The 71,040-nt window shown below is 45.8% G+C and overlaps 2 protein-coding genes across 2 annotated transcripts; both read left to right on the top strand.

The window, feature by feature from the left end:
* Positions 1-16,626: 16,626 nt before the first annotated feature.
* Slc22a14 (solute carrier family 22 member 14) lies at positions 16,627-34,831 on the top strand. Its single transcript, XM_057768427.1, has 10 exons — positions 16,627-17,109; positions 18,147-18,250; positions 18,464-18,618; positions 19,453-19,621; positions 30,084-30,204; positions 30,441-30,538; positions 30,815-31,029; positions 32,291-32,399; positions 33,780-33,974; positions 34,531-34,831. Exons 1-10 carry the CDS (start codon positions 16,627-16,629, stop codon positions 34,829-34,831), a joined length of 1,950 nt encoding a protein of 649 aa, XP_057624410.1.
* An 18,573-nt stretch (positions 34,832-53,404) lies between these two features.
* On the top strand, positions 53,405-63,099 carry LOC130873591 (solute carrier family 22 member 14-like). Its single transcript, XM_057768426.1, has 10 exons — positions 53,405-53,914; positions 54,956-55,059; positions 55,273-55,427; positions 56,258-56,426; positions 58,303-58,423; positions 58,661-58,758; positions 59,056-59,270; positions 60,539-60,647; positions 62,048-62,242; positions 62,799-63,099. Exons 1-10 carry the CDS (start codon positions 53,405-53,407, stop codon positions 63,097-63,099), a joined length of 1,977 nt encoding a protein of 658 aa, XP_057624409.1.
* Positions 63,100-71,040: the final 7,941 nt, after the last annotated feature.

Here is a 71,040-nt window from a genome sequence, read left to right as displayed (position 1 = left end):
CCACACTGAGACTGGTCCCTCTTCTGCACCTCTACATCATGTGCCCACCTTCTATAACTTTTCTCCTGGGCATAGCTACCCTGTGTATTCTGCTTACTGTCATCCTTTGGAGAAAACCCTTTGCTTCCAAAATCTCATACAAGAGAATAGAAGAGTGAGCTCTCGCAGACACCGCTCACCACAGCCTCTGCTCTGGTTACTTCTGTCTAACTGCAAGCAGCGTGAGAGAACAGGTTCAAGACTTACCTTTTCTTTGTGTGTGTTTATCTGTCTGCCACATGAATGCTGTGCCTGCAGAGGCTAACAGAGGACGCTAGGTGCCCTGAACTAGAGTGGCAGGCATATGCGAACTGCCTGAGGTAGGTAGCATAGAATGGAACAGGGGCACTCTGAAAGAGCTGAGTCGTCCTTCAGCCCTGACAAAACGACTTTCAAGGAGGAATAATTTCTGCTCATGTTTTCAAAAGGCCTCCTCCATAGCCACTCAGCCCCGTGTATTTTAGCTGGAACGTCATGGGGGTGGGAATGAGGGGGGTGAAGTCTCCACCTCTTGAAGATTACGGAAGAAGGTGAGGAATGGCCCAGGCACCATGTACAGCTTTTGAAGGTTTGTCTCTAGTGACCTACTTTCTCTAACAAAGACCCACCTCCTAAGTTCATCAAGCTTTTTAAAATAGGGCCACCAGGTCAGTATCCAATATTCAACCCATGAAACCCTTGGGGTCATTTCATACTCAAACCCTAATGGCATGCTAACACTTTGGTTGGTTTCCTCTCCTCTTCCACCTGACTTGGTCTGCTTGGGGTGCACAAGAGCAGCCAGGTGATCTGAGGTGAGGTGCCAGCATGTTGTAAAGGAGAGGCCTGCTTGTTTGTCCTGGCTGCCTGGCTAGCTTAACCCCGAAATAACCACACAGAAACTGTATTAAATAAATGACTGCTTGGCCTATTAGCTCTAACATCTTATTGGCTAAATCTTAGACCTGGATTTAACCCATTTCTATTAATATTGCCACATGTCAGTGACTTACTGGGAAAGATTCAGCATACCTGACTCTGGTGGCTTCATGGCAGTTCTCCTCACTTTGCTTTCTTCTACCAAGAATTCGGTTCTGTCTTCTCTGCCTACCTAAGTTCTGCCCTATCAAGGACCCAAAGCAGTTTCCTTATTAGCCAATGAAAGCAACACAAACATAAAAGGAACTCCTACACCAACAGCATGGCCAGGTTCTGGTGAGGAGCCTTTCTGTGTGCCTGTATGCATGCCTATATGAGATTTCCTAGACCTCTGGGAATGGAAGGCCACCTCTCTTAGTGCTCATGTGGCATTTCTTGGTGTGTGTATATGGAGAAAAGTTTCTCTTCCTCCCCTCCTATTAGGTCACTAATTCCATCGGGATTCGCACCCTGATGATCATATTTAGATATGATCTAATCATGGCCATGGCCTCACCTCCACATACTGTGACCCTGAGGGAAGGAATGCAGACATTCTACAGCAACCTTGTTAGTTCCACTGGGACCTTGTGGTCTGTTGACTCTTCTCCCAGTCTCTTTCACCTCCCAGACAGAGCAGAAGCTGTCCCTCCACCTGCTGTGGAGACAGATTGGTCTTGTTGTTACCAGCACGTCCACACTTTAATTCTTGTGCTGTTTGGTTGTTTCCAACTAGAAAAGCCACAGCAGCGAGTGAGCCCAGGTCCCTGTGCTGTGTCTGCACCCCAGACTGCAGCAGAGTCATGCGCTGTTCGGTTTCATTTTTCTGTGAATCCAGCGACCAGCCTTCACAGGCTCTTAGCAGCCCAGCTTCTAACGGGCTTCTTTTCTGTCTTGACTAATGGCCATTTCTCTTCTCCACTCTGCATGTCTCCCATCATTCATTTCCCAAAAAGAAGTCCCCCCCCCCCCCGCGCCTTGCTTCAGAAATGGTGGCCACTATGGGTCACCTCTCCAGGCTGCCTACCAGCAACCGTATTGTCCTGGATGAGATGGCTTGACCTTTACCACAAACCTGGTTGCTGCTAAAGGTTAAGCCTCTTCTCAGTCTCTATTCCCTCTTTCCTTGGATCAAGGGTACTGATTGTCAGGGAGGTCAGGAAGGCTCTAAGTTGCCTTCTTCTAAGTCTCTACTCTCTCTTTGCTTGGATCAGGGGTCCTGATTGTCAGGAGGTCAGGGAAGGCTCTATGTTGCATTTGCCTCCATGTTTCCACGACAGCAAGAGACTTCAGTTGCTTCTGAAGCACCAGCTGCTCTCAGAGTTCTCTAGTGAGCCAACGAATATCCATTTTGCCGGGTTCTCTCCTCCAATATGATGGTGGTCAAGTCCTGTCCCAGAGTCCTCTGGAGACAAGTGTCCTGGGCTTACCACCTGGATATACTGAGCTCTAGGGGTCTACCTGTCCCCATCCCATCCTCACACCATGTATCCCCTGTCCCCTTCCCATCCTGCCTCCTGCCATTGCAGGGCTGGGAATACAGATATCTGGGGATGGGCCCGGAGTTTACATTGTTCCTGGAGATCTGAATTCAGGTCTTCATGTTTATGTGACAAGCACTTTCCCAAGTACTGAGCATTCTCCCTAACCCCTCCACCTTGTTATATGAGATAGGATTTGTCACTGGGATGAAAGATGCGCCAAACAGCTATGCTCTCTGTCTAGCCAGCCTCAGGGACCCTCCTGTCTCTGTAGGGCTGGGCTTACAAGCTACCACTTTCAGCTTTCACACGGGTCCTCTATGCTTGTGTAGTGAGCCCCTGGCCTGCTGAGTTGTCTCCTGAGTCCCGCCTCCTGACGTTCTCTGCCAGTTTTGCCATTGCCCTGCAGTGAAAGAGCCAACTGTCAAGTCTAGTCCCCAGTGTCCTTTGCTGTCATTCCGGGTTCTTACTCAGTTCTTATCCTGAGCCATGTCTTAAAGCCACAGGCCTCTGTTCCCCATCCCAGTTCTGGCTTGATGGAAGAAGGTCATTGGTTAAAAAATAAAGAATCTGCTTGGCCCTCATAGGTTAGAACATATGTGAGTGGAGTAAACAGAACAGAATGCTGGGAGGAAGAGGAAGTGAGCTCAGACTCGATAGCTCTCCTCTCTGGGGCAGATGCGATGAAGCTCCAACCCAGGATGGATGTAGGCTAGAATCTTCCCGGAAAGCGCACCTTGGGGTGCTACGCACATTATTAGAAATGGGCTAGTCCAGGTGCGAGAGTTAGCCGAGAAGAGGCTAGATATAATGGGCCAAGCAGTGTTGAAAAGAATACAGTTTGTGTGTTGTTATTTTGGGGCATAAGCTAGCCAGGCGACCAGGCGCTGGGGAGGCAGGAACACAGCCCGCAGCTCCTACTACACTGGCTGGTTCCTAGGCCTGTGTAGATTTCCCACCCCTACTCCAAGCATAAAGACTGTAGTCCCATTGGCATTAGTAGAGAAGGCCCCGGCTCCTGACATTCTCTGCCAGTTTTGCCAGTGCCCTGCAGTGAAGGAGCCACCTGGCAAGTCTGGTCCCCAGAGTCCTTTTTTTTATTTTATTTTGGTTTTTCGAGACAGGGTTTCTCTGTACCTTCGGTGCCTGTCCCAGAACTAGCTCTTGTAGACCAGGCTGACCTTGAACTCCCAGAGATCTGCCTGCCTCTGCCTCTGCCTCCTGAGTGCTGGGATTAAAGGCGTGTGCCACTACCGCCCGGCTCTCCCCAGAGTCCTTTGCTATCATTCCTGCTTCTTACTCAGTTCTTATCCTGAGCCATGTCTTAAAGCCAGGAGCCCTCTGTTCCCCACCCCAGTTCTCGCTGGCTCCTAGGCCTGTGTAGATTCCCCACCCCTACTCCAAGCATAAAGACTGTAGTCCCATTGGCATTAGCAGAGAAGTCCCCGGCTCCGGGGAAGGTGGGTTAGACATGAGAAGGTCTAGCAAACTGACAGAGTTGTGTCCTTGAGGCTAATGCAGTGTAGCACAGAGAGAGGCCTTTCCAGGGGTGGGGTCAGGAAGGCTTGAAGGACAGCTGACCGGGAGTGGGCTTTCATTTGGAGGGGAAGTGCTTTCGGTATAGAAGGCAGTTTGTGTAGAAGCACAAGGTTTCCTCACAGGCAGTTTGCATACTTGCCTTAACCATTTCTGGCCTCGAGATCGTGGCCACCAGTGCGTCTGGAGTGGAGTACGGCCCTCAACATTCCTAGTCCACCCTCTGCGACCCATTGTGACACGATCTCCCTAGCCACCAATGGAACCCCAGGGTTCTGCTTCTAAGGCTCTGGTTGGGTCTGGACAACAGTCAGGTGGGCCCTGGCTTTGGCTTGTGTTCCTGTCTCCAGGGAGGACGGACTGGGGGCAGGTGTAGAAGGTGGTAAGTATGAGAACACCTGGTGAGTGTGGGGCCACGTTCTCAGCGCAGATCTGGACGGGAATGTGCCTGAGCCTGTTCAGTTGTGGGGACTCTGGAAATAGCAGGCTGTCCTCAAGGGAACTGTGGGTTTTCGGATGTGGCACCTGGCCATTTTCTGTGCAGGTGGAGTGCTGGACTCTGTTCTTCTAGCGGGACCTTTGGGATTAGGGACAGTGGTGCGGTCAGGGGCCTTGCAGACTGCCAATCCCCATGGGTAGTCTGTGGAGGGAGGGGTTATTTAAATTAATTGAGCAAATTAAACAATTTAACTAAATTAACCAAGCTGGCCTGGAACTCATCTTGTATCCTAGATCAGTCTCAAGCATTGTAATCCTCTTGCCTCAACCTCACAGGTTGTTGGAATCAGGCCTATAGTGCCAGGTCCAGCTTCCTTCCTTTACTTTGGCCGTAATTTTTATCTTCTTAGAATTTCTTCTTCTTCTTTTTTTTTTTTTTACCTTTTATAATGTTAGACTGAAAACCGTAAAATCCCAGCAATCCTCCTGTCTCCACCCATCTTGTAGCTAGGGTGCAAACATGCTTGCCTGGCTTGTTACGTGGGTGCTAGGCTCATAACTTCAGTCTTTGGCTTGTGTGCCAAGCACCCTATTGTAATGAAGAATGGCGGGCCACTTCCCGCCACCCGGCTAGCTTTATACCCGAAATAATTACATGGAAACTGTATTCTTTTAATCACTGCCTGGCCCATTAGTTCCAGCCTCTTATAGGCTAGCTCTTACATATTGATCTAACCTATTTCTAATATTCTATGTAGCACCACGAGCTGGCTTACCAGGAAAGATCTTAACCTGCGTCTGTTTGGAGTGGGAGAATCATGGCGACTGCCTGACTCGGCTTCTTTCTCCCAGCATTCTGTTCTCTTTACTCCACCCAGCTAAGAGTTGGCCTATCAAATGGGCCTAGGCAGTTTCTTTATTAATTAACCAATGAAAGCAACAGATTAGAAAGAAATCACTCCCACATCACCCTAGACCACGGAAGCTTTCCAGTAAGCCTCCCCACCCCCATTCTTGAGACAGAATCTTGTTCTATAGCCAAGACTAGCCTTAAACTTGGGATCCTCCCAAGACAGAGTTGTGGGAAGGCAGCTATGTACCCCCCACAGGTGGCGAGATAGAGCTCCCAAGCAGTGTTAGTCTATATCATTGCTAAATACATTTTACCTCTTAGAGGAATTCCATTAGGGCCTGCAGTGGTGGCTCCGTGGCTAGGAGCGTGTTGCTGTTAGAGGATCCAAAATCTGTTCCTCGGGCCAGCACTGAGGTACTCACAGTCCAGCTTCAGGGTGTCCCACACCCACTCTGGCCTCTGAGGGCACCTGCACACACACAAACACACCACACACATACACATACCTCCACACAGATACGTGTACACAATTAAAAGTCAACCTGAAGGGCTACAAATGTCATCGCCGTGTCGGAGCTGTGGCTTCTCTCTGCCCACTTTGTCTGAAGTATTTGAAGGGGGTTAGTAGACTGAGATAGTTTAAGAGTTTCATTATATTCTGAAACTTCTTGGGTGGAGGGGAATTTCGAGACAGTGTTTCCCAGTAGTTATGGAGCCTGTCCTGGAACTCTGTAGACCAGGCTGGCCTCAAACTCACAGAGATCCACCTGCCTCTGCCTCCCAATTCTGGGATTAAAGGTGTGCATGACTACCGCCTAGCTATATTCTGAATGTTTTATCTTAAGGTAGTAAATCTCTCTATTCCTAGTTATGTCCAATTTTGGTATTTTTCGTGTTTTCCAAAGATTTTTATATTATGTAAATGAGTTTTTTGTCTACATGTATGCCTGTGCACTTTCCATATATGTGCAAGGTTCACAAAGACCAAATAGGGTGTCAGATCCCCTGGGACTGGAGTTACAGATGGTTGTAACTGCCGTGAGGATGTTGGGAACCAAACCTGAAGCCTTTGCAAGAGCAGCCAGTTCTCTTAACTGCTGAGCCACCTCTCTGGTTCCTTCAGCATTTATCTGAGTAATTTAGCCGTATCCACTTCCTTTTGATACTGCACCAAATACAACATTCCCATTACTCTCTGCCTTTTCTTGTCCTGGTGCCCTAAACGAGTCTTCTTACAGGGTGACCTAATTGTCACCTACATCAAGACATTTCAATAAGAGGAGAGGACCAAGGTGACTTCCTGTGACAGCCCAGAAGATATAAACAAGGTACGTTCCAAGAACACTGGGAAATGCTAACAACCCTTTTAAAACATAGCGTGGATCTGATATTTCTTTTATTTTTAACTTATTTTATTAACATTTTAATTGATGCAGATTAGTTATGTATATTTATAGAGTATAGCATAGCTCTTTTAAAACATATATAAATAGGTAATCATCAGGCCAGTCTTTAACATATCTGCTATATAGACATAACATTAATTCTTAGCCTTGGGATTATTCAAAGTGCTATTGGCTACTTAGTCTATTGATTGTTGTCTACCATAGTTATTCTGCTGTGCTACAGAGCATCAGATGGTATTATTCTTCGATCCAGCTGGACCCCTCTCCCTATTTTTTTTAATTTTTATTTTATTTTATTTTTTTTATTGAAATAAAAAATTTCCCGCCTCCTCCCCGCCTCCCATTTCCCTCCCCATCCTCCCGCCCCTCTCCCCCTCCCCCCACTCCTTTTCTCCTCCCTCTCCAGTCCCAGGAGCAGTCAGAGTTCTCTGCCCTGTGGAAAGTCCAAGGTCCTCCCCCCTCCATCCAGGTCTAGGAAGGTGAACATCCAAACTGTCTAGGCTCCCACAAAGCCAGAACCTGAAGTAGGATCAAAACCCCGTGCCATTGTCCTTGGCCTCTCGTCAGCTCTCATTGTCTGCCATGTTCAGAGAGTCCGGTTTTATCCCATGCTTTTTCAGTCACAGTCCAACTGGCCTTGGTGAGCTCCCAATAGATCGGCCCCACTGTCTCAGTGGGTGGGTGCGCCGCTTGTGGTCCTGACTTCGTTGTTCATGTTCTCCCTCCTTCTGCTCCTCATTATAGCCTTGGGAGCTCAGTCCAGTGCTCCAGTGTGGGTCTCTGTCTCTATCTCCATCCATTGCTAGTTGAAGGTTCTATGGTGATATGTAAGATATTCATCAGTATGGTTATAAGATAGGTTCATTTCAGGTTCCCTATCGTCAGGTGCCCAAGGAACTAACTGGGGACATTGCCCTGGGCATCTGGTAGCCACTCGAAGTTCAAGTCTCTTGCCAACCCTTAGGTGGCTCTCTTAACTAAGCTATGAGTTTCCCTGCTCCACTATCCAACCTTCCTATATCCCCAATCATCCCGTTTCCCCAAGTTCCCCTCATCCTCTCCTTCACACTTTTCTCTCTCCATCTCCCCTTACCCCCATCCCCCCCACCCCCAAGATTCCAATTTTTTGCCCAGCAATCTTGTCTATTTCCCATAGCCAGGAGGATAACTATATGTTTTTCCTTGGGTTTGCCCTCTTGTTTAGCTTCTTTAGGACCACAAATTATAGACTCAGTGGCCCCCTATCCATGGCTAGAAACCAATTATGAGTGAGTACATCCCATGATCTTCTTTTTGGGTCTGGGTTACCTCACTCAGGATAGTATTTTCTATTTCCATCCATTTGCATGCAAAATTCGAGAAGTCATTGTTTTTTACCGCAGAGTAGTACTCTAATGTGTATATATTCCACACTTTCTTCATCCATTCTTCCATTGAAGGACACCTAGGATGCTTCCAGGTTCTCGTATTACAAATAATGCTGCTATGAACATAGTTGAACAAATGCTTTTGTTATATGATAAGGGATCTCTTGGGTATATTCCCAAGAGTGGTATTGCTGGGTCCAGGGGTAGGTTGATCCCAATTTTTCTGAGAAACTGCCACACTGATTTCCAAAGTGGTTGCACAAGTTTGCAGTCCCACCAGCAATGGATGAGGGTACCCATTTCTCCACAACCTCTCCAGCAAAGGCTATCTTTGGTATTTTTGATTTTAGCCATTCTGACAGGTGTAAGATGATATCTCAAAGTTGTTTTGATTTGCATTTCTCTGATCGCTAAGGAGGTTGAGCATGACCTTAAGTATCCTTTGGCCATTTGAACTTCTTCTGTTGAGAATTCTCTGTTCAGTTCAGTGCCCCATTTTTTAATTGGGTTAATTATCATTTTAACATCTAGTTTCTTGAGTTCTTTATATATTTTGGAGATCAGACCTTTGTCTGTTGCGGGGTTGGTGAAGATCTTCTCCCAGTCAGTAGGGTGCCTTTTTGTCTTAGTGACAGTGTCCTTTGCTTTACAGAAGCTTCTCAGTCTCAGGAGGTCCCATTTATTCAATGTTTCCCTTAATGTCTGTGCTGCTGGGGTTATACATAGGAAGCGATCTCCTGTGCCCATATGTTGTAGAGTACTTCCCATTTTCTCTTCTATCAGGTTGAGTGTGTTCAGATTGATATTGAGGTCTTTGATCCATTTGGACTTGAGTTTTGTGCATGGTGATAGATATGGGTCTATTTTCATTCTTCTACAGGTTGACATCCAGTTGTGCCAGCACCATTTGTTGAAGATGCTTTCTTTCTTCCATTGTACACTTTTAGCTCCTTTATCGAAAATGAGGTGTTCATAGGTTTGTGGGTTAAAATCCGGGTCTTCTATACGATTCCATTGGTTGACTTCTCTGTTTTTATGCCAGTACCACGCTGTTTTCATTACTGTAGCTCTGTAATAGAGTTTGAAGTCAGGGATGGTAATGCCTCCAGAAGTTCCTTTATTGTATAAGATTGTTTTGGCTATCCTGGGTTTTTTGTTTTTCCATATAAAGTTGATTATTGTCCTCTCAAGATCTGTGAAGAATTTTGAAGGGACCTTGATGGGGATTTCATTGAATCTATAGATTGCCTTTGGTAGAATTGCCATTTTTACTATGTTGATCCTCCCAATCCAAGAGCAAGGGAGATCCTTCCATTTTCTGGTATCCTCTTCAATTTCTTTCTTCAATGCCTTAAAGTTCTTGTCAAATAGATCTTTCACTTCCTTGGTTAGAGTTACCCCAAGATATTTTATGCTGTTTGTGGCTATCGTGAAAGGTGATGATTCTCTTATTTCCCTCTCTGCTTCCATATCCTTTGTGTATAAGAGGGCGACTGATTTTTTGGAGTTGATCTTGTATCCTGCCACATTACTAAAGGTATTTATCAGCTGTAGAAGTTCTTTGGTGGAGTTTTTGGGGTTGCTTAAGTACACTATCATATCATCTGCAAGTAACGCAAGTTTAACTTCTTCCTTTCCAATTCGAATCCCCTTGATCCCCTTATGTTGTCTTATTGCTATTGCTAAGACTTCAAGAACTATATTGAAGAGGTATGGAGAGAGTGGACAGCCTTGGCGTGTTCCTGATTTTAGTGGGATGGCTTTAAGTTTCTCTCCGTTTAATTTGATGTTAGCTGTCGGCTTGCTGTAAATAGCTTTAATTATATTTAGGTATGATCCTTGTGTCCCTAATCTCTCCAAGACTTTTATCATAAAGGGATGTTGAATTTTGTCAAATGCTTTTTCAGCATCTAATGAAACTATCATATGGTTTTTTTCTTTCAGTTTATTTATATGATGGATTACATCGATAGATTTGCATATGTTAAACCAGCCCTGCATCTCTGGGATGAAGCCTACTTGATCATAATGGATAATTTTTCTAATGTGTTCTTGGATTCGGTTTGCCAGTATTTTGTTGAGGATTTTTGCATCGATGTTCATGAGTGAGATTGGCCTGTAATTCTCTTTCTTGGTTGAGTCTTTGTGTGGTTTTGGTATCAGAGTTACTGTAGCTTCATAGAAGGAATTTGGCAATGACTCTTCTGTTTCTATATTGTGAAATACATTTAGGAGTATAGGTATTAGGTCTTCTTGGAAGTTCTGGTAGAATTCCTCATTGAAACCATCTGGTCCTGGACTTTTTTTGGAAGGGAGGTTTTTGATAACAGCTTCTAATTCTTCGCGACTCACAGGTCTATTTAGGTTGTTTACCTGGTCCTGGTTTAACTTTGGTATATGGTATTCATCTAAAAAGGTGTCCATTTCTTTAACATTTTCCAGTTTTGTGGCATACAGGCTTTTGTAGTAAGATCTATTGATTCTCTGAATTTCCTCTGTGTCTGTGGTTATGTCCCCCTTTTCATTTCTGATTTTATTAATTTGCAAATTCTCTCTCTGCCATTTGATTAGTTTGGATAGGGGTTTATCAATCTTGTTGATTTTCTCCAGGAACCAGCTTTTTGTTTCATTGATTCTTTCAATTGTTTTCTGTGTTTCTATTTTGTTGATTTCAGCCCTTAGTTTGATTATTTCCAGTCTTCTACTCCTTCTAGGTGAGTCTGCTTCTTTTTTTTCTAGAGCTTTCAGGTGGGCTGTTAAGTCTCCAATGTGTGCTTTCTCTGTTTTCTTTAAGTGGGCACTTAGTGCTATGAACTTTCCTCTCAGGACTGCTTTCATAGTGTCCCATAGGTTTGAGTATGTTGTTTCTTTATTTTCATTGAATTCAAGGAAGACTTTAATTCGTTTCTTTATTTCTTCCTTAATCCAGGTATGGTTCAGTAGTTGACTGTTCAGTTTCCATGAGTTTGTAGGCTTTCTGGGGGTAGCATTGTTGTTGAATTCTAGCTTTAATCCATGGTGATCTGATAAGATACAGGTGGTTACAGATATTTTTTTGTAACTGTGGATGTTTGCTTTGTTACCGAGTATGTGGTCAATTTTCGAGAAGGTTCCATGAGCTGCAGAGAAAAAGGTATATTCTTTCCTATTTGGGTGGAATATTCTATAGATGTCTGTTAAGTCCATTTGATTCATTACCTCCATTAATTCTCTTATTTCTCTGTTAGGTTTCTGTCTAATTGACCTGTCCATTGGTGAGAGAGGAGTGTTAAAGTCTCCTACTATTAATGTGTGCGGTTTGATTGCTGCCTTGAGTTTTAGCAATGTTTCTTTTACGTACGTGGGTGCTTTTATATTAGGGGCATAGATATTCAGGATTGAGACTTCATCCTGATGAATTGTTCCTGTTATGAGTAGAAAATGTCCCTCTTCATCTCTTCTGATTGATTTAAGTTTGAAGTCAACTTTGTTAGAAATTAGTATGGCCACACCTGCTTTTTTCTTAGGTCCATTTACTTGATAAGCCTTATCCCAACCCTTTACTCTGAGTAGGTGTCTGTCTTTGTGGTTGAGGTGTGTTTCTTGTAAACAGCAGAATGTTGGATCCTGTTTTCGTATCCAATCTCTTACTCTGTGCCTTTTTATAGGTGAGTTGAGTCCATTGACATTAAGTGATATTAATGACCAGTGGTTGTTAACTCCGGTCATTTTTTTAGTAGTAAATTTTGTGTGTTTCCCTTCTTCGAGTTGCGCTGGTGAAGGGTCTCTAGTTGTCTGAGATATTGTGGTCAATGTTGGACTCCTTGGTTAGTGATTTTCCTTCTATTACTTTCTGTAAGGCTGGATTTGTGGCTACGTATTGTTTAAATTTGTTTTTATCCTGGAAAATTTTGTTTTCTCCATTTATAGTGAACGAAAGTTTGACTGGGTATAGTAGTCTGGGCTTGCATCCACAGTCTCTTAGTTTCTGTAGTACATCTATCCAGGACATGGTTTCCATAGAGAAGTCAGGTGTAAGTCTGATAGGTTTACCTTTATAAGTAACTTGGCCTTTTTCCTTTGCAGCTCTTAATATTCTTTCTTTGTTCTGTATGCTTTGTGTTTTGATTATTATATGGCGAGGGGATGTTTTTTTTTGATCCAGCCTATTCGGTGTTCTGTATGCTTCTTGAACCTTTGTAGGTATATCTTTCTTTAGGTTGGGAAAGTTTTCTTCTATAATTTTATTAAATATATTTTCTGGACCGTTGAGCTGCACTTCTTCTCCTTCTTCTACTCCTATTATTCTTAGGTTTGGTCTTTTTATTGTGTCCCATATTTCCTGAATGTTTTGTGATGAGAGTTTGTTGGCCTTGCTGTTTTCTTTGATCAGCGTGTTTATTTTCTCTATGGTATCTTCAGAATCTGAGATTCTTTCTTCTATCTCTTGTATTCTGTTGCTTATGCTTGTTTCTGCAGACTCTATTCGTTTACCTAGATTTTCCATGTCCAGCCAGCCTTCTCTTTGTGTTTTTTTCTTTGTCTCCATTTCAGTTTTCAAGACTTGAACTGTTTCCATTATCTGTTTGATTGTTTTTCCTTGGTTTCCTAGGGTATCATTCACTGATTTACTCAATTCTTCAAATTTTCTGTTATACTTCTCATCCATTTCTATAAGGGCATTTTTTACATGCTGTTTAAGGGCATCAATCACTTTCATAAAGTCAATTTTTTCTACTTCTTCATGATTAAGGTGTTCATGTCCTCCTGATGTGAGGTCACTGGGTTCTGGTGGTTTCATATTATTTTTCAGATTGTTGGGTGAATTCTTGCATTGGCGCCTGCCCATCTCTTCCTCCGAATGGTCTCCTACGGATCTTCTTTTACAGGATCAGGTCTCCTTGCCTACTGTTGTACCTTCCCAGTGATGGTATTCCCCAGTGATGGTTCTCCTGGTGCTCCAGTGATGTCTCTCCTGGTGACAATATCAGATCTCCGTGCTCAATGATGGCTCTCCTGGTGCCAAGATTAGCTCTCCGTGCCCAATGATGGCTCTCCTGGTGCCGAGATCAGATCTCCTTGCTGGTTGGGTAGTTCGTAAACAAAGCACCTACTTTGCTTGGTGCAGGCAGGCCAGTGAAACAAAGGAACTCCCGCCTGCCTGTTTGCCCTGAGGATTCGCCCCCAGCGCCCAGACAGGCTGAGCTAGGTGGTGTTATGTGCCCAAAGAAGGAAGGGGGCAGAAGGAAGAAGGGTTCTGGATGCAAGCTGGGTGGGCTAGGAAGAGAGAGGCAGTCTGCAGGGAGTAGGGTCTCTGCAGGGAGCCCAGGAGGGATGGGGGGTGAGGAACTTCTGAGTTCTCTGTCCGGGGCTGCTGCCGCGTCACAAACTCACCCCAATGATGGCTCTCCTGGTACCGAGCTCAGATCTCCATCACTCCTCTCCCTATTAACCATCATCTCCCCACCCCTGCCGCTGGCTTGTCAAGGCTCTGGTAAGCCACTGCTTATTTCTTTGAGATCAACTTTATCTTCCACACAAATTAGAACACAGCACAGGGTATTTTTCTTTGTGTATATGACTTATTTCGCTCAGCAGAGTGCCACTCTTCTATCCATGTTTCTTTTTATTTCCTTTTTTTTTTTTTTTTGGTTTTTCAAGACAGAGTTCCTCTGTAGCTTTGAATCCTGTCTTCGAACTAACTCTGTAGATCAGTCTTGTCTCAAACTTACAGAGTTCTGCCTGCCTCTGCCCGCCGAGTGCTGGGATTAAAGGCGTGTGCCACCACCACCCAGAATTCTGTCCATGTTTCTACAAATGACAAAATGTTGGTCTTTAATGTCTGATTGGTATTCTACTGTACATATATAGATGGAAGAGAGACAGGTGATAGATAAATTATAGAGATGATAGGAGATAGATATATAAGTTATAGATGATAAGTAGACAGATTAATTATAGATGATATGTAGATAGGCGATAGTTGATATATAGATTAGTGATTGATAGATGAATAGAGGGTTAATAGATGATTGATAGATATGTTATAGATACAAATAGATGATTATTATCATCTGTAGGTGATGGATAGATAGAAAGATTGATAGGTGATGGATAGATAGATGATATATAGATAGATATATAGACAGATAGATAGAGAGGTGATAGATAGATACATAAATAGATGTTGGATAGATATAGGTAGGTGATAGATAGATAGATGATGGATAGATAGGTGATGGATTGATAGGTATATAAATAGGTAGGTGATAGATAGATAGATAGATAGATAGATAGATAGATGATGGATAGATCTATAGATAGATAGACAGACAGATGATAGATAGGTGATAGATAGATATATAGATAGATAGGTGATGGATAGATAGATAGACAGACAGATGATAGATAGGTGATAGATAGATATATAGATAGATAGGTGATGGATAGATAGATAGACAGATGATAGATACATAGGCAGATCACTTCTGTCACAGTGGCCAAATAGCTGATAGAAACAACTTAAAGGAAGAGAGGTTTGTTTTGGTCAAGGGTTGAGACCTTCTAGTCCACTCTGGTGGGAAGGGCATGGTGGAACACGTGGCATTGGCTAACCACATTGCTCTAGATCTATAGCAGATGGCAGCTAGAAGTAGGGGTCCAGCTACAACCTTCAAGGATTTGACCCTAGTGGCCTCCTTACACCAGCTGAACCCCAGCTCTGAAGGCTCCTCAGTCCTCAGAAAAGCACGGCTTTAAAAGTTTTGAAAATGAATTTGAGCTCACTTTTCCAGTTATGGTTACTGAAATCGCTTTGTCTGTCTTCTTCCTTAGATTGAACTGATTTCCCTTTAGTGAACAGTTATCCACCCATTGAAGTAACTGTAAATTTGTAGTAGGCAGGGTAGCTCCAAAGCCTTCACCTTACATGCTTTCTCAGTCACAGGAAGCACTGAAAAATATAGGTGCCTTCACTTTCCAAATAGCATATGCACACACACACAGACACATGCACACACACACACACACACACACACACACACCACACACCCTTGGAGGCCAGAGAGGTCGTTGGATCCCCTGGAGCGAGACTTCCAGGTGGTTGTGAGCCACCTGGCATGGATGCTGGGAACTGAACATCAGTCCTTTGTAAACGCAGCGTGTGCTCTTACCATTGGGCCATGTCTGCCACCCCTCCCCCCCGTCTTCTTTCCTCCTCCATAGTTTGACAGTCCCCTTGTTTCTTAGAAGAATCCATATTTGAAATTCTTGTACAGGCTTGTCATTTTGATTGACCTGTGTTTGCATCGCAGGCGGTCTCCCTGAGATCTTTTGTCAATTCCATCAGATTAGGCATCTTGCTTCTGTGCCCACTTAGTTCCCGACTGGCAATGCACATCTTTATTCTACCCTGGTTCTTCACACACCGCATGCAGGCTGGCTGTGCTCTCCATTCTCCTTTGGCTTGGCTTCAGCATCCTTCCTTGCCCCTGGGGTCCTAAGACTTAATTACAGTGTGTTTAACCACGAGTTTCAGCCATTATGCTTGAGAGAAGCTTCAGGTTTCCGCTATTGATTTATGGTTTTTAATTTTGAGAAAAATATGATTGTTGATTGCCTTTTCTGTTTCTCTTTCGAATTTCTGCTTAGGCCCATGCCACCGTTCACCTACCAAATCTTATTCCTGCCCCACGTGCTAGCTGCACATTCCAGCTAGCTGACTCTCAGGATTGAATATTTGTCTAACTTCCCTTCTAGTATTTTTATTTCAAGCAACCTTCTACCCCTTCTTAGACTTAGAAGTTAACCTGGGCTGTGAGCTGTTGTCATCTCATAGTGCCTTGCTTCTCAGACACAATGTTTGTTTGCCATTGGTGTTTGAGAATCTTGCATCCTCTGTTTGCAGAATGTTTCCACAGAAAAAGGGACTGCAGCATTCCCAACCCATAACCTCCCTAGTGCTGTGGAGGGGTTTTTGCTCCAAACGCAGGGTTAGGCTTAGAGTCTGCTCCTTCCTCTATCCCAAGGCAGTGTCCTGAGTACTGCTCACACCCTCCCTGCCCTTGCCTGCTGCACTGCTTTGTCTCCATGTGGCTGTCTCTGCCCCTTGTGCTGTGTTCCACAGTCCAGCCCTGGCTTCCAAGCCTTCTGGTAAGGGCACCAAAGCACTGCTTTTGGCCCCTCCCCCCAGTCCTTCCTGCTGCTGATTCAGGTGTTTGTTTTACTTCATTGTTTATTTACTTATTTGAAGAAGGGGATCCCTGGAGTTCCCAGCTGCCTTGGAAATTCCAGTGCTGCCTCAGGTGTGTGAGGAGCTCCCTGTGAGGGAGCTGTCAGTCAGAGAGTTGCTCAGGTGTGTGAGTAGCTCCTGGTGATGGAGCTATCAGAGAGTTCCTGGCATTCGCAGGGAGAACGTTCTCTAAAACATCCAAAATATCCATTGCACTGAAAATTGAATAGTTGAGCCAGGAGGAATGGATTATTCTAAATAAGAGACTTTGGAAGACCAGGAAGGGACCATGTACTCACTGATCCAAGGCAGAGGGTGTTTTCTGTTCCTTGGCTCCCATCCTGGGATCTGATGACGGGGAATAGTGACAGGGGACTTAACATCAGCCTTTCTTGAACAGATGGAGGAACACGATACCAGGAACACACACCGGCATGAGATTTCCATTCCTTCCCATTCCTGGTCCTTGGAGATGTTGTTACGCAAATTGAAGGCCACAGAGCTCAAGAGGGATGACAAGCTGGCCAGTCTTCTGGATGCTGTGGGGGAGTTCGGCACATTCCAGTGGAGGCTGGTGGCCCTCACCTTGATCCCCTATGGCCTGCTGTCCTTCTTCATGTTCTCAGATAGCTTCGTGCTCACTGCCCAGAAACCCTACTGTAACACCAGCTGGATCCTGAAAGTGGGTCCCAACCTCTCAGTGGCTGAGCAGATGAACCTGACCCTGCCCCGAGCACCCGATGGCAGTTTCCAGACCTGCCTCATGTATGTACCAGTGTCGTGGGATCTCGATTCCATCATCCATTTTGGCCTCAATTATACAGAAACATGCAGATATGGATGGATTTACCCTTATGCTGAGAAGCGCTCCCTGATCAATGAGGTATGATTTTGTCTCGTGTTGTGTTGACTATGGCTACCCAGAAAAGGAGACGGAGACAGGGGGCAATTGGCCTGAGCACATTCTGTATGGGAGCACCAGAAAAGAACCTGGGGTTCTTTTTTCCCAGCCCTGTGCCCTCCCTGTCTTAGGCAGGAAGCTAGAGTGCATTTTGGTGTAGAGACAGGCTTGCCACCTGTCCAGAGAATTGCTTATCATGTCGTGGCCCTTGTCTTCTGGTCAAGGAGAGACCCTTAGATGAAGGGCCCTTAGATGGGGCATAGGTAGCTGTGTGTAGGGTGTTTTACTTTGTTACCCCTGTATTCTCTCCCACATCTGGCAGACCTTGGATCTAAGCCTGGGTTGAGGCCGTAGAGGCACAGGGCAAGAGGTATGGGTCAGGAGGCAACCAAGCAGAATGCACAGAAGCTACAGATAAAAAAGAAAAAACTTGTGTTGGGCATTTCTCACAGGACTTCATACCCTGAGTTGAAATCCGGGTCTTTTTAGTCCATGGGAAGCTCTAAGTTGGAGCCCAGGAACAATATACGTTGCCTGTGTTTAATAAGTCCCCACCAATGTCCTTTGTGGCCCAATATCTTCACTTCCTCTATCCTGATTTAGATCCAGGATCTACCAGGTGCCGGACAGACGGAGTCCAGGGATAACAGAGTAAAGACACTGCATAGAACTACCTGTCCTTTTCCCTGAGTGTCAGTCATCTGCTTGAGGCAGTGGTTGTCAGCCTATGGGTTGCAACACCTTTGGAGGTCAAAAAACCCTTTATAGGGGTTTCATTTGAGATATACTGCAAATCAGTTATTTACACCATGACTTATAACAGTAGCAAAATCAGTTATGAAGTGGCAACAAAATTATTTTATGGCTGGGGTCACCACAGCATGTATTAACGGGCTGCAGTCTTAGAAAAGTTGAGAATCACTGACCTAAGGGTTCTCCTCAGGGTCAATCTCAGTCTCTTTTCCCCAAGGGCTAGGTCTGTGTGGAGTCTGTGAACAATGCCCTTGTCTTACCTGCAGTTTGACCTGGTGTGTGGCAATGAACCAAACAAGGAGAACATGCAGACTGTGTTTATGGCGGGCGTCTTGACAGGGTCTCTCTTCTTCGGGTTCTTATGTGACAAGTAAGTGTCCTGGGTTCCCACTGATCCGTAGGACACCCTGCATCTTTCTCAGGAGATGGCATAACCCATGAACTCTGAATGAATCTCAGTCTGGGGAAAGCAAATGGAGGGATGCTCCAAAGCCCTAGATAACCCAGGGCCTGGCCCAGGTACACCACTGTGGCTGCCCAGGGACGTGTGACCCTAGGTGGAATCTCCTCCTCACACCCACAGGATAGGCCGCTATCCCGTCTTCCTGATGTCACTGGCAGGCTTCCTCTTCTTCGGCTTCGGAACAGCCTTTGTGAAAAGTTTTAACCAGTATCTGTTCTTCCGCTTCACTGCAGCCCAGGCAGGTGTGGGCTACGCCATCAGCAGTGCATCTTTAGGTGACTGACTCGCATGGGGCAAGGTGGGATCGAGATAGGTTCAGTTCAAGAGGGAACAGGAGGCAGATAAAACCTAGTGGGGAAGGAATAAGAGGCTCCCCTCTTGGCTGTCCAGGGGTGTGAGGGAGTCAGAAGGAAGTGCCCCCAACCCTAATCCCCCACAGTATTGTCCTGTACCCCAAGTGTTCCTTCTCCTGCTACTTGTGTAACCTGCACCTTGAGAATCAAGGGAGCTGCTAAGCCCTCTATTGCTTTGCTCCTTTCATCCTGAGCCTCACAGAGGTAGCCAACTTGTTCAGGGCCACACAGCAGGAAGCAGCTGGGGCTTCTACCCCAGGAGCTGTGTGATGCTAACACCTGAATGCATATACAGCCATACCTAGACTCAAACATATTCTGTCATTTTCCTGGAGCTCTCTGACTCCTCTTCCCATGGAGAATCTGTTGGCACACACCCAAACGGAACTACCCATCTACCGAGCCTCAGGCCAAGGAGGTCAAAGCAGCAAAGCACTCCAAGATGGGTGGTTCCTGGTCTCAGCCCTCGTCAGACCCCTTGATAGGCCCTGAACAAGTTAGGCAGAAGTTTTAGAGGGAGTGGTTTGAGCAGAAGAAATGGAAGGGCATATGTGGGTCTGAGGAGTTTCATCAAGAATTGGGGTGTGCCATGGGAGATGCAGATAGTCCAGCTCTGAGAAAGATCTGGAACAGGCAGAAGACACTTTCTGCTCTGAACTCACGTCCAGGGAAGGGGGGGCATGCCCACCAGCTGCTTGAATGGCCAGCCCGGGGACTGCAAACTGACCACATTTTGTTCTCATGTGCTCTGCACAGTCATGGAGTGGCTTGTGGGCGAGCACCGGGCCCATGCGATCATCCTGCAGCACTGCTTCCTGTCCTTAGGGATCATTTTCCTGTCAGGAGTTGCCACCAAGGTTTTCCACTGGAGGCTCGTGTTCTTGCTGGCTGGCGCGCCCTTGTTTCCCATCATCTCCAATATCTGGTGAGCAAACCAACACAGGGAGTACAGGGGAGTGGATCTCATAGGTGCTAGTAAAGGGGGTCACGGAAGTGGGTGGGCGATGCATGACCTGAGAAGGAACCAAAGCCGTTCACCACCCTCAGAGAAGAGCCTGAGAGCTGGTCAGACAGTGGGAGTGACAGAGGTTCAAAGACAGGCAAGGGTCAAGGTTAAAGCTGTGAGACCGAAATTTTGGGATGGTCATGCTCAACTTCTTGAGTTGAATTTACTGGAAGAGAGCCGGAAGTTGAAGCTGAGTAAATGGTGTCCCCCAAGAAATGACCCTTCAGGGGAAAAGGGAAAGAGGTTCTTGTGCTCAGCTGAGGCATGGTCAAGCTTTTTGTGGTTTTTAGATGTGGGGACCACAGACAGCAACCTAAGGTGAGGCTGTGACGGTACCATCATGTAACAGAGTGTGGAAAAACAAGTTGGGGGGCAAGCAATATGCTAGCTGTCTGAAGAGAGGGGAATCAAGTCTGAGAAGGAGCTATGAGACAAGAAATGAACTACTCTAATGCGTAGATGGAAGTTTTCATCCCACCTGGTCCCTCAGCCATTCAGTTCCAAAGAAACACACAGAGGCTTATATAAATTATAAACTGTTTGGCCTATTAGCTCAGGTTCATTATTAGGTAGCTTTTACAACTTAAATTGAAGTATAATTCTTGTTTATGTTTTGCCACATGATTTGGTACCTTTTCTTAGTACAACATTCTCATCTTGCTTCCTCTGCATCTGGCTGGTGACTGTCTTTCTGCCATTCCTCTTCCCAGAATTCTCCTAGTCTGGTTGCCCCAACTATACTTCTTGTGTGGATACAGATCAATCAGTATTTTATTAAACCAATGCAAGTGATAAATCTTTACAGTGTGCAAGAACATTATCCCACAGCTCTGATGGGCATCAGGAGAGGGTAGAGGTAAGGTACATAGGAAATGGGTAAGGCATTGGGACCTGGGATGTGACCCCAGCCTGCCTGTCTTCAGAGCCTCTGACTATACCTGCCGCACCATACACAGGGTAAGTATGAGAAAGGAGGAAATGGAGCACTACAGGGGACAAGTAAGTGACTTGGGACCTTTCCAGTCCTGCACAAGTTAGGGACCAACCTTGACAGTCCTCCAGATATCAGTGAGTGTGGGTGGTAGCTAGTGCCAGGTAGCATGTGTTTCTTGTGTATCTGGGACAGCTTGACCTTAAGGGTCAAAAGATTTAAAACTCTTAAGGATTCTTTTAAAATGTTATTAATACAGTGTGTAAGGAGAGGCGGCTTGTTTGTCCCGGCCACCCGGCTAGCTTACATCCAAAATAACCACCCAGAAACTGTATTGATTAAAACACTGCTTAGCTATTAGCTCTAACTTTTTATTGGCTAACTCTTACATATTAGTTTAACCCATATCTATCCATCTGTGTATCACCATGAAGTCATAGCCTACCAGAAAAGTTTCAGCACATCTACCTCCAGCTACAGATCCATGGCGTCTCTCTGACTCTGCTTTCTTCTTCCCAGAATTCATTTCTCTTTTCTCCGCCTTTAAGTTCTGCCCTGTCAGCTAGGCCAAGGCAGTTTCTTTATTCATTAACCAATGAAAGCAACACATGAACAGAAGGACCTCCTACACCAATACAGATAAGCCCAGCGTGCACCATGTCTGCCTTGCAAATGTGAGGACCTGACATCGGGCCTCAGCATCTCGTGGCACTGAAAGCTTTTATCCCAGTACTGAGGGGACACAGACAGGAGGACCCCTGATGCTTGCTCGTCAAGTCGGATTAGTATTGTTAGTTAGTCCCAGGCACTGGTGAGAGACTCTACTTCAAAAATAAACTCTTTGGTGTTGTGGGAAATCCTTCTTTATATGTGTTGCTTTTATTGGTTAATGAATAAAGCTGCTTTTGGCCAATAGCTTAACAGAATATAGCCAGGCTAGAAAAGATATATATATATATATATATATATATATATATATATATATATATATATAGAGAGAGAGAGAGAGAGAGAGAGAGAGAGTAGGTGAAGTCAGTGAGAAGCCATGTAGCTGTTCACAGCAGACCGACATACCAGAACCTAGCTGGTAGGCCACAGCCATGTGGCAATACAAGAATTAATAGAAATGGGTTAATTTAAGATATAAGAATTAGCAAAATCTTTAACAAATGGTGCTGGCAAAATGGATGTCAGCCTGTAGAAGAATGAAAATAGATCCATATCTATCACCATGCTCAAAACTCAAGTCCAAATGGATTAAAGACCTCAATATCAGTCCGAACACACTGAACCTGATAGAAGAGAAAATGGGAAGTACTCTACAACACATGGGCACAGGAAAACACTTCCTACGTACAACCCCAGCAGCACAGACATTAAGGGCATCATTGAATAAATGGGACCTCCTGAGACTGAGAAGCTTCTGTAAAGCAAAGGACACTGTCACTAAGACAAAAAGGCAACCCACTGACTGGGAGAAGATCTTCACCAACCCCGCAACAGACAAAGGTCTGATCTCCAAAATATATAGAGAACTCAAGAAAGTAGACCGTAAAGGGCTAATCAACCCAATTAAAAAATGGGGCACTGAGCTGAACAGAGAATTCTCAACAGAAGAAGTTCGAATGGCCAAAAGACATTTAAGGTCATGCTCAACTTACCTAGCGATCAGGGAAATGCAAATCAAGACAACTTTAAGATACCATCTTACACCTGTCAGAGTGGCTAAAATAAAAAACACCAATGATAGCCTTTGCTGGAGAGGTTGTGAAGAAAGGGGTACACTCATCCATTGCTGGTGGGAATGCAAACTTGTGCAACCACTTTGGAAAACAGTATGGCGTTTTCTCAGGAATTTCGGGATCCACCTACCCCTGGACCCAGCAATACCACTCTTGGGAATATACCCAAGAAATGCCCTATCATACAACAAAAGTATATGCTCAACTATGTTCATAGCAGCATTGTTTGTAATAGCCAGAACCTGGAAACAACCTAGATGCCCTTCAATGGAAGAATGGATGGAGAAAGTATGGAATATATACATATTAGAGTACTACTCAGCAGTAAAAAACAATGACTTCCTGAGTTTTGCAGGCAAATGGATGGAAATATAAAACACTATCCTGAGTGAGGTGAGCCAGACCCAAAAAGAGGAACATGGGATGTACTCACTCATATTTGGTTTCTAGCCATGAATAGGGGACGTTGAGCCTATTATGCGTGATCCTAGAGAAGCTAATTAAGAAGGTGAACCCAAAGAAAAACATTTAGGCGATGAAAGGAGACAGAGACAAAGACCCACATTGGAGCACCGGACTGAAATCTCAAGGTCCAAATCATGAGCAGGAGACAGAACACGAGCAAGGAACTTAGGACCGCGAGGGGTGCACCCACACACTGAGACAATGGGGATGTTCTATCAGGAACTCACCAAGGCCAGCTGGCCTGGGTCTGAAAAAGCATGGGATAAAACCGGACTTGCTGAACATAATGGACAATGAGGACTACTGAGAACTCAAGAACAATGGCAATGGGTTTTTGATCCTACTGCACGTACTGGCTTTGTGGGAGCCTAGGCAGTTTGGATGCTCACCTTACTAGACCTGGATGGAGGTGGGTGGTCCTTGGACTTCCCACAGGGCAGGGAACCCAGATTACTCTTAGGGATGATGAGGGAGGGGGACTTGATGGGGGAGGGGGAGGGAAATGGGAGGTGGTGGCAGGGAGAAGGCAGAAATCTTTAATAAATAAATAAACAATAAAAAGAAAAAAAAAGAATTAGCAAAAATATGCTTAAGCTATTGGCCAAACAGTATTGCAATAAATACAGATTACCGTGTGATTATTTGGGTCTGAGAGGCCTAGAAGCGAATGAGCAGCCTCCAACTAAAAATTGGCATGAATGTGGTCAAGTATATCCACTTAGACACCTGAGAGATCTTGGAAAGATATTCTAGATACAAAAAAAAAACAACAAAAAACAAAAACAAAAAACCAGAGTTTAATGTAGCTTATTGCTGTTTCTTGGCAGAAAGCAGAGACATGGCTCCTTTAAGAGGTTTCCTGACTAGGCTTTAGCAGTAAAAGCTACCAACTTCTTTAAAAATGGTGGCTTCCTGGTTCACCAGCAGGAACGGCTCTGACTCTGTCGGGAGGTCTAGCTAAGGAGCATTTGAAAGGGGTTTGTGAACAGAGTACTACAACTTGTAACTCACTATGTGCCTGAAAATGGGGCAATGTGCATGACTCTCAGAGGCAGTGAACATGCCTTTACCATTTTGGAAGGCAGGACCAAGAAGTTGGTCCTAGCCACCCCTGCTTAGCATAAAAAATAAAAGCAGCCATGATCAGAAAGGGATTGCAGATAAAGACAGATTCAGATAAAAAAGAAAAATGACCTCTAAATGAGTCACAGTGTTGGATAAATGTACATAGGCTTGAGAGAGAGAAGAAAAAGAGTAAAGAGACAGTAAAAGTAATATAACAGATTAAAATTGTACAAAAATTAATAAAAATAAGCCACATAAAGATAGAATATACACAGAGAGACAGAATTATGAATGTTATTGTGTTTTCTTTGAATTTTTGACTGCAGAGAGACATTTCATTGTACAGCTGCTAAGCTAAACCAACATATATATTTAAACCAATATATATATATATTTATATATATATAAATTTTTAAAGGTATCTTTACTTCAAAATTTGGTTCTAAGGACATGTTCCTTTAGAAAAGAGATTCTACTTTTATTTCCACAGAAGATGAGAACCTGTGGATTCCTTACAGACTAATATGGTTTGATGGACCAAGATCCCCAAAAAGATGTTTGTAAACCTCCCCCCACCAATACTTTGCCCCCCCAAAAAGCAGAAAACAGTTTGGAGAGAACTACACCCAAATTCCCTAAATGTTTGCTTCCTTTTAAAGGTGGATATGCTATTTATAGATTTACATTGGTATGGATCTTGGTTTACTGATAGAAATTTAAGGTCTATTTTGTTATATGTGTATTTATGCTCTTGTGTTAAGGTATTGTGTTTGTGCAGCTCATTTAAAATGTAATGTATAGTTAAGAAATAGAAGTTAATAGATAGTCATATATAACAGTCAAGCTTGTAGCCATGTTAGGTTTTCTAGATGTACAGAGATAAATTTGAGATGCATATTTATTCTTCAAATCTCTCAAAGACTAACAGATTATGGCATTTAAAATGTTTTAAGAACTTAAGACTTTTCATGAAAATGAGACACATCTGCTTCTGGCAGCACCAATTACTTCAAGAGGATGATGGGCATCAAAGAGGCTCCTTATGGAGTTTGTTAGTCATTTGGGCAAGAAACTGCTCTTGCCTGGGCTGCTTGATTTATGCTCTATAAACTGGACATGCAGGACCTACAGAAAAATGCCTGCTAAATTTGCCTAAAGAAGGCAAGACAGTCCTTCAGGGTATTGCTTCATGAAAGAGTCTGCCAGACATTCTCAGGACACAGAAGAAAGATCTGATGGACTTTGCCATTACGAGTCAGAACAGATCTTCAAATTTCTGGCTTCATGGAAAAGTCTGCTGGATACTATGGGCCTGTAGGCTGAAGAGGGTACCCCGATGTAACAGAAGAACTTTGGTTGACTGTCCAGGCAGTGAGATGTCCCTGTAAATTCTTGAGTTTTGGAAGTTGCTTACAATGCACTTCCTGTTTACTTAGATAATATTAAATCCATCTAGAGTTTTGATGGAGTTGAAGAATAGATAGTTATAGTTATAGTTTTCCTTAGTTATGATAAAAGATAAAGTAGATAGAAATATTGTAACTGTAATTCTGGCTTGATACCTATTTTGTTATATGTAATTTTACTATGTTAAAGTTAAAACCTTCCTTTTTATTTGGACAGAAAAGGGGAGATGTGTGAAGTCCTTCTGTATATGTTTTGCTTTTATTGGTTAATGAATAAAGTAGCTCCTTTGGCCTGTGATAGGGCAGAATAGAAATAGGCAGGAAAACTAAACTGAATGCTGGGAGAAATAAGGTGGAGTCGGTGAGAAGCCATATAGCCACCACTGGAGACAGATGCACCAGAAACTTGCTGGTAAGCCACAGCTATGTGGTGATACACAGATTAATAGAAATGGTTTAATTTAAGGTGTAAGAACTCACTAACAATATGCTTAAGCTATTGGCCAAACAGTATTGCAAATAATATAATTTCTGAGTGATTATTTCATGGTCCAGGCAGCCTCCCAGGAATGAACGAGTGTCTTCTGTCAACAGGTTGGTTCTTGAGAAGTGACACCTAATGTTGACTTCTGGCTTCCACATGAATGCACACATACACATACATTGCCACACACATAAACACATATACACCCACTACATACAACCTCCATACAAGGGTTACTAATATAATATGTAAATATTATTAAAAACTAAATAATGCCAGTAAGTTTGGGATGACAAGTTCCTAGTTTCTCCTCTCTCCCTCCGGATCCTCCCGATCCTTTCCCAGAATTCCCTCCTGAGGTCTTTTAGTCTTTCTCCTGGCTGCTGTGCTTGCTTAGAGCTGATGTTGTCTTCAGAGGGCTGAATTCTCTGTGGCATAATTTTCTTCAGCCCCTTCCTTCAGACATGTTCTTTTAACTAATCCTTCCTCAATACCTGACATATGTTGGAAAGGTTCCATCTCTTTCCAGCCACTCTTCCATATAAGAATAAATGTCACTTTGATAACTAAGAATAAGGATGTACCTCAGTAGTAGAGAGCTTGCCTAGCATATACAAGACCCTCAGGCTTCATTACTGCCCTGAAAATAACAGCACCTGGACCCCACCCCCAGTGTCTGACCAGAAGCTGGACCCCACCCCCAGTGTCTGAGCAGTAACTGGACCCCACCCCCAGAGTCCAGTCAGTCCAAGTGCCCCACCCCCAGTGTCAGACTGACAGCTGAACCTTATTTCCACTGTCTGTAACAGCAGGCCTCAGTGGAGTCTATTAATCTACACGCCTAATGTTTCCAACGGTGATTCTAACTCACAGGCCACAGTGTGGGACCCACTCTGTTAGGTGGTTTTCCTCCAAGGATTCCCTAATCCAAGTAAACACTGATTCTAGCTGTTATACTCTTCAACAAATCTGGAGACTGGAACTTTTGCCTTTTAAAAAATAGTTTTATTATCGAAGGATGGTGACATACACATTTAATCTCAGCACCTAGGAGGCAGAGGCAGGTGGATCTCTGTGTGTTCAACGCCAGCCTGGTCTATAAGAGCTAGTTCCAGGACAGCTAGGACTATTACACAGAAAAACCCTTGTAACAAGAAGGGGCCTGCTTGTTGGGCTTTCTGTCCCACCTGATACCCCATTGCTGGCAAGCCTCAAAGAAAATCACACAGAGATTCCCAGAAGTTATAAAACTGATTGTCCCATTAGCTCAGGCTTCTTATTAGCTCTTGACATATATTAACCTACTTTCTGAACTATTTTAGCCATATGGCTCGGTGTCATTTTCAGCTGACAGGACACATCCTGCTTCCTTGGTGGTCTGCACAGGACTGGGAGGAATCAGTTTCCTCCTGCCCAGAATTCTCTTGTTCTCATTGCATCACCTCTACTTTCTGTCTTGTTTTCCCGCCCATAACTTCCTACCTGGCCAATCAGCATTTTTTAAAGCATGATTGACAGAATACAGACAATTCTCCTGCACCAAACTCTGTCTCCAAAAACAAAAACTAAACCAAAAAAAAAAAAAAGGAAAAATTTTTCTCGAGATTATATCATAATTACATTCTTTCCCTTTCCTTCCTTGCTATCACTGTTTGAAGAATTTCCCTTCAGTCCCCAGGTTCTTTATGTCTTCAGGCCCCTCGGTACTTTTAGCATAAACTACCAAGGAAATGGAGCAGCCCTACCTGTGAGAACATGTATCTAGGGTCCTCTAGAGCTAGCACAGTCTACCATTCCTCTAAATGCACTGTACAGCAATGGCTTTGTGGGCTGCTATGGTGATGAGATCTCGAATCATCTGGGAGACATGCCTCTGAGGGATTATCTTGATTAGTCAAGATGGTAAGATCAGCCCACTGGGGGTGGCATCATTCTCCGGGCTGGGATCCTGGATTGTATAAAAAGGAAAACGTACAAGGACCCATTGTCCCACTTCTGACTTCAGATGTGACATGAACAGTTGCCTAAGGTTCCTGCCATCGTGACTTCACCACCACGGTGGACCCTTGAACTCTGACACTTTCTTCCTTAAGTAGCTTTAGCTGGACATTTTATTATAGAAATGAGAAAAGTAACGAATATTGCTGCCTTTGGGGCAAAATTCCTGAGATTGAACCACGCTGTGTGATCTGTCTTTATAACCTTTGGATGAGTCTTGTAACTTTCTAAGCTTTCTGAGGTGTCTCCTCCTCCTCCTCCTCCTCCTCCTCCTCCTCCTCCTCCTCCTCCTCCTCCTCCTCCTCCTCCTCCTCTTCCTCCTCCAGGAGAGAGTATTTCAATTTGGAAGACATGACTGCAACAATAAGGATATATTAATTACAATTCACATTCCTACGATGAAATCCCTGCCAAAAGCAACCTAAGGAAGGAAGGAAGGTTTATTTTTGATTGACAGTTACAGGGTAGAATTTATCATGGCAGGAGCTAAGGCAGTTAGCATATTGTGTCCAAGTCAGTAGGTAGAGGCAGAGAGGAGAGTGGAAGAGGGAGGAAGGAGAGCTGATCTTCAGCTCACTCTCTCTTTTTTATTCAGTCTGGGAACCCGGCCAAAGGGATGCTGCCCCCATTTAGGGTGGCTATCACCAGCTCAACTAACCTAATGTAGAAATTTCTTTACAGGCATGCCCAGAGGCATATCTCCTAGGTGACTGTGTATTGACTGGGTTTCTGTCCCACCCCAAAGAAACACACCGAAGTCTACATTAATTATAAAACTGTTTGGCACGGAGGTTCAGGCTTCTTATTACCTCTTATAACTTACATTAGCCCATTATTCTTGTCTATGCTAGCCACATTGCTTGGTACCTTATTCAGCGAGGCAGTCACATCTTACTTCTGTGACTGGGTCATGACTGCAGAGTCTGCTTCCTTCTTCCCAGAATTCTCCTGTTTTCATTGACCCAACTCTACTCCTATCTTGTTGTTCTGCCTATACTTCCTGCCTGGTTACTGGCCAATCAGCATTTTATTAACATACACTTGACAGGTTACAAACCATTGTCCCACAGCACTCACCCCCCCACTTTTTTAAGGAACAAGAACTCTGAATCTAATATCCTTTGTTTAACTTTTCTCCTGACCATTATCCATAACAACTTGTAACAAACATTCTAAACTAAGGAAAATGTACATAGTCCATTTTTCTGGGAATGTGGGCATAGTTTTCCAAGCTACTTCCTGCTGGTTGGGGTCTCTGATAATCTTATGGGGACCTAAAGAAAATTGAGAAATATCATCAAGTCATGACTGGAGTATCCTGTGAGGCTTGATCATCTCAGGCAGCAGTCTTGAATCTGTTCTGGATGTAGAACTCAGACAGACATCAGGGCCATCTGTTCTTACCAGGGATTTCTTAGATGGTCTTCCTTGATCAAACCTGATTTTTCTTAACTCAGAATGAATCCACAACCTCTCATTTGCTGTGGAAACAAAAGCAAATCCTCTTCTCCAAAGTAAAATACCTTTATACTTCAGTTTTGAAGTCAAAGTATTTTCAAAATTCCAAGCCAGCATTTCCCTCTGTCTTCCTCTTGTCTAGTTTTTCTGCCAAATCATACACATTGTCTGCCCTTTGCAGCTTCTCTGTTTGCTGTGGACAGGTTCTCTTTGGGCAGTCAGCTAGGCTTCAGTTGCATGTCCTGTGACCCACAGCAACGACCATGCAACTGCCTCTGCAGTGTTCAGACAGCTCTGCTCCATACCACCACTGTCAGGGATCGCAACCTATTTCTAGTCCGCTAGCCTTGTGGGAGGCATCCCTGTGTTCATGTGGTAAACCATATTCATCAAGGCAGGAATGCCAGCACATACTACCACATGGAGGAAGATGGCCAGCTAAGATTTCTACATGGAAGTTCCACTCTGAATCATCTTTGCTGCTTTCTGTAAAAAAATAAATAAATATATTGTATGTAAGTGTGTTCACATATTTGCAGAAGACAGAGAAGTCAGTTTTCTTAGGGCAGGAAGCAGAACTGGGAGGTGATTGGGGTAGTTAAAGAGACCACAGGGCAAAGGGATCAAGAGACTGACTGTTATCACTAAACAGGGGGGTTTGTGGAGGCTTGAAAGAAGGTTTGGCTGCCACCAAGGAGCAGAAGGCGTCTTGAGGTTGGTGGTGCCTAAAGGTTCCTTGGTCACATGCTGATACAGATGGCCACAGCTGAGGAATCTCAGCTGGAGTTGGGGCATCCTGGAATTGTGAAGTAAAAGAGAGGTGGTCACACAGGGTTGTCCGAGAATCCCCAAGGTGGCTGATGATCAAAGGGAAGGTGGACGAGGCCAAAAAGGTTCTGTGTTATGCAGCTGAGGTGAACAAGAAGAACATCCCTTTAAATCTACTGAATGAGGTAAGAAACCTTGGGCCAAGAGTGGGGCCATGGTTGCAGACTGTGGGAAGGCCTCTTTCCTCATCCTCTCATGGGATCTTAGTCTACTGCTTCAGAATGATGGCAACACAACTGAGCCCTGCCTGCCAATCCAGAGAGTGGCCATCACTGGGGGAGGGACAGGCCTTGCCTGGTGTTTGTGGGTAGAGAGCAAGCTGGGGTCCCATCTGCCATTGGCTGGCTTTGTTGTCTTGTAGCTGCAGCTGCCGGCAAAGAAGGTGAAGAAGGTCTCAATCCTGGACTTCCACACCAATCAGCACCGTTTCAAGGTGGTCTTGACCATGGCCTGTGTGTGGTGAGTGTCTGGGGCTGCCATCAAACTCAGGAACGGCATGGAGGTTGGTCAGGCCGAGAGCCAGGCCTGTCTAGGTCATTCCTACCACACACGTCTTCTCTCTGCCTCCGTTCAATTCCTCCTAAACTCAATCCTCCCCTCCTCTCTTCCTCTTCCCATTTCTCTTCCATCCACTTCTTTCTACTTTCTCTTCTCTTTCTCTTTTGCTGTTCCTCCCACCATTCTATCCTCCTCCTCCTTTCTCTCTCCCTTGCTTTTTTTGTTCTTCTGTTCCAGGTTTTCCATCAGTTACATCTATTTCACACTGAACCTCAAGTTGAAGGATTGTGAGATAGAGACCTACCTCATACAAATAATCCCAGGCATTCTGGAGGTGCCGGCCCGGCTGTATTGCATTGTTCTACTGGAGAATTTGGGGAGAAAGTGTACCCTCTTCGCGAACCTCATCCTGGCTACCATCTCGTGTTTCTTCCTCCTTTTCCTTACTCAAGGTATAACCTGCCAGGAAGGCTGCCTCCACTCCGGTCTCTTCCTGGGCTTCCTAGTGTCTCTTATCTTGGCTGGCTAGAAAGCACATGGCAGGTGGCTTCCTGCATGTATCATTTTCCATCCCCCAAGACAGCAGTATCCACATTCAGAGTCCTGAGAGAGGAACTCAGGCTATCCCCAAAGTAGTTATCCTTGTATATGAGGGCAGGCGGTCTCTGGGACTCCATTCCAGTCCACACCGGAAGCAGATCTAGTGGGTAAATGAGAGTAGATGGTGGCAGAGTCTTCTTTGAACTCACGCCCCAGGCCGTGCCTCTCATATGCAGCCTTTGATTGGCAAGCATTCCCGGCTACCTATGCTGTCTAGGATAATCTATTCATGGGACATTGGGGTGGTGGCAACCTGGACCTGTGCCAATATTCTTGTTCAGAGGGATTTCCCAGGGTCTCGTTGCCTGGCTCCTGGTGTCTGGTATTATTGCCACCAACTCAAAGATCCCTGGGCAGTGAACCCGGGTCAGTCTGTGGGGCCAGAGTGCACAGAGCTATGGTGCCCCACCAATGGCCAAGGCCTAGTGGGGGGCTGCAATGCATGCTTCCAGAAGGAGCTCCCTTCTTTCTCTCAGAGAAACTCTCGGCATCCTCCTGACATTATCAGATATTGATTAGCTACAACAGAATGAAACTTTCTTAGGTTTCTATAGCCTGGTGTTTATTGGTATTGACATTATTGTTGCTGTTACACAGAGCACTGAATCTAGCTGGCAGATTTACAGATCTCATGTGTAGGCAAGAAACTAGGCATAGGATTCTGGAGATAGAAGTCTGAGGGTTGGAGTCATGGCTCAATTTTTGAAGCACTTGCTGCAGAGACATAAAGAGTTGACTTTGGTTACCCTGCACTCAGGACAGTATGTCTCATAGTCTGCCTCTTGGGGAGAAAGAGACAGGAGAGTTTCGGGTTTGCTGCCCAGCTAATCTCTCTGAATCAGCAAGTTTCAGGTTCATTTGGAAACTCTATCTTCCCCCAAATAGGGTTTGGCCTGCCCCAAGCCCTGTTCAACTCTCCCATGGTAGTAACTTCAGGACTGGCCTGGCCTATGCAGATCAACTCTTCCTCTGGCTGAATGTCTGAGTCTGCTGGCTAGGTGACTAAGTGGTAGGGGTGGGCCATTCAGTTGCCTTTGGTAAGGGACTGAGAGAAGGCTGCAAGGCCCCAAGGTAGGGTGGCCCAAGACTCAGGTCCCTGCTTTCTTCTCCCAGAGCTGAAGTCGATGATAATCTTGATGCTTGTGCTTGGACAGTTTAACGTGGCAGCCAGTGTCACTGTGTTCTTCATCTACACCTGTGAGCTCCTCCCCACTGCCCTCAGGTATGGAGTGTGGTGGGCTGAGGGGAAGGAGAGGGATGGGACAGTGCCAAGACAGCATTTGCCATAAAACAGTCGCTGTGTTAAACACGGTGTGCATGGGTTGGCTCACTCAGCTCTTGTCAGAAAACAAAACCCAAATGCTGTCCATCATCTGCCTTCTTCCAGTTGACAAAGCCAAAGTCAGGAAAGGCCCCTGTTGTCAGTCATGCACAGCGGGTAGCAGAGCTGGCATTTGTAAAGGATGATGTCTTAGTTTCTTTATATGTCACTGTGATCCAATAACCGTGGCAAAAGTAACTTACAGAGAGGGAGTGTGTCCTGGCTCTCAGTTCAAGGAAACAGATCATTTATGGTAGGGCGAGCAAGGCAGAAGGGGCTAGAAGCACCTGACTGCATGACCGCACAGTCAGGAAGCAGCGATGCTTGCATGCATGCCCTGTCACTGCTTTCTCCCTTTCCTCACTTGCATAGTCCAGGATCCCTGCCAAGGGAATGGTGCCGCCCATAGTGGGGAAGGCTTCCCAGCCCAGGTAACCTGATCCCCTGCAATCATGTTCAGAAGTCAGTCCAGGTGATTCTAGATTCTGTCCGATTGACAAGGAATATGACCATATCGTGGGGTCTGACTCTAGACCCTGCCTGGTTCCTGGTCCTCAGTTCTTTCTATTGCTGTGGTAGATGCTGAGACCAAAAGCATCTGGGGAAAGGAGGTTTTGCTTCACCTCACAGCACACCTTCACGGGGAATTCAGGAGAGGATCCTGAGGACAGGAACTAAATCTGAAGCCATGGTGGAATGTGGCTTCCGTGCTCATTCCTCATGGATTCTTTAGTTTGTTTTATTATACACCCCAGGACCACCTTTCCCAGGGATGGCACAGCTCACAGGGAGCTGGTCCCTCCCACATCACATCATCAGTCAAGGAAATGCCCCCACACTTGCCCATAGGTAAATCTGAAGGGGACATTTTCTCAACTGAGGCTCTCTCTTCCCAAATGAGTCTAACTGTGCCAGGATGACAAAACTAACCAGCCCACACCAGGTACCTGTAATGAGTTTGTGTTACCCTGAGGTTCTGCCTCTTCTGCCACGGAGTTCCTGGTGATAGAATCCCCATCTTTCTGACTCCTGGGCTGTATCCTTTCCTCACGTGATCATATATTAGTATGATGTATACATGATTAATAACTCTTTGACTCTGGATATCCAAGAAGGCAGCCCAGGGGAAATAACTACCCCTCTTAATTCAATAAAGAACTAGGTTCTTCCATGTCACACACTGGGATGGAACGGGGTAAAGAGCAGAAGGTATGATTTTAGGTAGCTTCTCTCTTTCACTGTACCCAGCCTCTGAGCCTCAGTTCTCAACTCTGCTTTCAGGTCCACAGGTCTGGGAATGGTGTCTCTAGCCTTCTCAGCTGGAGGCATCTCAGCTCTGGCAGTCTACAACCATATCAAAACACAGCTGCCTGTATTATTCTGCTGTCTCTGTTGTGTTTTGGCCTTGTGTTTCTCCTCCTTGGTGCCAGAAACAGGAAACCAGCCTTTCCGTGATAGCATGGAGTACCGTTCAAGGTAGATGAGTAGGGTCTGCTTGTCACAAGTGCTGGGAATTTAGAGTATGCCAAATATTGTCCATCCCAATGACAGATCACCCTGTTCAAAGCCGTCTCCCCAGGTCTTCTGGATATGATCACAGGCCTGGGTCCAGCTTAGGTCCTGTCAGTTCTCCCCCTCTGTTTGGCTTTCCTTGCCCATAGAGCGTCCCTTTGCCCTGCCCCATATGCCTGTCTAGACTGGGTTATTATTTTTGGAGACAAGGGAACTAAGGTGACATAAATTCTTTCAGTGTTAGGACCTTTTCTCCTGAAGGGTGTTTGAGAAAATTAAACCTAATTGTAAAAGATCTATCATGTGACAGGCATTCAGTGGAAGCTAGTTACAGAGACGCTGAGAAAAGCTCCAAAATTCCGGGAAAGAAAGGGATCTAGTGGGGTCAGGAGATGGAGTCAGCCTGATCCTGAAGATCCAAGACCAGGTTTAGCTGGGGACCTAGATGAATGAGAAAGCCCATCTCTCCCAGAAGAGATTATGATTGAAAATGTCTCGTGCTTTTTCTCAGCATCAACAGAGAGTCTATTGACTCCAAGAGGAAAAGCCAGGACGTCACTGAAATGATGCTATCTGAGGAGTCAATGTCTGACATCTCGGTTGACGAAGTGGCAAAGAATACCATTCTCAATGCCCTGCCGCTAAAATCCGAAGCAAGTGGGTCCTCTGACACAGACTTGAAGGAACCCAGCAACGTGGTTGATGAAGTGGCAAAGATTACCATTCTTAATGCAATGCCTCTAAAATCAGAAGCAAGTGGATTCTTCAACACCGACTTGAAGGAACCCAGCAATGGGAAACAACCCAGTCCAGATCCCTGAGGGCCAGGTTCCCCAGAACATTGTGGTTTGGACTTTACTGCCTGGGTAGAGGGAAATGGATTCCAAGTCTCAAATTCTAGGCCTAGTCTGGCTTCTGGGAAGAATCTGTCCTTCTCTAAGGCCAGCCCTCAGGAGCTAAAAATAGCCCCTTGTATAGGAGGAGTTAAGTTGTGATTCATCCAATAAAATATCATGTTTTCCTTGAGATGGTTCTGTCAAAGTTGTCATGACAACTCAGAGGATACAGCCTAGGTAGGTATGGGGTAGTGGTTAGATAGGCAAACAAGGCTTTTCAGGATCTTTGGCTAAATCCTCAGGGACAGCAAATAATTCTCTAGATGGAGTGGGTGTGGGGTGGGCAATCTCTCTGTGGTTCAGAGCAAGAACAAGGGTATCAATCATAACCTCTAGCCCAGCCATCAGCTCAATGCCAGGCCGAGGTCGGAACTGATCATGGTCTGGACGGAATGTGAGGGATTACCATCACTTAGGCCAGTCTCACCTCTTCCCCCTTGGATTCCCAATAAGTATGACGTTAAAGATTACCCACCATGGACTTTATCCTGAGAGACGTCCTCTAAGAACTTCAGGGAAGCCGACCTCTGACCTCCACCACCCCAAGAAAAAGTCCTTGGGACATTTTGTGTTAATTGTCAACTTGACACAATCTCGAATCAGCTGGAGATCATGTCTGCAGGAGAGGATCTCGATCAGGTGAGTTGCCATGGGAACTCTGCCTGCTGTATGTGGTACCCATTCCTTGAGCTGGGTCCTGAACTGCATGTAGAAAGGTTAGCGGAGAAGCATCCAGTGTGTATTTTCCGTGTCTGCTCTGGCTGTCCTAGAACTTGCTTTGTAGTCCAGGCTGGCCTCAAACTGAGAGATCCACTTGTCTCTGCTTCCTGAGTGCTAGGATTAAAGGTGTGCACCATCACCACCTGGCTCAGAGGCCTCTCTTTATCATTAGTCAGCAACCCAATCTGCACTGGGTAGGTAGACTGTGAGTAGCCTGTCTACCCCAGAGGTTCCCTCCCACCTAAGACTCTCCAGGGAATGTACACCTTTGCTACCTTTGGAAATTTGTGTTCTCTTCCACATGGTAATCCCAAACTCTATTCCCGAGGGACACTCTTAGTGTGAGCTACCATATCCAAGGAATGGCTCTGCAGACCAAACCAAGGGGCTCTCTCTGAGAAGACACTTTACTATGCTGTGGGATGATGCTCTTGTACACGGTAAAGATTTGTCACTTATATTGGTTTAATACAATGCTGATTGACCAGTAGCCAAGCAGTAAGTATGGGCACGGCTACTAGACTAGGAGATTTCTGGGAAGAGAAAAGGCAGAAATAAAATCACCAGCCAGATGCAGGGGAAGCACGATGAGAATGCCTTACTGAGAAAAGGCACCAAGCCACGTGGCTAAACATAGATAATTTAAGTTGTAAGAGATAGTCAATAGTAAGCATGAGCCAATAAGCCAAACAGTTTATAATTAATGTAAGCCTTTGTGTGTTTCTTTGGTATTGAATTGCTATAGAACCAGCTGGGGAGAAACTTCTGTCTATACTATAATCAGTGGCTTCAATTTCAGATGGAAACACAATCACAGTGATTTGAAGAGAGCATTTTTTTCTGATAGATTGTGTAACCTTGGAAAGATTTCCCCTTCTTAGTGTACCTTTGCACCATTCCCTGGATACCTAGTAAAATGAAAACATGTCTGGCAACCCTGTCCACATGGACTGATGAAGAGAAATGGATGTACCATCAATGAGCCACAGCAATGTGATTTGTCCAGGAAGTAGAGGCATATGAATGGGAGGGAGGGAAAATCAGAAAGAACAACCTCTTTTCGGGGTCTGGAGGCATGAAATGCCTAGCACAGGTGAGGGATGTTGGCATAAGAGTATGGTGATGTAGGTGGGTCTTCTTTCTATGTGTTGCTTTCATTGGTTAATTAACAAACTGCTTGGCTTGATAGGTCAGAACATAGGTGGGTGGAGTAGACAGAACAGAATGCTGGGAAGAAGGGAAGTGAGTCAGATGCCATGATTCTCTGACCCAAGATGGATGTAGGCTAGAATATTACCCGACAAGCCACCACCTCATGGTGCTATACAGAATACTAGATATGGCTTAAATGAATATGTAAGAATTAGCCAAAAAAGAGGCTAGATATAATGAGCCAGGCAGTGTTTAAATGAATACAATTTGTTTGTTGTTATTTCGGGTGTTAGCCATGCCGAGTCAGGTGGGATGAAAAGGAGGCCCGCTTGCCTCCTCACTACAGTATGGCATATGTAGGACCCAGCTCTTGAAAGGCCCTAGGGCCAGTGCTAAGTAGGTGGAGCTTTCTTCTAGAAACTGAAGAGAGCCATTGATGATGGTATAGAAAGAAAGAGAGAGAGAGAGAGAGAGAGAGAGAGAGAGAGAGAGAGAGAGATGGTGTATGTGCTTTAAGAAATGAGAGTGGAATTCTGTAGGCCACCACAGTGGGCCTTGAACAGAACCACCCATGGTATGTGTTAAAACCCAAAGACGGTGATGACTGGCATCCCGAATTGGAACCCTTCATTCCTTGCTGACTAGCTGGAGGGTGGGCTTCAAGTTTTAGGTGCTGCTCCTGAACAATGCAGTGGTAATCTTTCCCCAGAACTTCAGTTACAAGGGATAGAAACTAAGGGGAGGTGACAAATGGTGCCAGACTTGGAAGTGTCTGTGACTTGCCATTTGTATCTGCAAAGCCCTGCACCCCCAACAGCTCTAGGCCATAGGCACAGCTCACAGTCATCATCACCATCCTGGACTGGGAGCTTCCTGTGTGACAGTCACTAGTCTAGAAGTGTTATAGACGATCCAACCATATCGGGTAGCAACACAATATCAATTTTATGCCCATTTTTGCATGAGTGGAGAACAAGATAAAGGCATTAGGCTAACAGGCTCGAGGTCACACCAAGCTTCTGTCCTTGTTACTGTGGGCCAGTGTGTCCTTGTTACTGTGGGCCACTGCATCCTTGTTACTGTGGATCACTGCGTCCTTGTTACTGTGGGCCACTGTGTCCTTGTTACTGTGGGCCACTGTGTCCTTGTTACTGTGGACCACTGCGTCCTTGTTACTGTGGGCCACTGCGTCCTTGTTACTGTGGGCCACTGCGTCCTTGTTACTGTGGGCCACTGCATCCTTGTTACTGTGGACCACTGCTTCCTTGTTACTGTGGACCACTGCGTTCTTGTTACTGTGGGCCACTGTGTCCTTGTTACTGTGGGCCACTGCGTCCTTGTTACTGTGGACCACTGCGTCCTTGTTACTGTGGGCCACTGTGTCCTTGTTACTGTGGGCCACTGCGTCCTTGTTACTGTGGACCACTGCGTCCTTGTTACTGTGGGCCACTGCGTCCTTGTTACTGTGGGCCACTGTGTCCTTGTTACTGTGGGCCACTGTGTCCTTGTTACTGTGGATCACTGCGTCCTTGTTACTGTGGGCCACTGCATCCTTGTTACTGTGGGCCACTGCATCCTTGTTACTGTGGACCACTGCATCCTTGTTACTGTGGACCACTGCCTCCTTGTTACTGTGGACCACTGCGTTCTTGTTACTGTGGGCCACAGCGTCCTTGTTACTGTGGACCACTGTGTCCTTGTTACTGTGGGCCACTGCGTCCTTGTTACTGTGGGCCACTGTGTACTTGTTACTGTGGGCCACTGTGTCCTTGTTACTGTGGACCACTGCGTCCTTGTTACTGTGGATCACTGCGTCCTTGTTACTGTGGGCCACTGCATCCTTGTTACTGTGGACCACTGCGTTCTTGTTACTGTGGGCCACAGCGTCCTTGTTACTGTGGACCACTGTGTCCTTGTTACTGTGGGCCACTGCGTCCTTGTTACTGTGGACCACTGCGTTCTTGTTACTGTGGGCCACTGTGTCCTTGTTACTGTGGACCACAGCGTCCTTGTTACTGTGGGCCACAGCGTCCTTGTTACTGTGGGCCACTGCGTCCTTGTTACTGTGGACCACTGTGTCCTTGTTACTGTGGGCCACTGCGTCCTTGTTACTGTGGGTCACTGTGTACTTGTTACTGTGGGCCACTGCGTCCTTGTTACTGTGGACCACTGCGTCCTTGTTACTGTGGATCACTGCGTCCTTGTTACTGTGGGCCACTGCATCCTTGTTACTGTGGACAACTGCGTCCTTGTTACTGTGGGCGACTGCATCCTTGTTACTGTGGACCACTGTGTTCTTGTTACTGTGGACCACTGCATCCTTGTTACTGTGGACCACTGTGTCCTTGTTACTGTGGGCCACTGCGTCCTTGTTACTGTGGACCACTGTGTCCTTGTTACTGTTGCCAATGTCGGTAGACAACCCAGGTCCTCAGCCCTTCTCAGAAGGCTTCTGTCCCTTCTGCCTCTGCATACACTGTGAAAGCTCTCACAGCAGGGGAGAAGGGGGAACTGCCCCTTCCTCAGTGATACTTCTTGGCCATCACATTCCCTCACATGCCAAACTCAATCCGTGGAAGCCCCCACACTGAGACTGGTCCCACTTCTGCACCTCTACATCATGTGCCCACCTTCTATAACTTTTCTCCTGGGCATAGCTACCCTGTGTATTCTGCTTACTGTCATCCTTTGATGAAAACCCTTTCCTTCCAAAATCTCATACAAGAGAATAGAAGAGTGAGCTCTCGCAGACACCGCTCACTATAGCCTCTGCTCTGGTTACTTCTGTCTAACTGCAAGCAGCGTGAGAGAACAGGTTCAAGTCTTACTTTTTAGCCGGGCAGTGGTGGTACACGCCTTTAATCCCAGCACTCGTGAGTCAGAGGCAGGTGGATGTCTGGGAGTTGGAAGCCAGCCTGGTCTACAAGAGCTAGTTCCAGAACGGACACCAAAGGTACAGAGAAACTATGTCTTGAAAAACCAACCCCCCCCCCAAAAAAAACAAAAAAAATTAAAGACTTACTTTTTATTTCTGTGTGTTTGTCTGTCTGCCACTTGAATGCTGTGCCTGCAGAGCCTAAAAGAGATTGCTAGGTGCCCTGAACTAGAGTGGCAGGCATATGCAAGCTGCCTGAGGTAGGTAGCATGGAATGGAACAGAGGCACTCTGAAAGAGCAGCAAGACCTCCTCACTGCTGAGACGTCCTTCAGCCCTGACAAAACGACTTTCACGGAGTAATAATTTCTGCTCATGTTTTCTTTCTTTTTTTTTTATTGAAAAAAAAATTTTCCTCTTCCTCCCTGCCTCCCATTTCCCTCCCCCTCCTCCCACCTCTCCCCCCCTTCCCCCATTCCTCTTCTCTTCCCTCTTCAGTCCCAGGCGCAGTCAGGGTTCCCTGCCCTGTGGAAAATGCAAGGTCCTCCCCCCTCCATCCAGGTCTAGGAAGGTGAACATCCAAACTGTCTAGGCTCCCACAAAGCCTGAACATGAAGTAGGATCAAAACCCCGTGCCAATGTCCTTGGCCTTTCGCCAGCTCTCATTTTCCACCATGTTCAGAGAGTCCGGTTTTATCCCATGCTTTTTCAGTCACAGTCCAGCTGGCCTTGGTGAGCTCCCAATAGATCGGCCCCACTGTCTCAGTGTGGAAGCAGAGAGGGAAATAAGAGAATCATCACCTTTCACGATAGCCACAAACAGCATAAAATATCTTGGGGTAACTCTAACCAAGGAAGTGAAAGATCTATTTGACAAGAACTTTAAGGCATTGAAGAAAGAAATTGAAGAGGATACCAGAAAATGGAAGGATCTCCCTTGCTCTTGGATTGGGAGGATCAACATAGTAAAAATGGCAATTCTACCAAAGGCAATTTATAGATTCAATGAAATCCCCATCAAGGTCCCTTCAAAATTCTTCACAGATCTTGAGAGGACAATAATCAACTTTATATGGAAAAACAAAAAACCCAGGATAGCCAAAACAATCTTATACAATAAAGGAACTTCTGGAGGCATTACCATCCCTGACTTCAAACTCTATTACAGAGCTACAGTAATGAAAACAGTGTGGTACTGGCATAAAAACAGAGAAGTCGACCAATGGAATCATATAGAAGACCCGGATTTTAACCCACAAACCTATGAAAACCTCATTTTCGATAAAGGTGCTCATGTTTTCAAAAGGCTTCCTCCATAGCCACTCAGCCCCATGTGCTTTAGCTGAACATCATGGGGGTGGGAATGGGGGGAGGGTGAGTTTCTCCAACTCTTGAAGGTTAGGGAAGATGGTGAGGAATGGCCCAGGCACCATGTACAGCTTTTAAAGGTTTGTCTCTAGTGACCTACTTTCTCTAACAAAGACCCACCTCCTAAGTTCATCAAGCTTTTTAAAATAGGGCCACCAGGTCAGTATCCAATATTCAACCCATGAAACTTTTGGGGTCATTTCATATTCAAAATCTAATGGCATGCTAACACTTTGGTTGGTTTCCTCTCCTCTTCCACCTGACTTGGTCTGCTTGGGGTGCACAAGAGCAGCCAGGTGATCTGAGGTGAGGTGCCAGCATGTTGTAAAGGAGAGGTCTGCTTGTTTGTCCCGGCTGCCCGGCTAGCTTAACCCCGAAACAACCACACAGAAACTGTATTAAATAAATGACTGCTTGGCCTATTAGCTCTAACATCTTATTGGCTAACTCTTACACCTTGATTTAACCCATTTCTACTAATATTGCCACATCTGTGGCTTACTGGGAAAGATTCAGCATGTCTGACTCCGGTGGCTTCATGGCAGTTCTCCTCACTTTGCTTTCTTCCTCCCAGAATTTGGTTCTGTCTTCTCTGCCTGCCTAAGTTCTGCCCTATCAAGGACCCAAAGCAGTTTCCTTATTAACCAATGAAAGCAACACAAAGATAGAAGGAACTCCTACACCGACATCATGGCCAGGTTCTGGTGAGGAGCCTTTCTGTGTGCCTGTATGCATGCCTATATGAGATTTCCTAGACCTCTGGGAATGGAAGGCCACCTCTCTTGGTCCTCACATGGCCTTTCTTTGTGTGTGTATATGGAGAAAAGTTTCTCTTCCTCCCCTCCTATTAGGTCACTAATTCCATCGGGATTCGCACCCTGATGATCATATTTAGATATGATCTAATCATGGCCATGGCCTCACCTCCACATACTGTGACCCTGAGGGAAGGAATGCAGACATTCTACAGCAACCTTGTTAGTTCCACTGGGACCTTGTGGTCTGTTAACTCTTCTCCCAGTCTCTTTCACCTCCCAGACAGAGCAGAAGCTGTCCCTCCACCTGCTGTGGAGACAGATTGGTCTTATTGTTATTACCAGCACGTCCACACTTTAATTCTTGTGCTGTTTGGTTGTTTCCAACTAGAAAAGCCACAGCAGCGAGTGAGCCCAGGTCCCTGTGCTGTGTCTGCACCCCAGACTGCAGCAGAGTCATGCGCTGTTCGGTTTCATTTTTCTGTGAATCCAGCGACCAGCCTTCACAGGCTCTTAGCAGCCCAGCTCCTAATGGGCTTCTTTTCTGTCTTGACTAATGGCCATTTCTCTTCTCCACTCTGCATGTCTCCCATCATGCATTTCCCAAAAAGAAGTCCTTCCCCCCCCCGCCTTGCTTCAGAAATGGTGGCACCATGGGTCACCTCTCCAGGCTGCCTACCAGCAACCGTATTGTCCTGGAGGAGATGCCATGACCTTTACCACAAACCTGGTTGCTGCTAAAGGTTAAGCCTCTTCTCAGTCTCTATTCTCTCTTTCCTTGGATCAAGGGTACTGATTGTCAGGGAGGTCAGGAAGGCTCTAAGTTGCCTTCTTCTAAGTCTCTACTCTCTCTTTGCTTGGATCAGGGGTCCTGATTGTCAGGAGGTCAGGGAAGGCTCTATGTTGCATTTGCCTCCATGTTTCCACGACAGCAAGAGACTTCAGTTCCTTCTGAAGCACCAGCTGCTGTCAGAGTTCTCTAGTGAGCCAACGAATATCCATTTTGCCGGGTTCTCTCCTCCAATATGATGGTGGTCAAGTCCTGTCCCAGAGTCCTCTGGAGACAAGTGTCCTGGGCTTACCACCTGGATATATTGAGCTCTAGGGGTCTACCTGTCCCCATCCCATCCTCCCACCATGTATCCCCTGTCCCCATCCCATCCTGCCTCCTGCCATTGCAGGGCTGGGAATACAGATATCTGGGGATGGGCCCAGAGTTTACATTGTTCCTGGAGATCTGAATTCAGGTCTTCATGTTTATGTGACAAGCACTTTCCCAAGTACTGAGCATTCTCCCTAACCCCTCCACCTTGTTATATGAGATAGGATTTGTCACTGGGATGAGAGACACGCGAATCAGCTAGGCTGTCTGTCCAGCTGGCCTCAGGGACTCTCCTGTCTCTGTAGGGCTGGGCTTACAAGCCCCACTTTCAGCTTTCACACAGGTCCTCTATGCTTGTGTAGTGAGCCCCTGGCCTGCTGAGTTGTCTCCTGAGTCCCGCCTCCTGACATTCTCTGCCAGTTTTGCCAGTGCCCTGCAGTGAAGGAGCCATCTGGCAAGTCTGGTCCCCAGAGTCCTTTTTTTTTTTTTTTTTTTTTTTTTTTTTTTTGTTTTTTCGAGACAGGGTTTCTCTGTACCTTCGGTGCCTGGTCCCAGAACTAGCTCTTGTAGACCAGGCTGACCTTGAACTCCCAGAGATCCGCCTGCCTCTGCCTCCTGAGTGCTGGGATTAAAGGCGTGTGCCACTACCGCCCGGCTCTCCCCAGAGTCCTTTGCTATCATTCCTGCTTCTTACTCAGTTCTTATCCTGAGCCATGTCTTAAAGCCAGGAGCCCTCTGTTCCCCACCCCAGTTCTCGCTGGCTCCTAGGCCTGTGTAGATTCCCCACCCCTACTCCAAGCATAAAGACTGTAGTCCCATTGGCATTAGCAGAGAAGTCCCCGGCTCCGGGGAAGGTGGGTTAGACATGAGAAGGTCTAGCAAACTGACAGAGTTGTGTCCTTGAGGCTAATGCAGTGTAGCACAGAGAGAGGCCTTTCCAGGGGTGGGGTCAGGAAGGCTTGAAGGACAGCTGACCGGGAGTGGGCTTTCATTTGGAGGGGAAGTGCTTTCGGTATAGAAGGCAGTTTGTGTAGAAGCACAAGGTTTCCTCACAGGCAGTTTGCATACTTGCCTTAACCATTTCTGGCCTCGAGATCGTGGCCACCAGTGCGTCTGGAGTGGAGTACGGCCCTCAACATTCCTAGTCCACCCTCTGCGACCCATTGTGACACGATCTCCCTAGCCACCAATGGAACCCCAGGGTTCTGCTTCTAAGGCTCTGGTTGGGTCTGGACAACAGTCAGGTGGGCCCTGGCTTTGGCTTGTGTTCCTGTCTCCAGGGAGGACGGACTGGGGGCAGGTGTAGAAGGTGGTAAGTATGAGAACACCTGGTGAGTGTGGGGCCACGTTCTCAGCGCAGATCTGGACGGGAATGTGCCTGAGCCTGTTCAGTTGTGGGGACTCTGGAAATAGCAGGCTGTCCTCAAGGGAACTGTGGGTTTTCGGATGTGGCACCTGGCCATTTTCTGTGCAGGTGGAGTGCTGGACTCTGTTCTTCTAGCGGGACCTTTGGGATTAGGGACAGTGGTGCGGTCAGGGGCCTTGCAGACTGCCAATCCCCATGGGTAGTCTGTGGAGGGAGGGTTAATTACATTAATTGAGCAAATTAAACAATTTAACTAAATTAACCAAGCTGGCCTGGAACTCATCTTGTATCCTAGATCAGTCTCAAGCATTGTAATCCTCTTGCTTCAACCTCACGAGTTGTTGGAATCACAGGCCTATAGTGCCAGGTCTAGCTTCCTTCCTTTACTTTGGCCGTAATTTTTATCTTCTTAGAATTTATTCTTTTTTTTTTTTTACCTTTTATAATGAAACTTACCTGATCAATATTCAGCCTTTAATTTTTTATAAAAAGCAGCTAAGGCATCCATTCCCCACAATTTGCTACTTTTAGACCACCCATGCATTTGATACTTGTATTGTTACCACTTATAAATATTTTAATTTTCTTGATTTCTTTGATATTTGAGGAGCCCACAAGTTTTTTCCTTAATAAGACTCACTACCAAGGTTATGGTAATACTTCTGTGTTATTCTACGGATTCCATAGAGTCTCAATTAAAGCTCGGCAAATATTTTGTGGCTATAACCAGTGAGCCCTAATGTTCACGTTCAGATGACTGAGAATGGCCTACTGTGACCACGAGGAAGTAAACTGAAGTGTGGGTATGTCTGTGTGTCGGCTTTCGCATCAGAATATCAAGACTTGCAGTAAAACTAACACAACCGAGATAGCATAGTGTTGACAAAATGGTGTGCAAACAGGTCAGTGAGACAGCAGGGCTCGGCCCCAGGTTTGCACAGATACAGCCACCTGAGCCAAGGGGCAAAATGTAGTGGGAAAATGCAGTCTTCAATGAGTTATACTGACTGTCTATAGGGAAAATATTAATCTAGACATCCACCTTTTACAAAAATTAAATCAGACTGTAGACTTAACATGAAACAGCAGAAGAAAACTTGTAGAAGAAAAACAGCAGAAAACTTTCAAGCTCTTGGGTTCGGCAATGAGATTTTTAGCCTTAACAGCAAAAGCAAAACCTCAGAAAGAAAAAGAATAGGTATGCTGAGACTTTAAAACTGAGACTGTGCTCTACAAAGACCCCTACTAGAAGGGCCGAAAGTCAGAGGCCAAAGGAGCATCGGAGAAGGGCTTATGTCCAAACTACAGGCTTTAAAATAGACAACAGGGGCTGGCGGCCAGGGGGCTCATCAGTTAAGAGCAGGCATGGCTTTCGCAGTTGACCCCAGTTTGATTCCCAGCACCCATGTCAGGATGGCTCATGACCAGTATAGCTCCCGCTGCATGGGGCTCTGACTCCATAGCCCTGCAGTCATGTACACATACCCACTGTTAAAAACAAGTCTTTAAAACTAGGCAGAAATGTCTGGTAATTGCAGAGCCCAGCAAGTAGAGGATCCAGAGATAAACATAGAGATAGACGGACAGACAGAGAAATTAAGACTACGGCACAAGAAGAGCAATCCTTTAAGAGAAAGACAGACAGAAATGAGGAGAGAAAAATATATCACTAGCAATTGCATTCCACAACAATTGTACTGCTGCTATATGCCTATCTGGAATGGCCGGAAGAAAAGGGAACTGGTTGTAGCCATTCCTGCCAGGGGAATGGAACAGAGTTCTCATTCATTATTGATGGGATTTCAGGGTCATGTGGGTCATTTGAAGACAGTTTACAGTTTTTACAAAGCTAATCCTAATCTTGCTAGGTGACCCAGCATCCCAGCACCCTGGCACCCATGACCCTAGAGGTTTATTTGTAAACTTAAGCCCTCACACAAACTTCCACAGAAACGATTATGGTGGCCTCCTTCACAGTTGCCAAAGAACGAAAAGAAGAATGTCCGTCAGTGGGTGAATGGATAGACGGACTGTGGCACACGCGTGTAGAGTGTCCATCAGTGGGTGAATGCATAGACAGACTGTGGCACCCACATGTAACCACATACCATTGGGGGACCTTTATACAGTGTTGTTAGGCAGCCATGTTGATGAGACTTCGCGGTTGCAGTTTCTCTGACATTTCTATGATGTGGGAGTGTCATATCAATCTGTTGATTTTATTGGTTAAGTAATAAAGAAACTGCTTGGCCCTCATAGGTTAAAACATAGGTGGGTGGAGTAAACAGAACAGAATGCTGGGAGGAAGAGGAAGTGAGCTCAGACTCGACAGCTCTGCTCTCTGGAGCAGACGCCATGCTCCCCTCTCCCCAGCAGACGCGATGAAGCTCCGACCCAGGATGGACATAGGCTAGAATCTTCCTGGTAAGCGCACCTCAAGGTGCTACACACATGAATAGAAATGGGCCAGGCAGTGCTTAAAAGAATACCGTTTGTGGGTCGTTATTTTGGGGCATAAGCTAGCCAGGCAGCCATGAGCCGGGCTGTGGGAAGAGGCCCGCAGCACCCTACTCCATTTCTAAGAGATAAAAATTCGCAGTGAACTTTGTTTCTCTGCATTTACAATCTCCCCACCTCCCTTGTGCTGTAATACCTCAGCTTCAGGTGTGGGAGCTGTGGTGTAGATACACGAGTCGGGGCTGGCCACCACACAGTCACTGGCCCTTTGCATTTTGAGCAGCTGTGGTTTTCTGTCAAGGCACCGATGGATGAGCTGAGAGAAATCTCAGGGGATGGACAAAGAACGACATGCAGCTAAGGAGTGCCGAGACTGGGAGAAATACCTCAGCCTTCCCCAAGTACTGAAATCATATACTTACACATACAAGTAACGCTGTATTGGCTGAGTAGGTTGTATTAATATATTTAGGGCGGTGTGTGTGTGTGTGTGTGTGTGTGTAACAGCTAAAATAGAGACCACGAATATGAGAGACATTAAGCGGTTGGTGTACATGGGAAGGACTGGAGGGAGGAAAGAGAAAGGGGAAATAACACAATTATATTTTAATTAAAAATGCTATTAAGTCACAGAGAGTCATGATGACATTAAAAATGAATAGTACCAAAAGTGAACAAAACCCTAAAAGGGTAGATTGCTGTGTGGGTTCAGCTTGGCACGTCTGGGAAAGGCAGAATCCCGCTGAGTACCTCATGGGTGTCTTAGAAGAGGAAGGAGAACCGGACATGCAACAGGCCCTGTCTTGCTAAAGCCCAGAGAACTGTTAAGTCACAGAGCACAAACCAGACAAACCCTGAAAGCCCTTTAGGAGACTAAGAGAGCCCGGGGTAGAATGTGACAAATGAATTTAACTACTATTAATGTATAAATACACATTCAACTTTAAATTTAAAGTAAATCAAATGCTATTCAACTGTTCTTAATTTCTGATTCATTTCCACTGTATCAGAAAGTATATATTGCATGTTTTCTCTTAAACATGGACTGTGTGTGTGTGTAAAATGAAAGTGAAAGGGACTATCTGGGAAGAGGAAGAGCCCCTGGGAGGAGGGAGGAGTTGGAAGACAAGAGGCAAAGGTTAGAGGATAATGATGAATGAACAAGCATCTCATACATGTATGGAAATGTCATAATGGACCCCATCATTTTGTACAATATGTATAATATTACTTTTAATTTTGTTTACATATATATGTGCATATATGTAGGTGCCTGTGGAGGTGGACTAGAACTCGTGGAGTTGGAGTATAGGTGGTTGTGAGCAGCCTAATATGGGCACTAAACTTGGGTCTCCTATAAGAGCACTGCATACTCTTAACTGTTGAGCTCTCTCCAGGCCCTAAACACAATAATCATAAGAAAAAGAATCCATGTGTCTACACATCAGAATTTCCTGAAGCCTAACATTTTACTTGCACTGTGATTGCATTTCACAAATTCTCTAGGTAGGTTTGAGGAAAAGGTATATTCTCTTGTTGCGTGTTGCAGAATTTTATGAATGACAATAGGTAAAGACCCTTCAGATGTGGCCAGGGGCGGCACATGGCTTTAATCCCAGCACTCAGGAGGCAGAGGCAGGATCTCTGTGAGATCTGGGCCAGCCTGGTCTACAAAATGAGTTCCAGGACAGGTAGAGCTACATAGAGAAAGCCTGTCTTGTAAAGAAAAATAAAGAATTAGATTGTCAGCTTTGAAATGTTTTTGTATTTGTGTGTATGTGTGTGTGTGTGTGTGTGTGTGTGTATGAGTGTGTATGGGCGTATGTGTGTGAACGCCAGAAGATAACATGTGATCTCCTCAGAGCTTCCCAACTATTTCTTTTGGGGGTCAGAGTCTCTCTGTGTCTGGTGCTTTCATTTTTTTCTTAGCTAGACTGGAAACCGTAAAATCCCAGCAATACTCCTGTCTTCACCCATCTTGTATCTGGGGTGCAAACATGTTTGCCTGGCTTGTTATGTGGGTGCTAGGCTCATAACTTCAGTCTTCGGGATGTGTGCCAAGCACCCTGGACCATGGAAGCTTTCCAGTAAGCCTCCCCACCCCCATTCTTGAGACAGAATCTTGTTCTATAGCCAAGGCTAGCCTTAAACTTGGGATCCTCCCACAACAGAGTTTTGGGATGGCAGGTTTGTACCCCCCACAGGTGGCAAGATAGAGCTCCCAAGCAGTGTTAGTCTATATCATTGCTAAATACATTTTACCTCTTAGAGGAATTCCATTAGGGCCTGCAGTGGTGGCTCCGTGGCTAGGAGCATGTTGCTGTTAGAGGATCCAAATTCTGTTCCTCGGGCCAGCACTGAGGGGCTCACAGTCCAGCTTCAGGGTGTCCCACACCCGCTCTGGCCTCTGAAAGCACCTGCACACACACAAACACACCACACACAGACACATACCTCCACACAGATACGTGTACACAATTAAAAGTCAACCTGAAGGGCTACAAATGTCATCGCCGTGTCGGAGCTGTGGTTCCTCTCTGCCCACTTTGTCTGAAGTATTTGAAGGGGGTTAGTAGGCTCAGATAGTTTAAGAGTTTTATTATATTCTGAAACTTCTTGGGTGGAGGGGAATTTCAAGACAGGGTTTCCCAGTAGTTATGGAGCCTGTCCTGGAACTCACTCTGTAGACCAGGCTGGCCTCAAACTCAAAGAGATCCACCTGTCTCTGTCTCCCAAGTGCTGGGATTAAAGGCGTGTGCAACCACCGCTCAGCTATATTCTGAATGTTTTATCTTAAGGTAGTAAATCTCTCTATTCCTAGTTATGTTCAATTTTGGTATTTTTCTTGTTTTCCAAAGATTTTTATATTATGTAAGCGAGTTTTTTTGTGTGCATGTATGCCTGTGCACTTTCCATATGTGTGCAAGGTCCACAAAGACCAAACAGGGTGTCAGATCCACCGGGACTGGAGTTACAGATGGTTGTAACTGCCGTGAGGATGTTGGGAACCAAACCTGAAGCCTTTGCAAGAGCAGCCAGTTCTCTTAACTGCTGAGCCACCTCTCTGGTTCCTTTAGCATTTATCTGAGTAATTTAGCCGTATCCACTTCCTTTTGATACTGCACCAAATACAACATTCCCATTACTCTCTACCTTTTCTTGTCCTGGTGCCTTAAACGAGTCTTCTTACAGGGTGACCTAATTGTCATCTACGTCAAGACATTTCAATAAGAGGAGAGGACCAAGGTGACTTCCTGTGACAGCCCAGAAGATATAAACAAGGTACGTTCCAAGAACACTGGGAAATGTTAACAACCCTTTTAAAACATAGCATGGATTTGATATTTTTTTTATTTTTAACTTATTTTATTAACATTTTAATTAATGCAGATTAGTTATGTATATTTATAGAGTATAGCATAGCTCTTTAAAACCATATATAAATAGGTAATCATCAGGCCAGTCTTTAACATATCCGCTATCTCAGACATAACATTAATTCTTAGCCTTGGGATTATTCAAAGTGCTATTGGCTACTTAGTCTATTGATTGTTGTCTACCATAGTTATTCTGCGGTGCTACAGAGCATCAGATGGTATTATTCTTCGATCCAGCTGGACCCCTCTTCCTATTAACCATCATCTCCCCACCCCTGCCCCTGGCTTGTCAAGGCTCTTGTAAGCCACTACTTATTTCTTTGAGATCAATTTTATCTTCCGCACAAATGAGAATACAACACAGGGTATTTGTCTTTGTGTATATGACTTATTTCGCTCAGCAGAGTGCCCAACTCTTCTATTCATGTTTTTTTTATTTCCTTTTTTTTTTTTTTTTTTTTTTTTTGGTTTTTCAAGACAGAGTTCCTCTGTAGCTTTGGATCCTGTCCTCGAACTAACTCTGTAGATCAGTCTTGCCTCAAACTCACAGAGATCAGCCTGCCTCTGCCCGCCGAGAGCTGGGATTAAAGGCATGTGCCACCACCACGCAGAATTCTGTCCATGTTTCTACAAATGACAAAATGTTGGTTTTTAATGTCTGAATGGTATTCTACTGTACATATATATATGGAAGAGAGATAGGTGATAGATAAATTATAGAGATGATAGGAGATAGATATATAAGTTATAGATGATAGGTAGACAGATTAATTATAGATGATATGTAGATAGGCGATAGTTGATATATAGATTGGTGATTGATAGATGAATAGATAGTTAATAGATGATTGATAGATATGTTATAGATACAAATAGATGATTATACGTAGGTAGGTGATAGATAGAGAGATAGATAGATAGGTGATGGATAGATAAATAGTAGATAGATAGATAGATAGATAGATAGATAGATAGATAGATAGATAGATAGAAAGGTGATAGAGAGATACATAAATAGATGATAGATATAGGTAGGTTATAGATAGATAGATAGATAGAGAGATAGATAGATAGATAGATAGATAGATAGATAGATGATGGATTGATTGATAGATAAATAGGTGATGAATAGATAGATAGATAGATAGATAGATAGATAGATAGATAGATAGATACATATAGGCAGATCAATTCTGTCACAGTGGCCAAATAGCTGATAGAAGCAACTTAAAGGAAGAAAGGTTAGTTTTGGTCAAGGGTTGAGACCTTCTAGTCCACTCTCGTGGGAAGGGCATGGTGGAACTTGTGGCATTGGCTAACCACGTTGCTTTAGATCTGTAGCAGATGGCAGCTAGAAGTAGGGGTCCGGCTACAACCTTCAAGGATTTGACCCTAGTGGCCTCCTTACACCAGCTGAACCCCAGCTCTGAAGGCTCCTCAGACCTCAGAAACAGCACGGATTTAAAAGTTTTGACAATGAATTTGAGCTCACTTTTCCAGTTATGGTTACTGAATTCGCTTTGTCTGTGTGTCTTCTTCCTTAGATTGAACTGATTTCCCTTTTGTAAACACTTATCCACCCATTAAAGTAACTGTAAATCTGTAGTAGGCAGGGTAGCTCCAAAGCCTTCTCCTTACATGCTTTCTCAGTCACAGGAAGTGCTGAAAAATATAGGTGCCTTCGCTTCCCAAATAGCATATGTACACACACACAGACACATGCACATGCACACACACACACACACACCACACCCTTGGAGGCCAGAGAGGTCGTTGGATCCCCTGGAGCTAGAATTCCCTGTGGTTGTGAACCACCTGGCACGGATGCTGGGAACTGAACATCAGTCCTTTGTAAACGCAGCGTGTGCTCTTACCATTGGGCCATGTCTGCCACCCCACCGTCCTCTTTCCTCCTCCATAGTTTGACAGTCCCCTTGTTTCTTAGAAGAATCCATATTTGAAATTCTTGTACAGGCTTGTCATTTTGATTGACCTGTGTTTGCATCGCAGGCGGTCTCCCTGAGATCTTTTGTCAATTCCATCAGATTAGGCATCTTGCTTCTATGCCCACTTAGTTCCCGACTGGCAATGCACATCTTTATTCTACCCTGGTTCTTCACACACCGCATGCAGGCTGGCTGTGCTCTCCATTCTCCTTTGGCTGGGCTTCAGCATCCTTCCTTGCCCCTGGGGTCCTAAGACTTAATTACAGTGTGTTTAACCACGAGTTTCTGCCATTGTGCTTGAGAGAAGCTTTGGGTTTTCAATATTGATTTATGGTTTTTAAATTTGAGAAAAAAAATGATTGTTGATTGCCTTTTCTGTTTCTCTTTCGAATTTCTGCTTAGGCCCATGCCACCGTTCACCTACCAAATCTTATTCCTGCCCCACGTGCTAGCTGCACATTCCAGCTAGCTGACTCTCAGGATTGAATATTTGTCTAACTTCCCTTCTAGTATTTTTATTTCAAGCAACCTTCTACCCCTTCTTAGACTTAGAAGTTAACCTGGGCTGTGAGCTGTTCTCATCTCATAGTGCCTTGCTTCTCAGACACAATGTTTGTTTGCCATTGGTGTTTGAGAATCTTGCATCCTCTGTTTGCAGAATGTTTCCACAGAAAAAGGGACTGCAGCATTCCCAACCCATAACCTCCCTAGTGCTGTGGAGGGGTTTTTGCTCCAAACACAGGGTTAGGCTTAGAGTCTGCTCCTTCCTCTATCCCAAGGCAGTGTCCTGAGTACTGCTCACACCTCCCTGCCCTTGCCTGCTGCACTGCTTTGTCTCCATGTGGCTGTCTCTGCCCCTTGTGCTGTGTTCCACAGTCCAGCCCTGGCTTCCAAGCCTTCTGGTAAGGGCACCAAAGCACTGCCTTTGGCCCCTCCCTCCAGTCCTTCCTGCTGCTGATTCAGGTGTTTATCTTACTTCATTGTTTATTTACTTATTTGAAGAAGGGGATCCCTGGAGTTCCCAGCTGCCTTGGAAATTCCAGTGCTGCCTCAGGTGTGTGAGGAGCTCCCTGTGAGGGAGCTGTCAGTCAGAGAGCTGCTCAGGTGTGTGAGGAGCTCCCTGTGAGGGAGCTGTCAGAGAGTTCCTGGCATTCACAGGGAGAACGTTCTCTAAAACATCCAAAATATCCATTGCACTGAAAATTGAATAGTTGAGCCAGGAGGAATGGATTATTCTAAATAAGAGACTTTGGAAGACCAGGAAGGGACCATGTACTCACTGATCCAAGGCAGAGGGTGTTTTCTGTTCCTTGGCTCCCATCCTGGGATCTGATGACGGGGAATGGTGACAGGGGACTGAACATCAGCCTTTCTTGAACAGATGGAAGAACACGATTCTGAGTCTGCATTTGGAACCCAGGATTCCAGGAGCACACTCCGGCATGAGATTTCCATTCCTTCCCATTCCTGGTCCTTGGAGATGTTGTTACGCAAATTGAAGGCCACAGAGCTCAAGAGGGATGACAAGCTGGCCAGTCTTCTGGATGCTGTGGGGGAGTTCGGCACATTCCAGTGGAGGCTGGTGGCCCTCACCTTGATCCCCTATGGCCTGCTGTCCTTCTTCATGTTCTCAGATAGCTTCGTGCTCACCGCCCAGAAACCCTACTGTAACACCAGCTGGATCCTGAAAGTGGGTCCCAACCTCTCAGTGGCTGAGCAGATGAACCTGACCCTGCCTCGAGCACCCGATGGCAGTTTCCAGACCTGCCTCATGTATGTACCAGTGTCGTGGGATCTCGATTCTATCATCCATTTTGGCCTCAATTATACAGAAACATGCAGATATGGATGGATCTACCCTTATGCTGAGAAGCGCTCCCTGATCAATGAGGTATGCTTTTGTCTCGTGTTGTGTTGACTATGGCTACCCAGAAAAGGAGACAGAGACAGGGGGCAATTGGCCTGAGCACATTCTGTATGGGAGCACCAGAAAAGAACCTGGGGTTCTTTTTTCCAAGCCCTGTGCCCTCCCTGTCTTAGGCAGGAAGCTAGAGTGCATTTTGGTGTAGAGACAGGCTTGCCACCTGTCCAGAGAATTGCTTATCATGTCGTGGCCCTTGTCTTCCAGTCAAGGAGAGACCCTTAGATGAAGGGCCCTTAGATGGGGCATAGGTAGCTGTGTATAGGGTGGTTTACTCTGTTACCTCTGTATTCTCTTTCACATCTGGCAGACCTTGGACTAAGCCTGGGTTGAGGCCGTAGAGGCACAGGGCAACGGGTACGGGTCAGGAGGCAACCAAGCAGGATGCACAGAAGCTACACATAGAAAAGAAAAAACTTGTGTTGGGCATTTCTCACAGGACTTCTTACCTTGAGTGAAATCCGGGTCCTTTTAGTCCATGGGAAGTTCTCAGTTGTAGCCCAGGACCAATATTCGTACCTGTGTTTAGTAAGTCCCCACCAATGTCCTTTCTGGCCCAATGTCTTTGCTTCCTTTCTCTTAGTCAGATCCAGGATCTACCAGGTGCCGGACAGACGGAGTCCAGGGATAACAGAGTAAAGACACTGCATAGAACTACCTGTCCCTTTCACTGAGTGTCAGTCATCTGCTCGAGGCAGCGGTTGTCAGCCTATGGGTTGCAACACCTTTGGAGGTCAAACAACCCTTTATATGGGTCTCATTTCAGATATACTGCAAATCAGTTATTTACACCATGACTAATAACAGTAGCAAAATCAGTTATGATGTGGCAGCAAAATTATTTTATGCCTGGGGTCACCACAGCATGAGGAACTGTATTAAAGGGCCGCAGTCTTAGAAAAGTTGAGAATCACTGACCTAAGGGTTCTCCTCGGGGTCAATCTCAGTCTCTTTTCCCCAAGGGCTAGGTCTGTGTGGAGTCTGTGAACAATGCCCTTGTCTAACCTGCAGTTTGACCTGGTGTGTGGCAATGAACCAAACAAGGAGAACATGCAGACTGTGTTTATGGCGGGCTTCTTGACAGGGTCTCTCTTCTTTGGGTTCTTATGTGACAAGTAAGTATCCTGGGGTTCCCACTGATTCCTAGGACAACCTGCACCTTTCTTAGGGGATTGCATAACCCATGAACTCTAAATGAATCTCAATCTGGGGAAAGCAAATGGAGGGATGCTCCAAAGCCCTAGGTAACCAAGAGCCTGGCCCAGGTGCACCACTGTGGCTGCCCTGGATGTGTGACCCTTGGTGGCATCTCCTCCTCACACCCACAGGATAGGCCGCTATCCCGTCTTCCTGATGTCACTGGCAGGCTTCCTCTTCTTTGGCTTCGGAACAGCCTTTGTGAAAAGTTTTAACCAGTATCTGTTCTTCCGCTTCACTGCAGCCCAGGCAGGTGTGGGCTACGCCATCAGCAGTGCGTCTTTAGGTGACTGACTCGCATGGGGCAAGGTGGGATGGAGATAGGTTCAGTTCAAGTGGGAGCAGGAGCCAGATCTACCTGGCATGGACAGGCTAAAACCTAGTGGGGAAGGAATAAGAGGCTCCCCTCTTGGCTGTCCAGGGGTGTGAGGGAGTCAGAAGGGAGTTCCCCTAACCCTAATCACCCATAGTATTCTCCTGTATGCCAAATGTTCCTGCTCCTGCTACTTGTGTAACCTGCACCTTGAGAATCAAGGGAGCTGCTAAGCCCTCTATTGCTTTGTTCCTTTCATCCTGAGCCTCACAGAGTTAGCCAACTTGTTCAGGGCCACACAGCAGGACGGAGCTGAGGCTTCTACCTCAGGAGCTGTGTGATGCTAACACCTGAATGCATATACAGCCATACCTGACTCAAACATATTTTCCTGAGGCTCTCTGACTCCTCTTCCCATGGAAGCCAAAGGGAACTACCCCTCTACAGAGCCTCAGGCCATTGAGGTCAAAGCAACAAAGCACTCCAAGATGGGTGGTTTCTGGTCTCAGCCCACGTCAGACCCCTTGAGAGGCCCTGAACAAGTTAGGCAGAAGTTTTAGAGGGAGTGGTTGGGAGCAGAAGAAATGGAAGGGCATGTGTGGGTCTGAGGAGTTTCATCAAGAATTGGGGTGTGTGGTGGGAGATGCAGACAGTCCAGCTCTGAGAAAGATCTGGAACAGGCAGAAGATACTGTCTGCTCTGAACTCACGTCCAGGGAAGGCGGGGGCATGCCAGCCAGCTCCATGAATGCCAGCCCGGGGACTGCAAACTGACCACATTTTGTTCTCATGTGCTCTGCACAGTCATGGAGTGGCTTGTGGGCGAGCACCGGGCCCATGCGATCATCCTGCAGCACTGCTTCCTGGGATTAGGGATCATTTTCCTGTCAGGAGTTGCCACCAGGGCTTTCCACTGGAGGCTCGTGTTCCTGATGGCTGGTGCGCCCATGTTTCCCATCGTCTCCAATATCTGGTGAGTAAACCAGTATGGAACATACACGGGGGGAAGGGGGGATCTCATAGGTGGAAGTAAATGGGTGCACGGAAGTGGGTGGGCGGATCATGACCTGAGAAGGAACCAAAGCCGTTTTCCTCCCTCAGTGAAGAACCTGAGAGGTGGTCAGACAGTGGGAGTGATAGAGGTCCAAAGACAGGCAAGGGCCAAGGTTAAAGCCGTGAGACCGAAATTTTGGGATGGCCATGGTCACCTTCTTGAGTTGAATTTACTGGAGGAGAGCCGGAAGCATGAGCCATGAGTTGAAGCTGAGTATATGGTGTCCCCCAAGAAATGACCCTTCAGGGGAAAAGGGAAAGAGGTTCTTGTGGCTAGCTGAGGCATGGTCAAGTTGTTTGTGGTTTTTAGATATGGGGACAACAGACAGCAATCTAAGGTGGGGCTGTGACGGTACCATCATGTAACAGAGCGTGGAAAAATAAGGACGGGGGACAGCAATGTGTTGGCTGTCTGAAGAGAGGGGAGTCAAGTCTGAGAAGGAGCTATGAGAGAAGAAATGTGTGTGATCTAACTGCCTTTATAACCTTTGGATGAATATTGTAACTTTCTAAGCTTCCTGAGGTGTATTCTCCTTCTTCTTTTTCTCCTCCTCCTCCTCCTCCTCCTCCTCTTCCTCCTCCTCCTCCTCCTCCTCCTCCTTTTTCTCCTCCTCCTCCACCTCCTCCTCTTCCTCCTCCACCTTCTCCTCCTCCTACTCCAGGAGAGAGTATTTCAATTTGGAAGACATGACTGCAATAATAAGGATATATTAATTACAATTCACATTCCTACGATGAAATCCCTGCCAAAAGCAACCTAAGGAAGGAAGGAAGGTTTATTTTTGATTGACAGTTACAGGGTACAATTCATCATGGCAGGAGCTAAGGCAGTTGGCATATTGTATCCAAGTCAGTAGGTAGCGGCAGAGAGGAGAGTGGAAGAGGGAGGAAGGAGAGCTGATCTTCAGCTCACTCTCTCTTTTTTATTCAGTCTGGGAACCCGGCCAAAGGGATGCTGCCCCCATTTAGGGTGGCTATCATCAGCTCAACTAACCTAATGTAGAAATTCCTTTACAGGCATGCCCAGAGGCATATCTCCTAGGTGACTGTGTGTTGACTGGGGTTTCTGTCCCACCCCAAAGAAATACACCGAAGTCTACATTAATTATAAAACTGATTGGCACGGAGGTTCAGGCTTCTTATTACCTCTTATAACTTACATTAGCCCATTATTCTTGTCTATGCTAGCCACATTGCTTGGTACCTTATTCAGCGAGGCAGTCACATCTTACTTCTGTGACTGGGTCATGACTGCAGAGTCTGCTTCCTTCTTCCCTACAGCAGTGTGTAGAAGGGAGTGGATACTGGACTGTTCAACTGCCTCTCTACCACCTTCAGAGTGAACTGGTTTCGTTAACCCTTTTCATTTTATTGCTACAATCCCAGGCCAAAGAATGCTTGCTGTAGGTCACCCTAGCATTTCTGCTTCATGGTGGGGGTGGTCATGTCAAGCCTGACAAGGATTAGCTACACTATAGTTTTCAGAGAGTGGGCATGGAGCATGATGTGACTCAGGCATGACCTTGAACTTGGAAAGCAGAACTGGGAGGTGATTGGGGTAGTTAAAGAGACCACAGGGCAAAGGGATCAAGAGACTGACTATTATCACTAAGCAGTGGGGTTTATGGAGGCTTGAAAGAAGGTTTGGCTGCCACCAAGGAGCAGAAGGCATCTTGAGGTTGGTGGTGCCTAAAGGTTCCTTGGTCACATGCTGATACAGATGGCCACAGCTGAGGCATCTCAGCTGAAGTTGGGGCATCCTGGAATTGTGAAGTGAGAGAGAGGTGGTCACACAGGTTTGTCCGAGAATCCCCACAGTGGCTGATGATCAAAGGGAAGGTGGACGAGGCCAAAAAGGTTCTGTGTTACGCAGCTGAGGTGAACAAGAAGACCATCCCTTTAAATCTACTGAATGAGGTAAGAAGCCTTGGACCAAGGGTGGGGCCATGGCTGCAGACTGTGGGAAGGCCTCTTTCCTCATCCTTTCATGGGATCTTAGTCTACTGCTTCAGAATGATGGCAACACAACTGAGCCCTGTCTGCCAAGGCCAGAGAGTGGCCATCATTGGGGGAGGGGCAGGCCTTGCCTGGTGTTTGTGGGCAGAGAGCAAGCTGGAGTCTTATCTGCCATTGGCTGGCTTTGTTGTTTTGTAGCTGCAGCTGCCGGCAAAGAAGGTGAAGAAGGTCTCCATCCTGGACTTCCATACCAATCAGCAGCTTTTCATGGTGGTCTTGACCATGGCCTGTGTGTGGTGAGTGGCTGGGGCTGGCTTTAAACTCAGGAATGGCATGGAGGTTGATCAGGCCGAGAGCCAGGCCTGTCTCGGTCATTCCTACCACACACGTCTTCTCTCTGCCTCCGTTCCATTCCTCCTACACTCAATCCTCCTTCCCCTCCTTCTTCCTCCTCTCCTCTCTTCCTCTTCCCCTTTCTCTTCCCTCCACTTTTTTCTCCTTTCTCTTCTCTTTCTCTTTTTTGCTGTTCCTCCCACCTCTCTATCCTCCTCCTCCTTTCTCTCTCCCTTGCTTTTTTTGTTCTTCTGTTCCAGGTTTTCCATCAGTTACAGCTATTTCACACTGAACCTCAAGTTGAAGGATTGTGAGATAGAGACCTACCTCATACAAATAATCCCAGGCATTCTGGAAGTGCCAGCACGGCTGTATTGCATTGTTCTATTGGAGAATTTTGGGAGAAAGTGTACCCTCTTCGTGAACCTCATTCTGGCTACCATCTCGTGTTTCTTCCTCCTTTTCCTTACTCAAGGTACAACCTGCCAAGAAGGCTGCCTCCAGTCTACTCTCTTCCGGGGCTTTCTAATGTGTCTTGGCTGGCTAGAAAGCACGTGGTAGGTGGCTTCCTGCATGTATCATTATCCCCCTCCCCAGGAAACCCATCCCCCAAGACAGTAGTATCCACATTCAGAGTCCTGAGAGAGGAACTCAGGCTATCCCCAAAGTAGTTATCCTTGTATGTGAGGGCAGGCAGTCTCTGGGACTCCATTCCAGGCCACACCGGAAGCAGATCTAGTGGGTAAATGAGAATAGATGGTGGCAGAGTCTTCTTTGAACTCACGCCCCAGGCCGTGCCTCTCATATGCAGCCTTTGATAGGCAAGCATTCCCGGCTACCTATGTTGTCTAGGATAATCTATTCATGGGACATCGGGGTGGTGGCATACTGGACCTGTGCCAATATTCTTGCTCAGAGGGCTTTCCCAGGGTCTCGTTGCCTGGCTCCTGGTGTCTGGTATTATTGCCACCAACTCAAAGATCCCTGGGCAGTGAACCTGGGTCAGTCTGTGGGGCCAGAGTGCACAGAGCTATGGTGCCCCACCAATGGCCAAGGCCTAGTGGGGGGCTGCAATGCATGCTTCCAGAAGGAGCCCCCTTCTTTCAGAGAAACTCTTGGCATCTTTCTGACATTATCAGATATTGATTAGCTACAACAAAATGAAACTTTCTTAGGTTTCTATAGCCTGGTGTTTATTGGTATTGACATTATTGCTGCTTTTTCACAGAGCAGTGAATCTAGCTGGCAGATTTACAGATCTCATGTGTGGGCAAGAAACTAGGCATAGGATTCTGGAGATAGAAGTCTGAGGGTTGGAGGCATGGCTCAGTATTTGAAACACTTGCTGCAGAGACATAAAGAGTTGACTTTGGTTACCCTGCACTCAGGACAGTATGTCTCATAGTCTGCCTCTTGGGGAGAAAGAGACAGGAGAGTTTCGGGTTTGCTGCCCAGCTAATCTCACTGAATCAGCAAGTTCCAGGTTCAGTAAGAAACTCTACCTCCCACAAATAGGGTTTGGCCTGCCCCAAGCCCTGTTCAACTCTCCCATGGTAGTAACTTCAGGACTTACTGGGCCTACGCAGATCAACTCTTCCTCTGGCTGAATGTCTGAGTCTGCTGGCTAGGTGACTAAGTGGTAGGGGTGGGCCATTCAGTTGCCTTTGGTAAGGGACTGAGAGAAGGCTGGATGGACCCAAAGGTAGCGTGGCTAAGACTCAGGGCCATGCTGTCTTCACCCAGAGCTGAAGTCGACGACAAACTTGATGCTTGTGCTTGGACAGTTTAACATGGCAGCCAGTGTCACTGTGTTCTTCATCTACACCTGTGAGCTCCTCCCCACTGCCCTCAGGTATGGAGTGTGGTGGGCTGAGGGGAAGGAGAGGGATGGGACAGTGCCAAGACAGCATTTGCCATAAAACAGTCGCTGTGTGAAACACGGTGTGCATTGGTTGGCTCACTCAGCTCCTGTCAGAAAACAAAACCCAAATGCTGTCCATCATCGACCTTCTTCCAGTTGACAAAGCCAAAGTCAGGAAAGGCCCTGTTGTCAGTCATGCACAGCGGGTAGCAGAGCTGGCATTTGTAAGGGATGATGTCTTAGTTTCTTTATATGTCACTGTGATCCAATAACCGTGGCAAAAGTAACTTACAGAGAGGGAGTGTATCCTGGCTCTCAGTTCAAGGAAACAGATCATTTATGGTGGGGCAGGCAAGGCAGAAGGGGCTAGAAGCACCTGACTCCGTGACAGCACAGTCAGGAAGCAGCGATGCTTGCATGCATGCCCTGTCACTGCTTGCTCCCTTTCCCCACTTGCATAGTCCAGGATCCCTGCCAAGGGAATGGTGCCGCCCATAGTAGGGAAGGCTTCCCAGCCCAGGTAACCTGATCCCCTGCAATCATGCTCAGAGGTCAATACCCAGGTGATTCTAGATTCTGTCCGATTGACAAGGAATAATGACCATATCGTGGGGTCTGACTCTAGACCCTGCCTGGTTCCTGGTCCTCAGTTCTTTCTATTGCTGTGGTAGATGCTGAGACCAAAAGCATCTGGGGAAAGGAGGTTTTGCTTCACCTCACAGCACACCTTCATGGGGAATTCAGGAGAGGATCCTGGGGACAGGAACTAAATCTGAAGCCATGGTGGAATGTGGCTTCCATGCTCGTTCCTCGTGGATTCTTCAGTTTGTTTTATTATATACCCCAGGACCACCTTTCCCAGGGATGGCACAGCTCACAGGGAGCTGGTCCCTCCAACATCACATCATCAGTCAAGGAAATGCCCTCACACTTGCCCATAGGTAAATCTGAAGGGGACTTTTTTTCTCAACTGAGGCTCTCTCTTCCCAAATGACTCTAACTGTGCCAAGATGACAAAACTAACCAGCCCACACCAGGTACCTGTAATGAGTTTGGGTTACCGTGAGGTTCTGCCTCTTCTCCCAAGGAGTTCCTGGTGATAGATTCCCCATCTTTCTGACCCCAGAGCTGATGTTTCCTCATGTGAGATCATACACCATTATGATGTTTACATGATTAATAACCTTTGACTCTGGATATCCATGAAATGCAGCTCAGGAGAAATAACTACCCCTCTTAAGTCTATAAAGAACTAGGTTCTTCCAGGTCACACACTGGGATGGAACGGGGTAAAGAGCAGAATGTATGACTTTAGGTAGCTTCTCTCTTTCACTGTACCCAGCCTCTGAGCCTCAGAAGTCTTCTAAACCAGTTCTCAACTCTGCTTTCAGGTCTACAGGTCTGGGAATGGTGTCTCTATCCTTCTCAGCTGGAGCCATCACAGCTCTGGCTGTCTTCCACAATATCAAAACACAGCTGCATGTTTTCTTCTGCTGTCTCTCTTGCATTGTGGCCTTGTGCTTCTCCTCCTTCGTGCCAGAAACAGGAAACCAGCCTTTCTGTGATAGCATGGACTACCGTTCAAGGTAGATGAATAGGGTCTGCTTGTCACAAGTGCTGGGAAATTAGAGTATGCCAGATATTGTCCATCCCAATGACAGATCACCCTGTTCAAAGCCGTCTCCCCAGGTCTTCTGGATATGATCACTGGCCTGGGTCCAGCTTAGGTCCTGCCAGTTCTCCCCCTCTGTTTGGCTTTCCTTGCTCATAGAGCCTCCCTTTGCCCTGCCCCATATGCCTGTCTAGACTGGGGTATTATCCTTGGAGACAAGGGAACTAAGGTGACATAAATTCTTTCAGTGTTAGGACCTTTTCTCCTGAAGGGTGTTTGAGAAGATTAAACTTAATTGTAAAAGATCCATCATGTGGCAGGCATTCAGTGAAAGCTGGTGACAGAGACACTGAGAAAATCTCCAAAATTCTGGGAAAGAAAGTTATCTAGTGGGGTCAGGAGATGGAGTCAGCCTGATCCTGAAGATCCAAGACCAGGCTTAGCTGGGGACTGTGATGAATGAGAAAGCCCATCTCTCCTAGAAGAGGTTAGGATTGAAAATGTCTCCTGGTTTTTCTCAGCACCAACAGAGAGTCTATTGACTCCAAGAGGAAAAGCCAGGATGTCACTGCAATGATGCTATCTGAGGAGTCAATGTCTGACATCTCGATTGACGAAGTGGCAAAAAATACCATTCTCAATGTCCTGCCGCTAAAATCAGAAGCAAGCGGCTTCTCTGACACCGACTTGAAGGAACCCAGCAACACGATTAACAAAGTGGCAAAGATTACCATTCTAAACACAATGCCTCTAAAATCAGAGACAAGTGGGTTCTCCAACACCGACTTGAAGGAACCCAGCAATGGGGAGGAACCCAGTCCAGAGCCCTGAGGGCCAAGTTCCCCAGTACACTGTGGAGTTTACTGCCTGGGTTGAGGGACATGGATTAAAAGTTTCAAATTCTAGGCCTACTCTGGCTTGTGGGGAGAATCAGTCCTTCTCGAAGGCTAGCCCTCAGGAGCTAAAAATAGCCCCTTGTATCGGAGGAGTTAAGTTGTGATTTATTCAATAAAATATCATGTTGTCCTTGAGATGGTTAGGTCAAAGTTGTAACGACAACCCAGAGGATGCAGCCTAGACAGGTATGGGGTGGTAGTTAGGTAGGTAACCAAGGCTTTTCAGGATCTTTGGCTAAATCCTCAGGGACAGCAAATAATTCTCTGGATGGAGTGGGTGTGGGGTTGGCAATCTCTCTGTGGTTCAGAGCAAGAACAAGGGTATCAATTATAATCAGGCCCGAGAGCAGAACTGCTCAAGGTCTGGATGAAATGTGAGGGATTACCAAGAACGCCCCTCATATCTTAGGCCAGTCTCACTTTTCCCCCCTTGGTATTCCAAATAAGTATGACGTTAAAGATTACCCACCAGGGGCTTTATCCTGAGAGATGTCCTCTAAGAGCTTCAGGGAAGCTGACCTCTGACCTCCACCACCCCAAGAAAAAGTCCTTGGGACATTTTGTGTTAATTGTCAACTTGACACAATCTTGAATCAGCTGGGGATCATGTCTGCAGGAGAGGATCTCGATCAGGTGAGTTGCCATGGGAACTCTGCCTGCTCTATGTGGTACCCATTCCTTGAGCTGGGTCCTGAACTGCATGCAGAAAGGTTAGCGGAGAAGCAGCCAGTGTGCATTTTCCGTGTCTGCTCTGGCTGTCCTAGAACTTGCTTTGTAGTTCAGTCTGGCCTCAAACTTAGAGATCCACCTGTCTTTGCTTCCTGAGTGCTAGGATTAAAGGTGTGCACCACCACCACCTGGCTAAGAGGCTTCTCTTTATCATTAGTCAGTGACCTAATCTGCACTGGGTACGTTAGACGTGGGTAGCCTGTCTACCCCAGAGGCCCCATCCTTCTTACTCATCAGAGAATGTACACCTTTGCTACATTTGGAATTTGTGTACTCTTCCACATTGTAATCCCAAACTCTATTCCAGAGGGACACTCTTAGTGTTAGCTCCCATATCCAAAGAATGGCTCTGCAGACCAAACCAAGGGGCTCTCTCTGAGAAGACACTTTACTATGCTGTGGGATGATATTCTTGTACACAATAAACATTTGTCACTCATATTGGTTTAATACAATGCTGATTGACCAGTAGCCAAGCAGTAAGTATGGGCAGGGCTACCAGACTAGGAGAGTTATGGGAAGAGAAAAGGCAGAAATAAAATCACCAGCTGATGCAGGGGAAGCACGATGAGAATGCCTTACTGAGAAAAGGCACCAAGCCACGTGGCTAAACATAGATAATTTAAGTTGTAAGAGATAGTCAATAGTAAGCATGATCTAATAGGCCAAACAGTTCATAATTAATGTAAGCCTTTGTGTGTTTCTTTGGTATTGAATTGCTATATGACCAGCTGGGGAAAAACTTCCTTCTATACTATAATCAGTGGCTTCATTTTCAGATGGAAACACAATCACAGTGATTTGAAGAGAGCATTTTTTTTCTGATAGATTGTATACCCTTGAAAAGTTTTCCCCTTCTCAGTGTACCTTTGCACCATTCCATGGATACCTAGTAAAATGAAAACATGTCTGGCAACCCTGTCCACATGGACTGATGAAGAGAAATGGATGTACCATCAATGAGCCACAGCAATGTGATTTGTCCAGGAAGTAGAGGCATATAAATGGGAGGGAGGGAAAATCAGAAAGAACAACCTCTTTTCGGGGTCTGGAGGCATGAAATGCCTAGCACAGGTGAGGGATGTTGGCATAAGAGTATGGTGATGTAGGTGGGTCTTCTTTCTATGTGTTGCTTTCATTGGTTAATTAACAAAGAAACTACTTGGCTTGATAGGTCAGAACATAGGTGGGTGGAGTAGACAGAACAGAATGCTGGGAAGAAGGGAAGTGAGTCAGATGCCATGATTCTTTGACCCAAGATGGATGTAGGCTAGAATATTTCACGATAAGCCACCACCTCGTGGTGCTACAGAGATTACTAGAAATGGCTTAAACGAATATGCAAGAATTAGCCAAGAAGAGGCTAGATATAATGAGCCAGGCAGTGTTTAAATGAATACAATTTGTGTGTTGCTATTTTGGGGGTTAAGTTAGCCATGCCGAGCTAGGCAGGATGAAAAGGAGACCTGCTTGCCTCCTCATTACAGTATGGCATAGGTAGGAGCCAGCTCTTGAAAGGCCCTAGGGCCAGTGCTAAGGAGGTGGAGCTTTCTTCTAGAAACTCAAGAGAGCCACTGATGGTTTAGGGAGTGGAGATCTATATGTCTATATCTATATCTATCTATCTATCTATCTATCTATCTATCTATCATCTATCTATCTATAGAGAGAGACAGACAGACAGACAGAGAGAAAGAGAGACAGAGAGAGACACACAGAGAGAGACAGACAGACAGAGAGAAAGAGATGGTGGATGTGCTTTAAGAAATGAGAGTGGAATTCTGTAGGCCACCACAGTGGGCCTTGAACAGAACCACCCACGGTATGTGTTAAAACCCAAAGACGGTGATGACTGGCATGCCAAATTGGAACCCTTCATTCCTCGCTGTCTAGGGGGGAGGGTGGGCTTCAAGTTTTAGGTGCTGCTCCTGAACAATGCAGTGGTAAACTTTCCCCAGAACTTCAGTTACAAGGGATAGAAACTAAGGGGAGGTGACAAATGGTGCCAGACTTGGAAGTGTCTGTGGCTTGCCATTTGTATCTGCAAAGCCCTGCACCCCCAACAGCTCTGGGCCATAGGCACAGCTCACAGTCATCATCGCCATCCTGGACTGGGAGCTTCCTGTGTGACAGTCACTAGTCTAGAAGTGTTATAGATGATCCAATCATACTGGGTAGCAACACAATATCAATTTTATCCCCATTTTTGCATGAGTGAAGAACAAGACGTAGGCAATTGGCTAACAGGCCCAAGGTCACACCAAGTCTCTGTCTTTGTAACTGTGGGCTACCGTGTCCTTGTTACTGTGGGTCACGGCGCCCTTGTTACTGTGGGCCAGTTTGTCCTTGTTACTGTGGGTCTCTGTGTCCTTGGTACTGTGGACCACTGTGTCCTTGTTACTGTCGGCCCATGTCGGTAGACAACCCAGGTCCTCAGCCCTTCTCAGAAGGCCTCTGTCCCCTCTGCCTCTGCATATACTGTGAAAGCTCTCACAGCAGGAGAGCCGGGTGAAGGGTCCTTTCCTCAGTGATACTTCTTGGCCATCACAATCCCTCACTTGCCACACTCAATCTGTGGAAGCCCCCACACGGAGTCTGGTCCCTCTTCTGCACCTCTACATCATGTGCCCACCTTCTATAACTTTTCTCCTGGGCATAGCTACCCTGTGTATTCTGCTTACTGTCATCCTTTGGAGAAAACCCTTTGCTTCCAAAATCTCATACAAGAGAATAGAAGAGTGAGCTCTCGCAGACACCGCTCACCACAGCCTCTGCTCTGGTTACTTCTGTCTAACTGCAAGCAGCGTGAGAGAACAGGTTCAAGACTTACTTTTTCTTTGTGTGTGTTTATCTGTCTGCCACATGAATGCTGTGCCTGCAGAGGCTAACAGAGGGCGCTAGGTGCCCTGAACTAGAGTGGCAGGCATATGCGAGCTGCCTGAGGTAGGTAGCATAGAATGGAACAGGGGCACTCTGAAAGAGCAGCAAGACCTCCTCACTGCTGAGACGTCCTTCAGCCCTGACAAAACGACTTTCAAGGAGGAATAATTTCTGCTCATGTTTTCAAAAGGCTTCCTCCATAGCAACTCAGCCCCGTGTGTTTTAGCTGAATGTCATGGGGGTGGGAATGAGGGGGGTGAAGTCTCCACCTCTTGAAGATTACGGAAGAAGGTGAGGAATGGCCCAGGCACCATGTACAGCTTTTGAAGGTTTGTCTCTAGTGACCTACTTTCTCTAACAAAGACCCACCTCCTAAGTTCCCTGAGCTTTTAATAAATAGGGCCACCATGTCAGTATCCAGTATTCAACTCATGAAACCCTTGGGGTCATTTCATACTCAAACCCTAATGGCATGCTAACACTTTGGTTGGTTTCCTCTCCTCTTCCACCTGACTTGGTCTGCTTGGGGTGCACAAGAGCAGCCAGGTGATCTGAGGTGAGGTGCCAGCATGTTGTAAAGGAGAGGTCTGCTTGTTTGTCCCAGCTGCCCGGCTAGCTTTACCCCGAAATAACCACACAGAAACTGTATTAAATAAATGACTGCTTGGCCTATTAGCTCTAACATCTTATTGGCTAACTGTTATACCTTGATTTATCCCATTTCTATTAATATTGCCACATGTCTGTGGCTTACTGGGAAAGATTCAGCATGTCTGACTGGTGGCTTCATGGCAGTTCTCCTCACTTTGCTTTCTTCCTCCCAGAATTTGGTTCTGTCTTCTCTGCCTGCCTAAGTTCTGCCCTATCAAGGACCCAAAGCAGTTTCCTTATTAACCAATGAAAGCAACACAAAGATAGAAGGAACTCCTACACCAACAGCATGGCCAGGTTCTGGTGAAGAGCCTTTCTGTGTGCCTGTATGCATGCCTATATGAGCTTTTCTAGACCTCTGGGAATGGAAGGCCACCTCTCTTGGTCCTCACATGGCCTTTCTTGGTGTGTGTATATGGAGAAAAGTTTCTCTTCCCCTCCTCCTATTAGGTCACTATTTCAATCGGGGTTCCCACCCTGATGATCATATTTAGATATGATCTAATCATGGCCATGGCCTCACCTCCACATACTGTGACCCTGAGGGAAGGAATGCAGACATTCTACAGCAACCTTGTTAGTTCCACTGGGACCTTGTGGTCTGTTGACTCTTCTCCCAGTCTCTGTCACGTCCCAGACAGGGCAGAAACTGTCCCTCCACCTGCTGTGGAGACAGATTGGTCCTGTTGTTGTTACCAGCACCTCACACTTTAATTCTTATGCTGTTTGGTTTGTCCAACTAGAAAAGCCACAGCAGCGAGTGAGCTCAGGTACCCATGCTGTCTCTGCACCCTAGACTGCAGGAGAGTCATGTGCTGTTTGGTTTCATTTTTCTGTGAATCCAGTGACCAGCCTTCACAGGCTCTTAGCAGCCCAGCTCCTCATGGGCTTCTTTTCTGTTTTCACTAATGGCCATTTCTCTTCTCCATTCTGCGTGTCTCCCATCATGCATTTCCCAAAAAGAAGTCCCCCCCCTTGCTTCAGAAATATGGACCACCATGGGTCACCTCTCCAGGCTGCCTACCAGCAACTGTATTGTCCTGGAGGAGATGCCATGACTTTTACCACAAACCTGGTTGCTGCTAAAGGTTAAGCCTCTTCTCTGTCTCTACTCTCTCTTTCCTTGGACCAGGCGTCCTGGTTGTCAGAAAGGTCAGGGAAGGCTCTAAGTTGCCGTCCTCTCAGTCTCTACTATCTTTCCTTGGATCAGGGGTCCTGGTTGTCAGGGAGGTCAGGGAAGGCTCTAAGTTGCATTTGCCTCCATGTTTCCACAGCACCAGAGACTTCAGTTCCTTCTGAAGTGCCGGGTGCTCTCAGAACTCTCTAGTTAGCCAACGACAGTCCATTGTGTCGGGTTGTAAGCCCAGGCCACTTGTCTCCAGAGGAGTCTGGGACAGGACTTGACCACCATCATACTGGGGACAAGAAAGTCTCAGGGCCTCCCTGTAGGACTAGACCTTGTTTCACTCTTCCTTGATTGCCATCTCCTGGCTTTTGCACTTCAGAAGTGAGGGCCTAAGTTACCCTATTGTATTTTGTAATGGGGAGCTGCAGGCCTCTTCCCACAGCCCAGCTCATGGCTGCCTGGCTAGCTTATGCCCCAAAATAACGACACACAAACTGTATTCTTTTAAACACTGCTTGGCCCATTAGCTCTAGCCCTTACTGGCTAATTCTCATATCCTGATCAACCCATCTCTAATAATCTGTGTAACATCAGTCTTACCAGGAAAGATTCAGCATGTCTGACCTGGCGGCTTGCTTCATCGCTTCTGGCTCTGAGAGGAGCTGCCCTGCATCTGAGCTCACTTTCTCTTCCTCCCAGCATTCTATTCTGTTTACTCCACCCACCTAAAGGCTGGCCAATCAAATGGGCCAAGGCAGTTTCTTTATTAGCCAATGACCTTCCTCCATCATTTCCCCTTTTCTGTTTAAACAAAAAAAAAAAAAAGGAAGGCTTTAACTTTAACATAGCAAAATTACATATAACAAAACAGTTGTCAAGCAAGAATTACAGTTACAATATTTATATCTATTTTATCTTTCATCATTAACAATGGAAAACTATAACTATAACTATCTATCTATTCTTCAACTCCATCAAAGACTCCAGAAGAATACAATATTACCTAAGCAAACAAAAAGTAAGCAACTTCTAAACTCTAGAAATGACAGAGACATCTCGCTGCCTGGACAGTCACCCAAAGTTCCTCTGTACTGTTGGGGCATCAATCTTCAGCCTTCAGGCCCATAGTATCCAGCAGACTTTTCCATGAAGCAGGAAATTTCAAAGGCAGTTCAGTCACTATCTGCTGTGTCCTACAGAATGTCTCGCAGACTTTTTCATAAATCAGGAACCCCGAAAAGATCATCTCACCTTTAGGCAATTTCAGCAGTCCTCTCTCTGTGGGTTCTTTGTGTCCAGTTTATGCAATAGTCCAGGCAAGAGCAGTTTCTTGCCCAAATGGCTATCAAACTCCATAAGGTGCCTCTTCGATGCCCATCTTCTTCTTGAAGTAGATTGGTGCTGCCAGGAGCAGAGTGTCTCATTGTTATGAAAAACCCTAAGTTATTAAAACACTTAAAATGCCATATTTTATAATCTTTGAAAGATATGAAGAATGTCTATCTAAAATATATCTATGTACATCTAGAAAATCTAACATGACTACAAGCTTGACTATTATTGATAATTATCCATTAACAACCTATATACATTACATTTTTAAATGAACTACACAATCACAATACCTTAATCAAGGTCATAAATACATATACATATAATAAAATTGACCTTAAATATCAGTAAACCAAGATTCATATCAATGCAAATTATTCACATCTATATCATCTCCCCCTTTAAATGTAAAAGAGCATTTATAAACAATATATGGGAACATGGGCGCAGTTTTTTCTCTCCAAACTGCTTCCTGCTGAATGGGGGCGCTGTTATTCGGGTCTTTTATGGGATAACCTGTCTGCTAGGTTCATCTCAGTTGGCAGTTGAGCGAAGCAATTTTTTGAAGGTGTTCACAGCAACCTTTCAGGAGGGCGTGGTCTATCATACCATATTGGGATAGAAGAAATCCACAGGGTCGCATCCTCTGTGAAAACAAAAGACGAGACTCTTTTCCAAAGTATCATATCCTTAGATCCAAATTCTGAAGTCAAGGTATTTTGAAAATATCTATCTTGGATTAGTTCAGCAGCATTTATAAACAAATATCTTTTAGCATCTGTTGCTCCCTTCCTCAGCATTCAAACAATTCAAACAGAGCATAATAGCATATAGTATCAAGATTCTCATGGTATTTTCCATCTTCGTGTGGCTTTATTTTAACCTCTATTTCGTTTCCTTTTACTTTTATTTTATATTTTCTGTATATCTTCGTCCTGGAATAACTCTGTAGACCAGGCTGTCCTTGAACTCTCAGAGATCCTTCTGTCTCTGCCTCCCAGGCATTGGGATTAAAAGTGTGTGCTACCACACCTTGAAGTCACAGAGGTCAATCTCCCTCTGCCTCCAAAGTGTTGGGATTAAAGGTGTGTACTACCACACCCAACTACTTTCTTTCTTCCTTATTTTTTTTTTAAGAACTTTAACATTTAGCCTGCA

The sequence above is a fragment of the Chionomys nivalis genome, chromosome 4 (genome assembly GCF_950005125.1).
Source record: "Chionomys nivalis chromosome 4, mChiNiv1.1, whole genome shotgun sequence".
Lineage (NCBI taxonomy): Eukaryota > Metazoa > Chordata > Mammalia > Rodentia > Cricetidae > Chionomys > Chionomys nivalis.
This window is presented reverse-complemented; position numbering and strand designations above follow the sequence as displayed.

What these genes read in the sequence shown, in the direction of transcription:
- Slc22a14 (XM_057768427.1), top strand. Translation starts at nt 16,627, where the DNA reads ATGGAGGAACACGATACCAGGAACACACACCGGCATGAGATTTCCATT. An exon ending in CATCAGCAGTGCATCTTTAG is followed by an intron (nt 18,619 to 19,452) that starts GTGACTGACTCG and finishes TGCTCTGCACAG; the next exon opens with TCATGGAGTGGCTTGTGGGC. An exon ending in CCCATCATCTCCAATATCTG is followed by an intron (nt 19,622 to 30,083) that starts GTGAGCAAACCA and finishes GTGGTCACACAG; the next exon opens with GGTTGTCCGAGAATCCCCAA.
- LOC130873591 (XM_057768426.1), top strand. Translation starts at nt 53,405, where the DNA reads ATGGAAGAACACGATTCTGAGTCTGCATTTGGAACCCAGGATTCCAGG. An exon ending in AGCGCTCCCTGATCAATGAG is followed by an intron (nt 53,915 to 54,955) that starts GTATGCTTTTGT and finishes TCTAACCTGCAG; the next exon opens with TTTGACCTGGTGTGTGGCAA. An exon ending in CATCAGCAGTGCGTCTTTAG is followed by an intron (nt 55,428 to 56,257) that starts GTGACTGACTCG and finishes TGCTCTGCACAG; the next exon opens with TCATGGAGTGGCTTGTGGGC.